We start from the raw sequence: 72,089 nt of genomic DNA, 5'->3' as shown, positions 1-72,089 counted from the left end.
ATCTATTTGGTGCCGTAAGTCCGTAAAGATTTGGTCGTAAATAAACGTGGTCGCGAGGTTGCTGCATGTATCGGGCATCTGATTGATGAATAATTTGGAGCAGGGACTCTACTTCTTAACCGTGGTTTGCTAAGCTAGTTAGCTAGTGTAAGGGGTTTTTAGGGAATAAGCAGAGGTGTTCAAAGTAGTCAAGAAAACTACTCAAGTAGAAGTAGAGACGAAAAAATCTACTCAAGTACAAGTAGGAATACTTTTTCAACAAGCCACCTAAAACTACTTCAAGTAGAAGTGGAATTAACTGACTTTAAATCTACTCAAGTAAGTAAGTAGTTGTGAAAACGATCGTAATTCGTTCGCCTTGACTGTCAAAAGCTGCAACTGGAGCTATGCGGAAGGTGTAGAGAGCTTGATTCATATTGATTCATCCCAGGAGGTGTCAATTTTTGACAGAATAAGCAGTCGTCCATATCATGGGATTGATATGGAAATGCGATGCTAATCCTTTGTTTACTCGAACACCCTGTTTTATAGAATATCATGGCATGGCTCCCTCCGCTATATTATAAGGCCCCTAGTTCAGTCGAAGACCAATACGGAGACGTTGTGTCGGATACGGCTTTAACACTCTGCGCGATTAGTATACAATAATTAAAAATATGGCAGATCGTAAAAATGCCCTATAGTGTATAGCTTTATTTTCGAAAAATATAAGGCACTACCAGGGTTGTAATGACTCGAGTCATGACTCGAATCGAGTCAGACTCGAGTCACGATTTTTTTGTGACTCGACTTGACTCGAGTCATTTTCTTAAAATGGGAAAATGACTCGACTCGACTCGAGTCAATATTTGGATTGACTCGACTTGTACTCGAGTCATTACGCATGACTCGACTCAAGTCATTGACTCGGCTTATTTTATGTGACTTGAAGGTGAAGAAAGTTGCGAATCACAATGGTTAGATCAACGCATGTGACGAATTCTGTCGACATCGCTATTTGTCACCGCTGCTTTCGTTGCACTCGTCTGATATCAGATATGCGCCGCCGTAAAAACAAAAGACAATGGTACATAGTAGCAAAGAGCAATGCATTGTACAAAATCATCCAGTGATGAAGAGGTAATAGATCCTCCGCCATCAAAGTACTCAAGACATTACAATTATACAAGCAAGCAATCGAAGCAAAGTCCAATCAGAGCCAAAGAAATGACTAAGATGGTCAAGTAGCCTATACTTGGAAGAGACTGATAAGTTCATGTGTAGATATGAAGGCGATGATTCTTTGCATTTTTGACCGACTAGAATGGATGAGTATCTAATGCTCTTCAGTGTGGTTCAAAATTGCTTTTCAATTCCTGCATCTAACGCACCAGAGGAACGTGTATCCAGTGGATGTGGATTATTCAAAGGCCATGCCGCCTCAACATATATGAGGATCTCCTTTCCACTTTAGTATTTTTCAAGTGTAACTCATTGATTTGATCTGCTGTCTGTGAAAACACACAATACCCTCCGTCCGTTTGACGTTTTGTTAGGTATGTGCATTGTGCACGTGATAATAATGAATGGCTAATGTTGTGTGATATTTGTACAATAGGGCCGATCAAAAATACCTTCTTTTTTATTCTACTGGGTGGTTACTTGATAAAATTGCTACGTCGCATAAAAAGAACACTGAATCTGGCCTAATTTGAAAAAGTGGAATCAATGAAATGAGAGGATAAAATTTTGGATTTGAAAATACATGGAGTATTTTTAGTGAGAAATGATTTCATATAATATAATTACATACTAGCAGTAAGTCGACTATTTTTTCATATCCAATATATTCCACTCTAATAACTCCGCTTCTTCTAGTTGGAATTGAGCCAAATTTTCTATGAATCATATTTTCACACAATCTAACAATATCATGAGGTAGCCGGTATATTTCGAAAGTCTCTATTTGTAATTAATCCAAAATATTTTCTCTTAGCATTGCTTTCTACTGGTTGGAATTAAGCCAAATTTAAGTTCTTTTAGATAATCTAACAATTTTAAGAAGTAGCCTCTTTTTTGAGATTTTTTCCTCATTTTTGAGAATTTTTTGGTAAATGTAGGGCAAATTAGACTAAGACAACAGTAAATCAGCACCAAAGTAACGCTCCGGCGACTATTTCGGCAGCTGAGCAGGAAAGTTGACCTTTTTTCTAGTCAACCACCTGATATGATGTGAAAGCAAAACTGTACCTCTACATAAGCGTTTATCTGTTGATTCTTTACCAGCTTGTATCTAGCTAGACGTGAATTCGTAGGTCCTCTATCAGATAGTATGTAGACGTGAATTCGTTAATTCTCTATAAGCTATTTCTGAGCGGTCGTCGATGTGCTCGTAATAAAAACTGAATGCTTTTATTTGTGATATATCAGACTGACAAGACAGATATTTGATTTAAAGTTCTAAGATTAGTAACGTTATCGTATTGGCGGCCTGTCTCGTCTATCTGTAGCATCGGTATATGAGGCCAGGAGCTGTCTGTTATCTGCCTAACTAAATAAACTTGTGCCAAGACTATGATAGGGACAAAATAAGCATGTTTGGCAAGCAAGGAATTCGATATCACCCAACCAGGATTGAAAACATAAGTTGAACATGACTTCAATACTGTGACTTGGACTGGACTCGAGTCATAACACTATGACTCGGACTTGACCCTTAAAACGGTGACTTGGACTCGGACTCGAGTCGGTGATGAATTGAAAAGGACTCGACTCGACTCGAGTCAAAACCACAAAAGTCAGATTGACTCGTGACTCGGAACCATGTGACTTGGTTACAACCCTGGGCACTACTACACTTGCTTTTATACTTCAATATGTAGCCTATGTTCTCCAGACAAAAGAACTGAAACTATAATTAGAACTCAACGTATAATACTCGTAATTGAAAGAAACATACAAATACTACTTCTAAAAAGCGGAAATATATTTAGTGTATTTTGTCCAGTAAGTTTCAGCGGTGGTCTTCCAAAACAGGCCTAACGTTAAAAAAAGTAGAAGCCCATTTTTCCAGATTAGGACACGTCATGGGCTGCTAAGTATAATAGGTAATTGATAGATTGCGAAACTTTAGTTTCAAACGTTATGAGGGGCCATACTTACTGTGATGAAATATTTGATACAGGCGACAATGCGGTGTGAACAGAACCACGCAACCCGGTATCTAAATTATATTCAGCGATATTTTCGTTGAAACATATCCGTCACACCAGACCTACTGTGCGCGAAGCGCAACGAAAATTCCGGGTATTACATGACTTTTATGAAAATTGAATGTTGGTACTACATGAAAACCGTTCCAAAATTCCTTAGGCTATCTTTCTTATGGGGGGATTAAACTACTTCGACTTGACAAACTGAAAATAGCGAAAAGTAAGTAAGTAGTTTACAAAATATTGCGAAGTAGAAGTGGAAGTACCGAAAAATAGATCTACTTGAGTAAGTACCAGAAGTAGAGGGAAACTACTTGGGTATACTTCGAAAAAGTAGAAGTACTTCGTTACTGACCACCTCTGGGAATAAGGCCATATAAGTGGTCGAATTTGACTGCTGTGGCGTGCTGTGTAGTAAATGGCATACACAGGGGACCGGAATTCAGTACTTCTGAAATACAGATTATATCTCACATGTTGATTATGTAATTTGTAAGTTACCAATTCGTATCACGCTGTTGCGAGGCTCTTTAGAGGTGTTATGAACTGGTCTCTTGAAAAGACAGCATGTAGAATAGGGCTCTTCAAAAATGACTTTTTTTTCTCAAATCGTACTGGCTACTTGATAAAATTGTTAGGTTACCTAATTTAAGCCTACACACAAAATTTGGTTCAATTCCAGCCAGTAACCGCTTTGCTACAGGAGAAGAAAGTTTCTATTTATTATATAAAAATAAATAATAAAACATAAAAAGATGCGTGTCACTACCTTCGAGCCACAAGTCATCTCGAGTCATTGCACATTTTGACTCGAGTCAAGTCAAGTCATACGAAAAAGGTGACTCGAGTCATCCCAAAACTGGTTCATCGTTGAAAGTGTAGGTTGAACCCAACAGAGCAAGTAGCTTAAAGTCCATCTTTCTCAGATTGGCAAACTTGGATTCATTCCGTGACGCATAAAATTTGTCAATATTTTCAGAATGAAATTTCACTTTCAGAGTAAAAACTCTCTGCGGGCCTGTCAAAATCCCTTCGTGGGCCGTATGTTGCCCGCCCCTGGTCAAATGAAAAGTATGACATTACTCAAATGCATTGAGCCGTTCACTCTCGCTGTCTCCACACCATGTAGCAGTGGTCGGCAACCTATGGTTCGCGAGCCATACATGGCTCTTTTGGGTATAAGATATGGCTTTTTGCAAAATATTAATATTTGCACGGAATTGATGAATATTGCTGCGCTTGTTGGTAGATTTTCCTCACGGCCAGAATAATTATTCTCGTGGCAGTATAAACATGTTTTTGAGAGGTAAAGAGAATGCCGTCTTCAGTGTAGGGGCTCTGAGCTCTGACCTCATCTTTTCAGAATCCTCAAATTTAAGTTACTGTCGCGCTGGCGACCAATATCACTAGCGATTTAGAGGTACCCGACTCGAAATCTTGGATTGCGCGATAACCTTGATTAGAATCGAAGAGCACAGCAGACATGCCGACGCCAATATCACAACGCAGTTTTCAAATACACATTGTCTTTCTGATTCACGGCGCGAAATGAACTGTCGTAGACTTAACATTCACAATTATAAACTCGAATTACAAACAACGCCATAGCTATCCACGTTCTTGCTTGGTAAGTATCTCCGCGATAAAATGTGCGCGTGTAGCGCAAATTCATATTGCCGCCGAAGACTTTGAGAACTAAGAAGTCGATCAGTATTAAGATTTTCGGAATTAGTGTGACAGTTACATTAGATAAATAATTATCAGTTACAGTGTTGGAATCAAGTCACTACCTTCGAGTCACGAGTCATTTCGAGTCATCGCACATTTTGACTCGAGTCAAGTAAAGTCAATCGATTTTCAAAGGTGACTCAGTCAAGTCAATGGATTTTTGGAGGTGACTCGTGTCAAGTCAAGTCACGAGTCAAGTCAAAATTCAAGTCAAGTCGCCTTTTCGAAGCATGAAGCATGATTACGTCATTGCATTTCTCTAGGTGTCTGAATGACAGATTGATTGGTCATTGATTCTGAACCGATGAACGAATATAGAGTCAAATATACATGCAATAAGGGGCTGTATCGTTCACATAGAACTGTTAAACTACGTAAGTAATTGCATAGCCACATTTTATAGTTACCAACCAAGATAGAGAAGCGAGAAACGAATTGATAAGATGCAATACAGTACCCATTTATGTATAATATTGGTAATTTGGTATGATACAATTCGAATCTGCGCCAACGGCTGAGGAGTATATAAACTATATTCGATTACAATTTCAATAAAACAAGAGGTTCGGTTAAGGTAAGAACAGAGAACAGAAATTAATATTTTGCTATCAAATTACTTTACTACTAGTTTACGACAACGTAAGCTGTAGCTTCGATCACTTCGTTTGTGGTCAATATATCTGTGCGAGAATATTGGAGGATCAGTAAAACGCACGATCAGTGAATGATTGGTCGCTTCATGGGTTACACAAGTGTTTGGCGAACAATCCGAACATATGCAAGATAAGGTGATTTTTACTTGATGACTTGAAATTGACTCGTGAATTTTGCTCCGAGTCACGAGTCACCTCGGAATCAAAAGCGCACAAGTACAACACACGCGCGTCCACGTCGTCCAAATATCATATGATCGACCGAAAAGATCATCGCTCTATCAAATATGCCGGACCTGATGTGTGGAACAGTATCCCGCCGGCCACCCGACAGTCGACGAGCACGTCCACATTCAAGTCGAAATACAAGCAATTACTACTAAATAAATACAGTCCATCTTCAAGGACCACGACTGACCTATCGATCTCGCTTCCCATGACATGCCACCCTATTTCTTGCCGCTTTCTTTTTCAGTACTATCTTCTTTACTTTCATGCTGTGTGCATGCTTCCTCTTTACATCGCCTAGGCCAAGGTGGGTGTCAGGTTCCATAGACTGCTCCTTGTCGCTTCGACATCTTCCTGTATTTTCATTGTATCGCATTTTTTGTGGTGTTTTGAACTGATAAAATTGCTGATAAACCAATGATGATGATGATGATGAGTCAATCCACATTTCTGATACGCCGAGTCAAGTCAAGTCAAGTCATTTTAGCAAAGTGACTCGAGTCAAGTCAAGTCATGCGAAAAAGGTGTCAGACTCGAGTCAAGTCATGACTCGAGTCATCCCAACACTGATCAGTTATAATAAATTCTAAGCTATCTACGGTGAATTGCGTTATCAATGATGAGACTTGGCCCGTTTGTTCCTTACCTTTCGATTCGAGCTTTATTTTTGAACAATAAATACCAGTTTTGACAGAGAAAATGTGGTGTAGCCTACTCTACGGATCCCGTGTAGTGAGTTCGAATTAGTGCTATTATGACGTCACAAATTTTCAATTGTGACGTAGAAGTTGATTAGCATGTATGGCTCTTTGGGAGTCAAAACGGAAAAATAGGGCCAACAGTGCTCTTCGCACAAAAAAGGTTCCCGACGACCCGACCCCTGCCATATAAGACGTTTTGCTTTCACCATTGTGACGTGCGTGGCAGTAGACCATGAACTCTTCATTGTGACACCACACAAAAATACGTTCCACGCATCTCAATAAATCTGAAATTTGATGTTTTATTTCTCATATTAATGGACCGGCGGTTGAGAACCGCTGGTGTAAATGACAATTCGTTAAAGAGCATTTACATCTGGAAGCCAAGGAGACTTTCCTACCAAAATTCGTGAAATTTCGACAGCACAGAGTGGGAGCATAGTGTCCTATATGGTGTCGACACAAGCAAATCTCACGGCTCAGTGAAATTGTATCACGTCACAATTTCCATTTGGCTACAGGCAACTTGACGGTCATTTTTGACCAGCTTGCCGAGCATTAAATTTGATAAACCGGATATCAATCGAAAGCTGACTCTGCACTGATGACGAAAATATAAATTTTATTCCGCTCGCGGCCCTGGAACCCCCACAATCAGCCTCGAATTTTTCATTGTTATGGAGGTTGGCATTGGGACGCAACAATGCTTTCTGGCTCTTTTTCTCTTGAGCTACTCTCTCATTTCACCAGACAGCATTGTTGCGTCATTAGCTACTCTCTCGTTTCGCCTGACAGCATTGTTGCGTCCCAATGCCAATCTCCATAACAATGAAAAATTCGAGGCTGATTATGGGAGTTCCAGGACCACGAGCGGAATATAATTTATATTTTCGTAATCAGTGCAGAGTCAGCTTTCGATTGATACCCGTTTTACCAAATTTAATGCTCGGCAAGCCGGTCAAAAATGACCGTCAAATTGCCTGTATCCAAATGGAAATTGTGACGTGATACAATTTCACTGAGCTGTGAGATTTGCTTGTGTCGACACCATATAGGACACTATGATGGGAGTGACACACATTTGTCGAAATTGCATTTGGGTTCAATGTTGACTTTTGAATGTTCACTGGTCCGCAAAATCTGCTTGGAACATTTTTACCAGTCCACAAGCAAAATAGGTTGAATTAACCACGTACATGTGACAGTTGTAACTATAGGGCCGGCCACAATGATTCGAGTGCTCGAGTGACTCGACTTGAATCAAATCATTTCTTCAAATGCGTAAAATGACTTGACTCGAATCGACTCGAGTCAATTTGTGTATTGACTCGACTTGTACTCGCGACATTGTGCATGACTCGAACCAAGTCACATGACTCGATACTATGACTGCCAAGACATGTGACTTGTGACTGTGTGACTTCGAAAAACAGTAGTCACCACGTCGTTGGGATTTCGTCTATCAGTCCTGATACTTGGAAAATAGGGCCTGAATCAGTTGCCTGACTAAAATTACGATATTATGAATACGTTGTTGTGCCGATAGCAGACGGTATATATAAACGTAAGACCTTGATAGCTTCCGCACCCTGTTTAACGTCCACTTGTATGAGTTACACGAGCTTTCGGAGCTCTGCTCCTTCATCAGGTGATAAAGCGAATGTGAGCCATTCTATGTCACTCGAGCAGAGTTGAAAAAAGTAGGTTGAACCGGATTCAACTCAGAAATTGAATAGTGAACACAATGACTTGAACTCGGGCACGAGTCACAACATTTTGACCCGGACTCGACCATCTACTATCTGACTTGGACTTGACTCTAGTCAAAACTATCAAAGTGAGATTGACTTGTGACTCGGAACCTTGTGACTTGGTTACAACCCACAGTATAGTCACCGAGCGCAAGCAAGCAGTCATGATCGAAAAAATACCAAATTATCTTCAATGTATAGGGTTACCTTAGGATTTGTCCTCTTTTTTGACTTCGTTGAAAGTGTCCTCGGAGGACGCCCAAATGTCCTCTTTTTTGAGAAGTTTGGTTAAATATAGGACTGAGATACAATAAGTCAGCACTGTAGTAACGCTAGGCTTACCATATTTTGGAAATCCAAAAAGAGGACACTTTTTTAGAAATTCGCAACTTGCAAAACCGGAGTAGAATTCTCAGAAAACGTTTTCCCACTTTGTGATCGGTTGACTAAAAAAAAAAAAAAAAAAAAAGGTCACCTCTCTCAATATCCGCATTGCCTAGTGGATGACTAAAAAAAAAAAAAAGGTCATCACTTCTGCTCAGAGCTCAAAATACCGTTTTTCTCTCCACATTGTCAGGTGGATGACTAAAAAAAAAAAAAAAAGGTAATCTTTTCGCTCAGAGTTCAATTCACCGTTTTTGACTCTGAAATATCCGCCGGGGCGTCACTTCTGTGCTAATTTGCGGCATATCACTCGCAATTCGCTCTAAATCTGACCTAAATTTTCAAAAAAGAGGACAAAAGGGCGTCCTCCGAGGACACTTTCAAAAAAGAGGACAAATCCTTTTAAAAGAGGACGTATGGTAAGCCTAAGTAACGCTCCGGCGGCTAATTCGGAAGCTGAGCCGGAAAGTTGACCTATTTTTTTCATCTTTTAGTCAACCACCTGATAATGTGAAAGAATAACTGTAATTCGGACGCCGAGCCAGTGAGTCGACTTCTTTTAGTCAACCGACCACGAAATGGAAAAAATTTACTATTTTTTCAGGATTTTCCTCCGGTTTTGCAACTTTGAAAATTTTGAAAAAGTGTCCTCTGTTCAGATTGCCAAAATATGGTAACCCTACTCAAATGTGATGTACAGCTGGTATTTTATTCTTTGTAGTAACATTAAAGATAGGCTTCGAACATTTCACATCTTGCATACTGTTTTGACGTCATGATAGGTGATCGTCACTCGGTTGTGCGCAGCCCTAGTTGTGTAGCCCATGTAACATGTTTCATATAGTTCAATCAATATTCAAGGCCGATATATTTCTTGCAGCAGATGCGCGATGACAATAAATCAATACCATGCATACCATTGCACATGAATAATCCATGAGAATATGTAAACGACATATGGCTTTCTCATGCACATCGATTTTTGCTATTATAATAATGTACAAAAAGGATTATATGCCTGATAATTCACCTAAAGACAGTGAACCTCCCGTCTAGCATCGGATTTTAAATTTAGTGGACTTCTTCAGTAGTCGCAGTCTGGGACCATGTCTCTCAGTTCATGGCACCAACCTTTATTGCTAAGATAAGATCTTAGAAAGTAGATTTTAGGTTTTCGAACCGAACTTACAGCCTGGTATACCAAATTCGCGGATTTTTGAAGTCATTTCCTATATTGAGAGCTCGCGAAAAGCCCACCAATGCAGCAGATTGCAGATGCACCACCATGGACAAGACAGGGGAAAATCTCAGTTCAGTTTTCTTAATATTTTTATCAATTCCAAACACTACAACACTGCGATGCAATAAAAAATAGGAAGGTGTCAAATGATTTGTAGTAGTCTTTAAAATCAGACACCCATATACGTGGGCCAAGGCGATGGAAAGAGGCGAGGCGTGCACACTGAAGGAGAAGTACGCGGTCATGATAAGTAAAAACATAGCATAAATGAACAAGCAACAAAATAAGGTGCCATGTGACGGAAGGCGAGATCGATATATCAGATTGTAGTCCGGTAATCTTGCGCGCTGATTCAGTAGAAGCTGCTTGTATTTCGCCTTGAATGTGGACCAGGACATGCTCGACGACTGTCGGATAGCTGGCGAAATACTGTTCCACACTAGGTCCGGCTTATTTGATAGAGCGAAGATGTTCCAAGCCGACCATATTATAGTTGGACGTCGAGGACACGTGTACTATGCGCTTGAAATATTCGGGGCAATGGAGCTAATACATAAACTTGACAATTTCCGCATATCGTTTATATTTAGGACAACGAATTTTTGCACAGCGATTTGTTGGACGCACAACCTGGTCCTCTTGGGGATCTATAGTATAGCTATTATACGGAGAACCTGATGTTGCAGTTTCGGGAATTTCGTTTTCCAACTAGCGTTAATTATAGGAAATATACTGATCATATTCATGGTGCTCGATCCAAATAGGATGCAGCTATATGTCTAGCATGTATGCAAATAGTAAACAAACTTTTTATCACAAGCGAAACAGCAGTACCGGTAACCCGTACTACGCCGTCAGTGTGTTTAAATCGGATTTCATTTGACCATGCATATCCTATAGCTTCACAATTGTCCTTCTTATGTCGGAGATGCATATTTAATAGGGCTGGGCACAATGATTCGAGTACTCGAATCTGAATCGAGTATTATTTTTAATGATTCGAGTCGAGTAGTAAAAGACGAATTTTTCGAGTATTGAAATTATACGCTCCTCGCCACTGAAAGTTAATTTATCAACGAGAATTATAGTTTCGATACTAATTTTCACTGCTGAAGCCTTGAAACCTGATTTTTCATATTGTAGCATACGAAATATATAGCCCAAAGCTAGGAACATTACTGTAAATAGCACATTTCCGAAGTCATGATCATCCCACAGCATTGTCACCAAGTCCTATGAAATCGGTATGGTCGAAAAAATACCAAACTATGTTTAATGTGATGGATAACAGGCATTATGTTCTTTGTGGTAGCATAAAAGGTACATATTTGAACTTTGACATATTACATTCTGTTATGACGTCACAATGACTGATACTCGATTACTCGACTCGACTCGAAGCATATTACGTGATTCAGAATCGAATCACTCAGGTACTCAATTTTGCCCAGCCCTAATTTTATTAAGTATGTTTTCATGTCCTACGAACTTTATAGCACTGCCCCCTTTGGCTGTAGCCAAAATGCGACTAGTGCGACTAGTGCGACCGCCACGCATGAATAGCAAAGGATATATCCATTGATAATAACGTCAGTAGGATTACAATCCATGCCGAATGCAAGCGATCTCGCAATATATATCGACAGGATGTTGATAATCACTTGTCTTTCCTCCATTCATCGTCTGAAGGCAATCTATCGATCCGTTCTGCTATTGAAACGGGAAGATCATTTGGATCGGAGTTTACTCGGCGGCCTTCGTAAAGCAGCAGGCGACATGCTGAGATTTCTTTGTTGCGCAGCAAACAAAAGCGATGAATTTTATTCGCCGGTCGCCAGATGCGAAAAATCGACCCGGCGCACGTCACCGGCAAGGTCAGGCGATTCAGATTGAAAGTGGTTATTTAACGCTATCGATCAGTCATCTAATTGCGCATTGGATGCGTGGATCATTGGTGGGTGCTCTCGGCGTCTGCATAGCAGTAGCAGTAGCATGAAGCAGAGTTGGGAAATAGCGCATAGCGCCCGGAGTATGGCGACATTATTTAAGCCGATTAATCCATAGGGAGATTTCTCAACTACAATTTCAATATAGCGGCTCCAGTGCTGCTCATTTCGTGTTGGCAGGACTGCCGGTCAGTGCTCGCTCAGTTTAGTTTAGTTTATTAATGATGTCATTATATAAAAACACTAGAAGATTGCGATAAAATGAATAGATAAGAGGGTTTTGAAGCGACTTGGAGTATAGTCCTTCAACCAAACACCCACCTTGTCCTAGAACAGGTACATGAAAGGCATTAAAACGTGGGTTACTATGCGTCCTCTTTTAAGAGGATTTGTCCTCTTTTTTGAAAGTGTCCTCGGAGCCCTGAGGACGCCCGAATGTCCTCTTTTATGAGATTTTGTTCTTTTTTGGGGGGTTGAGCACAGGGGAAAATTCGACTGAGATGCAGTAAATCAGCACTGAACTAACGCTCCCGCGGCTATTTCGGGAGATGAGCAGGAAAGTCGACCTTATTTTTAGTCGACCGACAACGAAGTGGGTCTGAAAATTTGAAGAAAGTGTACTCTTTTCAAGTTTCTAAAATATGGAAACATATGGTAATATGGAAAAAGATAATAAGATATCATAAAAAATGGCAATTGGGTCACCAGGCTATAGTATTCATTCGATAAAAACTGTTTATATTTGACTTCAGTATCAGTATCAGTTTATTGAACACATCCGACCACTGTGTGCTTCTTAGCACAGATGTAGATGTGCTGGAAGCAGGAGCAATGGTGGGTCTTTCTGTTTTTGGTACCATTTCGGTCGTGGTAAATAGCCTCATCGTCCTTGTGGGTATTTTCCGCGCGGGTCGCGGTTCCGCTTGAGACGCAGTATTTGGAATTGATTTTCGTAAGGGGTGTAGCGCGAATGTGTGGTAGACCAATCATACTCATTATGAAGTATTCACATGTAAGGAAGTGGAATTATGCAGCAATGCGCCGTCCAAACATTTTTCGGGAACTGCTATAACTCCCCAGAACACCGGTGCCGTAATCTAAAGAAAACATACCTGCGATGGTCTGTCATCAAAACTATGAACTTTGTGAATTCGATCGGTTAAATAGCGTTGATATCCTGCTCCGGTATCCGGTCACATCTTAAATGTTGCCATCCTTTCACTTTATAGATGACGTATATTATTGATCGTTGATGTCCTATCTGCGAGGAGTCGGATTTTGTAAGCACAGGAAATAATAACTTTAATGCGGCGATTCTGATTAAGATTGGTACACTAATTCTGCGGTTCGCCCAGTGTGGTATAGGCTACATAACTCCAACGTACAATTGTGTACGTTATTCCATCCTTTAAATGATTTCGTGTCGTACCTCTTACTACTGGCTGTTCGTCGAGTGTTTATTGACGTGAATTATAGCTAAGATTCACGAAATATTGTCCACAATATCGAAATACCAACCGAAGGTCTCCACTCCAACCGGACATTTCAAAATGGATTATCCCATAAAATATGATTCCATATCCATGACGTTTTTAGCATCGATGAATCACTCATATATCACAGGGTCGGCTAAACATCGCGGTAGTACCCTCAGATACATACCGGCCATAGACAGGTCGCTCCATAATTTCTTTAACTTATTTTACCAGTCGATAATGATTAGCAACAAGAACGAAGACCAGACCCAGGTGCAAAATACCTTTATTGAATTGTGATCCAAGCCAACGTAGCAGACGTATAGTGAGCTATGATTCGACCTACTTCTTGCGTTGAAGAATCTTGCGAGACACAGTCTATACGAGCAAGACAATATGTTCTAATTAATAGAAGCACATTCGAAGGCACTCTCAGCAGTTCAAGTGACAATTCCGACACAGTTCAAAATACCGTCTGACTCCAAACAGTTAGGTGTGCTGAATTTGCTATTTCGTATCAAGGCGTATTACGATGTTGTGTTTCATTGGTATGTTCGTTGTATGTTACACGAGGCATGTCAGGATAGTTCGTTGTAATGCATATTCTCGTATTGGAGATATGCGCCAAGTATCTTACAATGTCGAGGGGAGAAACCACATAAAAACATTGCTAGTGACTACACCCGAACTGAATTAAACGAAGGTAGTTTAGTCAAATAATCATTCTCACCACAGAGAGACTTGAAAGGCGCATGTTCGCTAGGTAGAAAATTTCAAGGTTCGCATGCGAGGCAATTAGCATTATATCGTTTCCCGTATAAGTTTCAATTTATTCGCACACTCCTACTAATGACATTCAAGTCCAATCTCGATATTCCCTCCAATGTAAGGCAGTTGTAGCATTATTGCGATGATTCGTATTCTTACTAGTAAACATATTCTATTCTGTCAGCTTTGCACCAATCAGTTACGCAAGGTAGATTTCCAATAGACAAAACAGCGTGCTGCCAATTTTTACGCGTTCCACACACCCGTAATTTGTAACGGCCACACTGCGAGTATAGTATAGCACAAAAATGAATAATCATATCGGTGTGTAGTCTGCTATTACGATGTGTCACGTGTAATAACAGAGCGATAGCTATGAAAAATTAATGGGCGATCCACCGGTAGCAGACCTATTTACGTTAACGGATTCGATTCACAATCGTATGTGGTCGTATGACTCGTAGGTACAAAGCTAGTTATGCCTACTGCGAGGCGATAGTTTTCGTAAATGTATGATAAGACGATGAAGCAATGACATTATGAATTTCAGTATTCAGCTTATCAGCTGCAACATCGGCCTCATCTGCTATACGTATAGTACACTGGCTAAAGTGATTTAAGAGGTATTACTCTGTGAAAGCCTACTTGTTAATAGCTCGCAATCAGACACATTTCATTGAGTTAGGCGACGCCCACTTATCATACTTTGAGTGTATATATCGACACAAATTTAGTGATATCACCGTTGATTGGTTCGGTGCTGCTAAATCAATATACAACATGAGCTCTGTTTCCGAAAGTACTTGCTTAGAATCCATGGAAGGCTGGATATTGTAGCATAATTTCATTGTATGACTCATTACGCGAGTGTTGGTCGAATCTTTAATGTCAAAAGACTATTTTTCGGACTGGCGACGATGTGTGGGTGGTCATTTTACATCGAGAGCATCGGTTTCTTTTAGAGTTTAAACTGTCAACTGCCGGTGCAGTACTGTACCTTTGTCGTGGTCGTTCCGAGAATTCGCAGTGGCGCGTTGTGTTACATTCCTCATTCAATAGGATGTGCGATGCATTACATAGTACATTATTCAGACAATCGCGGAATAATATTGGCAGCAGAGGATACCAGGTAATAATAATAGGAGAGGCGAGGTTATGCAGGACATGTTCTTACGCAGTTAGACTCGTATTTCGCGCATAGAGAACTACAGGTGAAATTAAAATCCCAGATAGTCTATATAGCTCAGTGCTCAGAGCTCATCAGAAAGCTAATAGCCTATATATGGAACATATTTTCTGAGTCAAAACGTGTTACATTATGTCAGCAAACAATTGTACCCTGGATCATAAAGGGACTTGCAATCAAGTCCTGGCGTAGCACCGGGGCGTTCTGGGACTCACGAAGTTGAGATTTGGAAAGTATACTACCACGCAGACTTGATCAAACTGCCAATCTAGTTACTTGACTGTCAAGTAACTAATGCTTTTTGAGCATCTCTAGTTATATTTGCTGATTATAAAAAGTGAGTAGTTCTAGTTCTAGTTCTGAATGCGCATGAAAGAAATTTAGTTGTCGAAGAACCAAAAAACACATGTCATCGTCTGGCGTGAAGCAACAGCAACATATACCGGTGTCCTGTTGTGTGATGCTCTCGCAGCCATTGTTAGCTCAGAGTCATCACTACCAACTGTTGGCGTAGCCAGGGCGGGGTTTGGGGGTCGAAACCTCTCCTGTTTCAAACTCATTTCCCCCGGCTTTTGAAATTATTATTCTATGTCAAATATTTCTTACCTCATTTGCAATTCACTAATTCGTATCAATTGAATTTGGTTACTGGTGTTTTAGTTAGTAAGTTGAGGATTTCCAAAGGTTGTTAGTTCTAGTTTTGGTTCAAGTTACGAGTAGTTTCTAGTTGTAGTTCTATAGTTGCCCATTTCGTAAATCCAATAGTTTTTACAAGTCTAGTACCATTCGCCGTGTCACGAAAATGTTGACATTGTACGCCTGTTACGTTACATGGTAACATACCCAATCCTGCATCGTTGCAATTACGTACTGTGTCCCGCATTGCCCGTAATTACGTGTATGAATGGTGCCAAAGGTAAGCTAATAGTTACCGCCCCGTAATCCACTAAATCCAACAGTGCAATCGCGTTGGAGACACGCGACTTTTTTGACGACAGAGTCCTTCCGAAGGAAGCTACCTTACTTATCTATATGATACTATTAGCTGAAGGGCACCACTAGAGTGTGAGATTTTAAAATCGTAATTTTCATAATATGCAAACAAAGCAATCGGGATTCTTTTGCATCGTGACACTATACTGGCGAGGTTGAAGACACATAGACAGCAGTAAAGGAAGTAACTGGAGTCGTATTTCAATGTCACCACTGTAGCGTGGAATATACGCAGGGCAGCTACACAATAGCAATACACCAATACAATGCGTCAACCCAATTTACCGCTCCGACGTAATACTCTGTTGGCAGACTGCGATGTTGGATTCGGAACAGTGACATTTGGACAACGAGCATTTAAGATTCTATGTCACCAAGTACAGCAGATGGCTTTCTGTACGCAAATAGATAACACTGCTGTGAACGTGGTGTTGATATTCGATCTCTAAGCCTTCTGGAAGATAATATAGTACGGATTCTGTTGAATTTAGAATGAAGATATATCCTATCTTCCATGCAACTCCGAGAGTCCACGCTGGAGAGAGCTATCGATTGCATTGATTAGTCATATGCTCGAAGGCTTGGGAATACGGTCCGGTATTTATATCGAAGAATTGACAAGTAGACACTCTTTACGGCTACGCTAAAGTAGCTGTTGTTTGTCGCGGAAGTACAGGCGAAATCGCGACGTAATGGATTCTGCGAGTTATTCCTTACTGCAGTCGATTGTTAGCGAGGAGAGTGTATGCATTATACTTTCATACGCGAACTTATTTGCACGCGGTCTCGGAACTAAGGAATAGCTCATAATGAATATCAATTAAGTCAATGTGTGTTATGTCAGATGATTAGGCAATTACGCAGTTGAGAACAGAGCTGCAAAACTGGCAAATTGACGGCTTTACAAGATTAGAGTTATAGCAGTACAGTGTTTTCCAAATTAGGCTAAAATCAGAATCACAGAATTCGCAAAAACGCATAGAAACATTCCACAAGTTAGATTAGAATTAGATTACCAGCATTTCACTTTAATTATAATCTAATTTGTCTGGTTGATAGCATGCTAAGTTAGTTGTTACTACGCGCTAGTCATTGATATTTCACTATGCTGAACGCATAGCCCTACTGGGGCTGCGACACTAGATGAATCGTTATGAGTTTAAATTTATTCGCTTTTAAACTTACGAGATAGATTTAGAGTTCATCATGGAATATAACAGCATATCGCGTTTCTGCTACAATTTAATAAGGCGTTGTTGTAATTTGACCCCATAAGTACGCCTGCACCTAATTCTCTATTAAAGTCGAATAAGACTATTCCTCGATGGGTGATACCATGTACCATCAGTTATCAGCTTCTTGTATTTCAGTGTTTCTATAGTTATTAAGGAGAGTATATTATTGTCTGTGACGTGATTCTACGTATTTTCTACACTTCGTCACTGTGATATCCGCTTCGAAACGTCAAGATGGTAATGGCAGTGCACGGGACCACTCAACTATTACAGCAAGGCCTTCCAGGCCCGGGTAAGTTGCACGAAATATGACATAACTAAAGAAAGATAGATATGTAATGTTCTTTTCAATTCTCTACTAGTTACTATTAATTACCCTTGACGAGTGTAAGCCGAAAATATTCGGGTTTATTTCAATATGAATACACTATCCAAGCATATAATGAAAGTTTGTGGTAATTTCTGAATTTGCACAGTCAATTTGGTGACTTGAACGCGTGGTTGTTTTACATTACTACAGCGTGTAGCAAACTAGTCAAAATTATGTAATGCCAGTACACAATGGAATTAGGTCACAGGTTCAAATTCGGATATGTGTCATGCCACACGCCAATTGACACGCAGCAATTAATACAACCACACGCAGTCTTCCTATCAATACTAATCCTCATTTATGAATACTACCTAACAAACTGCATATAAATATAGTTAAACATTCAGTGGAGATCTGACTTACCAGGTGACTTTATGTGTCGGCCTAACATATTTTCAGCACCCCCAAAAATAACATTTTGCAGGCAAGCGAAGCGAAAGTAGAATTGTAAGTTTGAGTATGATGATGTTTTACATTTCCTTGGCAGTTGCAGGCGTAATCTACACAAAAAGACACAAAAACGACTGATTCTAGCGTGTAAAAGACCTGCATGTTACAGATGTTACAAACGATGTTCAATAAAAAACAAGCAGAGGGCCGATAGGGCTATTTGTTGGAAACTTTTTAAAACCAGCAATTCAACACGTTTCATGATTACAGTATTTTTTGGATATAGATACAATATCTCGCCTAAAAGTATTCTTGAAAGTATAAGCGACTAACTTGAAATGCGTAAAAAGGATATTTAAGCATTTCTGAGCGTCCTCGGAGAATAATTCACTTTTCTATTGAGAAAAGAGGACTAATCCTCCTGAAAGAAGACATATGGTATATGCTCATTGCTCATATATGTGCTACAGTATAAATACTACAAGGCTTAACTATACAATATGTGATTTATTACAAATTGATGTTTCTAATGCATACAACGAACATCTTGCGGGATAAACGCGTCTTAAGAAATAACAAAGTCAAATGATTACGGGACTGACCTCTATCAATATGACTGGTACATATAGAATTAGATTATATCCTAATCAGGACGAAGATGATTACTTAGCTTTGTTCAATACATATGCGCATTCTTGATTTCGAGATCATAAAAGTAGATTGCCGTGTATTGTATTCAATCTGCTTCATTTCACAGCTGGCGCCTGTCTACTGTGCTGCACGATGTGTTGTATGTGGTGTATGGGGCAGATGTAAAGCTAGGAGGTTTCTGGATGTATTTTTCCACTTCATTTCCTGATAATTTACCGGTTTTGTCACGCCGATCGCTTCCCATGATGGATTAAAGGGATTAGCAAAACAGGATATTAATACACTATACTGGGAACAGCTAAACACGTGAATGCATGCAGTCGGTAAACACTAAATTGACTCTAGATTGCAGACTTTGAAAACTATAAAATTTTCAGCTTTTTCCAAATTAGATTAGAAATAGAACTACTGAATTCGCAAAAACTTGGATATTGAATGAACTTCGGTTAATATCAAATCAAACATCCTTCTCATATAAGCATGATGATGAAAAATGTATGTACAGCAAGCTTGGCCCGTTTCGCACTATACAATTCTCCTAAAGCATTTTCAGGAAAATCGGAAAATAGATTAACAGTAGTTTACTGGCATTTCGATCAAATTAATCAAGTTGGACAACTAGAATTATATTGCAGTGATAATTCATGTTCCTCGACTCCTCTGTGCCATATTTGGGGAGCAGTTGATTTCCACCACCTATACTTGATGACTAACAAGTATACAATTCAATAATATGTATTCGTGTTAAAATGAGCCCGAATATTTTTAGTTGAAATTCGTTAGGTGTTATCATCAGCGACAAGTAGAGAATTCAGAAGTTGATGATGATTTATCCCCCTTACAAGTGCCATCCGAAAATATTCGGGTTTATTTCAATATGAATTGTATACTGACGTTCTGTACCTCCAAGAATATCCTCAAATAACTAAAGTATGTTTTTTTTAAGTAGACCAGGCTAGGGTATGTATTTCTGAAGTAATTCCCTTATGAACTGCTTTAGTATAGGCCCACTAGGTAGACTCGTTTGTTACCTGGAGGATAGTTTGAATTTTTCTTGTATTTTCGAAATTTATGATTGAGTTTTCAGTGACATGTCGTTAAAACTTTCGAATATCACGCTGTTTTGGCCTCCGTAACCTAATTTTGGTTTAAAATGAATAAGCTTTTGCTACCCAAGGCCTGATTACTGAGTGCTAGCAAGCTTCGTACTTTCATTGTGACGATTCACTATAAATATGAGCCAGAAGAGCTTCTAGGGGGTACAGAACTTCACTATACAATTGGATAATATATTCATATTGAAATAAACCCGATTATTTTCGGCTGACACTATAGTCAAGCGTATAATCGCCAGCGTCTATACAGAATTGGTAAGAACATTGTATATCAACAATCGTATCGCCAAATATTACACCACCAGAATAAACTTTCGAATAATAAGATATTAATTACAAATCAAATATGATTATATGTATTACAACATTGTGCGTCACGGGGTCGGTCAGACAATAACTTTGCTCATAGATGTCGCAATCATTAATTTTTTTAATAATTATTTGTGACAGTGACACATTGAACCCGAGAAACCTCGAAAAATTTATTGCGTCCTAATTGTGTTGACTTCGACTGAACTTTACCAAATGTGCTATTCGTAAATGAATCCTAAATAGATTATCTCCCGGTGCCACAGCATGTATTCTTTTCGCATAATAAGGGTCATAAAGGAGAATACCATAATTCAGTGTTCTTGCGTATACATCGGGCGATAGTATTGTGCTATCTTGGTTGTGGAGTTATTTTCTGCATACCTTTTACGTGAGAGGAGTCAATAGTTTTGAATTCGAATCCAAAATTAAATTTCGATCGCGTGCAAAGCAAACCCAGGTTCATACCCCCAGCGTTGGTTCTGATCTGTAACAACCAGTCAAAATAAGTCAGTCCACGCGTAAATTTGACCTAGCATGGTAAGTTTGGTGTGGGTTTCAAACAATATGGACACATTTGCGTGGCGAGCGCATAGCTAGTGAATTTTGCTAGCAGTGGTGGTGAAACTGGTCATCCTTGCTACTCCAAGCAAAAGATAGCGTAATGGTGGAGCCCCGGCTTCTTGAATGGTAGGTCGTGAGTTCAATCCCTTCCGGGTCCGACCAAATACCTCATTAGTAACACTGGTATCCATGACTTCCCCGCTCGGCGCACAGCATTACCAGGATAGGCCAGACGTTTGGTGCAAGACTTAGAAAGCCTTAAAACGCTTTTTCTATACCTTCCTTGTCCAGCGGCATATGGAGCCTACATCATGCACTCAGGATATGCATATGCTATGTATAGATGATCGTATGCATGCCATATCATGAGTCGGTGCAAATGCCGCAAAAACTTCAAGGGTAAAAATAAACAGCGTTCTATCCCGTCCTACCCAATCCTGATAGACGTAAATCCTGCTTTACAGTTCATCATTCATTGCTTATTATCGTCATAATTTTATTCGTTGAAATCGTGGATACTTGACTGATTTTGAAGTTGTTTGTTGACGTTATGTAACGAGTGTACGACAAAACCATATTTTGGAAAATCTAGGTTTATCAGTCATCCGCTGTCGACAATATTATCGAAACTATAATTCTCATTTATAAATTAAATTTTAGTGTCAAGAAGCGTATTATTTCAATATTTCAATTGAAATCCACATCTCAACCTGACTTATTCTTCTTGTAGCTGGGATGCGGGGCTGCGCCAACCCGCCGACCTCGTTTGGGCTTCCGTTTTTGAACAACGTAATTCCGGGACCTTCGTCAGTCGCGCATTTGTCTCAAGTCGAGTCGCCTGTTTCAATGTCAGTCAACGGTAAGTATCGGGTCCTCAACAGGCAGCACGGCATCGGAGCGGAGCACAATCATGCTAGTACTCCAATTCGGAGTATTAATTGTAATGCTACGAGTCGAGTATTGAAATATAATTTTCTGAGCATACTGACTGAAGTTAGTGATTTAATTTATGAACGCGAATTTTAGCTTCGATAGTATCTTCCCATCCACTTGGACTGAACTTGAACAACTAGATAATTCCAATATACATTTTAATAATATATTCAATGCAGAATTATATTAAAACCCGAAGCTTTTCGAGCTGGCACTCTTCAGGGGCAATCGTCAGCGACTGGAGAATTTCAAAAACATACACCCATATTATTAAAATGTATATTAAAGTTTTGTACTCCAAAGAGTCTCTTGATATAATTTCAGATTTCAAATTAGACTAATTTCAGCAAAGTGCCGGCAATCGAATTTGTGAAATGTTTCCATACTTTCATTTTACTTCTAATCTAATTTCACGTTTTCCTGAAAATTCTGTAGAACTGTTATTATTGTCTATACGTGGTCGCATAAAAGGTACATATTCGAACTTTCCGCATCATCCATACTCTCATAATGAGTGATCGAATCGAATCGCTAATGAACTCGATTCATCCCAGCCCCACACGGCATTGAGCTCCATTTGTAATTTTATAGTTCTTTTTCTATCACGTATCTATTCCCAAAGAGCCACTATTATTGTTACCAAATTCTATTGTCAGCCGTGGACGCACACACCCTCTCGTAAAGCTCCCTGGAGTATAACTTGTCATTTGCGAGGGCGTATTTATAATTCTCAGTATACGCGCTGGAGCGAAATCATTGATTGCAATTTCAGTCGCTGCGGATTAGTTACGGCTTCCGAATTCTCGGGAGTCGAATGAATAATGCATTCGACTAATAGTCAAGATTTTAACCTGTACCTGCTCTTAACACTAGGATCGAATCGTGAATTATTGATGGTCTGGTCCAGACAACTGCCAGGAATGCGTGTGGGGGTAATAAATCGCGAGAAAAACGCAGAATGTTATGATTTTCGGTCATGGTTAGGCGATAGCCATGTTCAATTAAGCCTGTCGTATTTTCAGAACCTTAAACAGGACTTTTTTGCCGGTAAGTAAGACGAAAGTAGAATTGTCACGTATGAGTTTGATGTTGTTTTTCATTTCCTTGGTAACTGCTGGCAAAAAGTTACAAAAAACAAACACGAAAACAACAAATCAAATTTATTTTATAGATTCAGCCCACGAATACTTTGTGGTTCCCTCGACTTTTTCCGGTAAGGAATCATCAGATATAACGAGATGATTGTGAAATTGTTTAAACGAAATATCATTTTGAAATTATATACAACAGTCAAGATTCTCGAAACTTATCCAACTAATAGGCTGGTTACGGTAAATTTTTGGAATTAAACACGTATCGCCAAAATAGTCCTGTTGAAATTTCAAGCAACTACTTGAAATGCGAAAAAACAAGAAATTTGGGCGTCCTCGAAATCACATTCACTTTTTTTAATAAACGAGGACAAATCCTCATAAAAGAGGGCATATGGACTGTGTTCAATATTGTGTCCTCACTCCACCCACGCGGCTGAGCCGAGAAGACCGAACTACGCAGTGAATCACTTTGGCCACAGCCTGCGGTAAATAATAGATTACCATTGATGCAGCACGAATATGTTCGGCTGACACTCGTCAGGGGTAATCGTCAGCGACTGGCAAAGAATTAAAAAGAACTTCAAAGAACTGAAAATTTAAATCATAAAAAGTAACGAGTTTTTCCTAAATACTGTATCAAGTAGGAGTGGAAGAAATCTAAAAAGCTTATAAGCTAAAAGCGCCTCCTGCTGGTCCGTAACAAAGACAGCTTGTCGACCGAATTTAATCGATGCGTGCATGGCTTTGAGTTGATTAGGCAATGTCATGCATATGTCGTCCTTGCGGGGAATCGATATAATTTCGTTTCGCGGCAGTTAATGAGGGCTTTCGATGGAGCTTTCCTTAGAACGCTACCTGCCATGCGTAAGTTTCTTTGATTTGATTGCGTGAGTCAGCTGCGCCGTTTTTTAATCACGAGTTTGTCGTATCGATCGAACTCACGTACTTGGAGTGCCTGTGGCGGTCAAGATGTGAGCCAGCCCATAATGAAATGTCTGCACGCTGTAAATTCATGGGTGTAAGCATTTAGGTGTGTTCATCAGATTTCCACCCTAGCGCGGTACGATACTTTCAGGTACTAAATTGCGCTTTCCTCCACTTCCACGGGGTGAAAATGAGTCACACACACTAATAAATAAGATAAACGGCACTATCAGGTAGCAAATCGCGCTATCACACACACTCCAACGGGTGAAAACGAGTCCAATACTGCTTATTCATATGAAGGTATATCCGAGGAGTGTGGTGAGTGGCGTTTGCGTGTACCATCTTTTTTGATTTCGTGGGGTGATACATGAAAACATAGCCTGCTACTCTCATGTGATGCATCTCCACGAGAATAGGTGTAGCTGACTTTTTACACCCGTTCGATTGGGCGTGATGGATAATGAAGCGGAGAATTGTGTTTTGTTACGTATAAATTTCATTTTTGTTCCGTTCCTGGGCATTTTGGCCGAATAAACGGTTGCCCGGGTTCTCCGATGTCCGAATTAGCGGAGTCGATTGTATATCATGTTTTATGGATATAATAGACGGAGTATAGAGCTGTAAAGAATAAGCTCAACTACTGTATAGTTGAAACGTGCGTACACATAAAACTGTTTTGATTTTACTCGTATCTAGCGAGTCGAATTGATCATGATTTCTCAATTTTCGACAGGCTTCTTCCCGACATACACATCGAACATGGCCGGCGTGCACACTTATCCTCAAATCTGCCACACTCCTTCCAGTGTGTCTATGAAAGGTAAGACCACACCGTGTGTTGTTGTTGTTGTGGTATTCATGGTGATTGTAGACTACTATGGTCATTTACACCAGGACAACTCTCTTCAGTTTTATGCGCTATCTGCCGACTTATAGCACGGCCCACTTCTAGACCTTTAAAAGACACCGCTTACACGGATGATATGGCGGCCAGGAGCCTAGATAAACATCCAACACTTAGATAGGAATTCTGAAGTCGACCTCGGTCGGACTAGAACCTTATACGACCCATTGGTGTTGTAGCTGTGGATTATACCACTATAAGCTGTCCCGCCAACACTGGTGTCGTGATATAAAGAATCTATACCTGCGATGGCCTGTCCTTAAAACTACGAACTTTGTAAATTCGATCGGTAAAATAGCGATGATATCCTGCTCTGGGTATCCGGTATCTTAAATGTTGCCATCCTTTCACTTTAGATGACGTATATAATTGATCGTTGATGTCCTATCTGAGAGGAGTTGATTGGTAAGCAGAGGAAATAATAACTTTATTGCGGCGATTCTGATTAAGCTTGGCATACTAATTCTGTGGATTATACCACTACGCTATCCCGCCGCTTATAGACACCATGTCGTATTTTGTTAACATGTGGTTGTCTCGGTGTGATATTATATAAATTTCAGTTCTAGTTCTACTTGTTTTCGCGAGTTTTGAAGAGTGAGTTGTTCTAGTTTTAGTGGCGCATTTTGAAAATCCAGTAGTTTGTGCAAATCTGGTTGCATGGTGTCGGTGTATGCAAATTTATCTTTGTTTATCCATCTGCTGTCAAAACAATAGTTATTATGTTAATAATATTGACTTTACTTCCGGACAGACTCATTTTGTACAACATCGTAGGTTGATATCCCATCTGCCACTGAGCTTAGTTGGACAACTCAAAAATATTCAGCTTTTCCGGAATAGATTGTGATTTGAATGATAGCCACGGAGTTTTTTTTTCAAATAAGCTTAGAATTAGTGTTACTGACTTCACAAAAACTAGCCTATCGCATAACAACTGTAGGCTAGTTCACAATCACAACCCAACCCAAGTCAATGCATTTACCAACTTCCAGAGGTTCTGCCGAAAGACGAAGACGCGATCAAGCTGTTCATCGGGCAAGTTCCGAAGCAGTGGACCGAAATGGATCTGCGGCCCATTTTCGAGCCTTTCGGAGAAATATACGAACTGTCGGTGCTGCACGACAAATTCACGAGAATGCATAAAGGTAAGCTTTCGCTATGTAAGATCTTCCGGAAATCATTTCGCTATACGGTCAAATCGTTGTTGAACTCTATTGGCGCATCAGACTGAGTAAATATCGCACTCAGTGCGATCGATTTATCTATAGTTGGAAAACTAGAATATTTTCAGCTTTATAGCTGCACACTGTGTCACAGTCTTTTCCGAACTAGATTAGAATCACAATTACTGAATCCGCAATCCGTTTTGCACTGTAGCATTGTAAGGAAAACCAGAAATTTCATCAGAATTAAAATTAAAGCATACAAACATTTCACAAAGATCCGAATTAGATTACCGCGTTTCAAATTAGACGAGTAGAATTATCTAATTGTCCAAGTCTGGTTTAAATGTCTGTTTGTATTGCTTTGCGAAATCACAACACAACGAAATGAATCAAATCATTGAAATTCAATGCAGCCGTGTTGCCGTCAAACTCGTCGGCCTCGTGGCCTAATGGATAAGGCGTCTGACTTCGAATCAGAAGATTGAGGGTTCGAGTCCCTTCGGGGTCATATTTTTTTCTCACTTCGCTTGCTATCTGTGAAATATTACCTATTCTTTACCGGTATCAGTATATTAATAATGCCATCAGTTCTAAACAACGCAAGATTTCGATGCAATTGAAATAACAGGTATTTTAATCAAACGCCCACCTTGGCATATAAGATATAAACATTCGTTTCACTAAACACGAAACAAGTATCTGAAATATTCAATTCACCATTCAGTGAACACTGAACAGTGTATAGCCACTAAAATTCTGGGTTGAATAAATCATGCTACAATGAATGTAATTCTAAAAGCAATATTCATTGCTTATTTCTTTCCAGCCAGTGCGCAAGTCTCTCATTTACATCGGCTAGGCACATGTGGTGTCTGATTTCAAAGACTAGCCTACTTCAAGTCATTTCGACATCTTCCTATCCTTTCATTGCATGGCAGTCTTGTGGTGTTTTTAAATGATGAAATTATTGATAATCTGATACTGATTAGTACCGCCATTCACCCATTAAAATCCTACTGTGATATGTCTTGGTTACGCTAAGTAAGTGTTGTCAAATCGAGTTATCACGTTATGAGTCCAGAATTTGAGTTATTGCGTTGCACTAACTTAATATAGGTCCACGATTTTCCAACAAGAATTATATATTATTCTATTCCGTTGTAGAAGTAATAAAATACGGTTGTACTGTATCGAATACTTGAAGCCGTGAAGGGTCGTTATACAGTACACTTCACAACAGAACGATGTTAAGTAATTGATTCCACTCAAGCCCTTGAGTGCTGGCAGCCGCATTGAATTATTAGCTAGCGTACAATGAGTTTAATTCTACTTCATTAAGGGCCGTGTTGCGTGTTGAGTTTGGATATTTTTAAATGCTATTTTTGGTGTAAGTTTGTGAAGCTTTTTAGACTTGACAATCTTGATACTATATGGCGGAGGTGGAGTAATCAACATGTGTTTTCAATATTTTTGTTGCAATCGTAATCGTAAATATCGTGATTCAGAAGAGATCGCAATCGCAATCGATTACATGTCTGCTAACCCCCTCTAAAAAGTCAACCCAACTTATAAGCGGCCAGTTCTTGGGCTCGCTATTGATTATACGCGCCATTAAAATGAACCTTCTGGCTCCAGTACGTGTATGGAACCTAATGAGCGCATATCAATACATTTCTGATTGAGGGTTATTTCGTGAGCTTGTATTAATCGCTAAGTACCGCACACGCAATATCCACCGTAATCGGGCGTATTGATTTTGAACATGGTCTGCCTGGCGAGAAATTGCTGATCGATTTGATGAAGCGCGGTGGCAATTAAAAAGACCGCATTCGACATTAGCACCCGAGTGAACTTAGCAGCTGTATTACATTTTGGGGTATGTGCGTAACTGCGTATGTATAGGGGGAGGGGTGCATCTCGGTAACTGAGACCTTTTGCACCATGCCTGCAATTGAATCTCGTCCAAGTTTTGGAGGATTATAATCCTCTTCGCCATCTTATCATGCGTAAGCGGTGTCTTAAAAAGCGTAGACCTGGGCCGTGCTACAATTCGGCAGATGCGGAATCAAAATAAAGAATATCGGCAAACAACAACAATATCACTTTATGGATGAAATTATCGTAAGAACCACGTGAAATAGTTATTATTTTCTAATTCCGCTTATACTAAACAGGAATAGGGATACGACGGCGTATATTTTAGTCCTTGATGTTTTGGCGGCATATACACCGACACGTGATAAACATACATACGATCCGTGCATATGCAATATGCATACCATGAGTGTATGATCTCAACATGTCGCTTGGCAACGAAGGTGCATAAATAGCCTAGTAAAGGCTTTCTCAGTCTTGCACCAAATATCCATGCTGTCCTGGTGATACTGAGCGCCAAGCGGGGAAGCCACGGATACCAGTGTTATGATCGGGCCTTTGGTCTGACCCCGCCATGGATTGAATCTACCGACGGACGCCGGACGCTCCACCATCACGCTATGTTAGCGATTTTAGGCGAAACTATCCCTAGAATACTTACGGTTTAACTTCCTTTGAAATTGCTACTACGCCTGGTACCGGTACCCCAAATTTACAAATATATCAATTCATTAGGGTTGAGTGCATGGTGAATGCCGATAATGCAAGCCTTCTCGCTACGACAAACATACGCGTATAAGCTCTGCTCTCGCACGCTGCGCACATACATACAGTCACTAAAATTTGACGTTGCAGCAAGTAGTGGGGAATCTCGGCAGACTGGGTCCGCGGGGCACATTATCATGTAAGACCGCTGTATGTTGCCCGCCCGTGACCTATATCCTGCGATGAGGTACAGCTATCTCGTATGTATGCTGTATCTAACTGATCAGTTTAATCGCGATTATACCAATAAGACCTCGCATGAGACCGAAATACTCGATGTCGAATGTCGGCATCCTGTTGCATGGCTGAAGTTTGACCTTCGCACCGTTACATTACGCGCATTCGTGATTATTACAGTACAAAATTGCCATTTGCCTTAGCCAGTCAGGTGTGCGTATTGCCGGTAGATATAAGTTATGAATATGGCTGGGCAAAATCCAGTACCTTAGTAATTCGATTCTGATTCGAATGTTAGGCTTCGTGTCAAGTCGAGTGTTACAGTATCGTGAATGAAGACGTCACAACAGTATGGGTAGATTTGAAAAGCTTAAATATGTATATTTTTGGCACCCACAAAGACAATAATGCCAGTACTGCACCACGCAAAGAAAATTTGGTATAATTTCGACCATATCTATTTCAGTGCACTATGTGACAAGGCTGTGGGTTGATCACTACTTCACGGATACGCCATTTCCACTAACGTGCATAGCTTTGTAGTACGTGTTTTTGATGCTGCGATGCGATTTTGGATTATATCTGCTTCGCGGTTTCCAGGATTTTTGGCAAAACTAGGCCTTAGATATGTACCTTGTTTCAAATTAACCATGAACATTCGAGTTCATGCACAGGAGGAAAGTGTACCGAGCTCTGATACCTTATTCGAGCATTTGCCGTAGGTTTGCATCCTAATGCATGGAGTTGAGGACAACAAAAGCATACAGTAAACATATAGTAATCGTATTGAAGAAATCGTGAAATTAAGTTCGCTATATACTCTGCGCGCGTGTTATCGGAGTTAAATGATCCAATTACCAATATCGTACCACTTCACCAATCGTTTCAACCCACTTCAGCTAATCATATTAACGCAGATATTGTGCTCTAAAAGCGGCGATTTTGTTACATTTTAGAAGGCACGCCTCTCGTGCCCACACGAGTAGCGGCAGACGCATTTGCTTGGACAGTTGCGTTGGTAATTGCGTGTTTGTTAATTAGCACTTGAAGGTTTTGCAGAAGCTTGACGTCTATATTTCATTATAGCAGAGCACACATAACTGTATGGTCGATATTATATATATTCTCGGATTCCAGACAACTGAAATCCTGCGGAAATCATACCAGTATATGCATTAGGGCTGCTCAAAAAAACTTTTTCGCCAAAATCTATAGCTTGCTAGGCGAATAAATCGTCAGGTTCCCTTAAAAACGATGCACGCCAAACTCGATTCCAGTCCAACCGGTAATCGCGACGCTTGTACAGTTTTAAAATTTTGAATTTATTAAAAAATGTTTAAAAACATTTTCGTCAAATTTCACTGGCAACCCCATGAAATTCATACGTTGTTTACAAAAACGATATAAAGTAAATTTGACTCAATTCCAGCCGGTGGAAGCGAAGTTATTTTAGTTTTTCGTTGATAATTCTGTTAATAATTCCACCGTCAATGGTATTCTTTCAATTCCAAAATTTCCAACTGCAATAACTTGGCTTCTATCGGTTGGAATCGCGTCCAACATGTTTTGCATCGTTTTCGTTTTGCCAGTAAGTAGCGAGTTTTGAAAAGTGGGTAGCTTTAGCTCTAGAGAGCTAGTTGCGGCTTTTGAAAGGTGCGTAGTTCTAGTTGTAGTTGCTAGTTTTGAAAAGTGAGTATAGTTTTAGTTCGACTTCTAGCTGCTCGTTTTGGAAATACAGAAATTTGTACAAATCTGGTTATTCCAATACAACGACACCTTAGTATAAGTTGCAACGCGCGAGCCATCTGCGCACACAGCTGTCGATTACTAGTCTGCCTTACCGCTAACGGCCACCCAGCGATTTCTGGTCGCCTCTGCTAACCAGATATATCGATTTTCGATATCGCCTCTGAATCAACGATGCGCGACGTGACGCCTGTGACGCGAGCGTTTTCAAACAAACGCGCGCGTCAACCATCTGTCGGCCTGCGGTCACCGGCATGTTATGTTTTGTCAAATTGGATTTACGCACGGCTATGCTTTTATATGGCGAAGAATGCTACCTTCAATATTGACTGTGCTTAATGACCGCTGGCTTTAAAATGGCATTCTGTAATACACGAAACTTAGCGGTACTGTAGCTGAAGAGCTTCTTTAGGCTACAAAACTTCAATATACAATTGAAAAGTATATTCAGATTGACATAACCCCGAATATTTTCGTCAACAACTAGAATTGGGAAGAACATTGTATATCGACATTAGTATTACCAAATATGACGTCACCGGCATGAAATTGATATATTATCGAAACTTCTACCTATGTATAGTGTCATTTGCGTTCTAGATGCATTTCGGAATTTCGGAAGTAACCGATCAACTGCTAAAAATATGCGACCAAATCTACCCTTAAAACTAACTATTCGAGTACTTTTCACAGCTTACATTTTCCACTTCTATTGATTTAATTTAAACATGTCTTAGAAATGGGTACTTCTACTCGGAGAAGCAATGCTGTATGTGATGAAATTTTTAGCAATAAATTGAATTGAATGCTCTGACAGCATATGCTATATCTAGGTGCTATATTTTTCCAGTCATGATATTTTAAGTCAGAGTGCACGTCCCATCGCGTGTTTATCAATGAAAAAGACAGGATGCTGGCTTTGACACGAGATGGATAACTTGCTATCTGCTACGTGACTAGTGTTTCCCATAGCGCTGTCACATTTCAACGGTGTACGGACATCCGATCGTGATATAATACTCACGTACTGAGCATCTGAACACTGACGATCGTAACTTCGATAAAAACCCAATCCGGTGTTATATATAGCTACACAGTTTTTTCCAGATTAGTATAGAATTAGATATACAGCTACACATTTTTTTAAATTAAATTAGATTAGAAATAAAATTATAGCTACACATTTTCCAAATTGTAATATAATTGGAATTTCTGTATTCGAATGAAGTTTTGAATGAGGTTCAGTTGATATCCAATTCATTCTCATAAGTTCGAGAATGGCAATTGTCTGTACAGCCAGCTTGACTCGTTTTGCACTATGACTGTACAGTTCTTCCGTTGCATTTTGAAGAAAACAAAAAATTCGGGTTGAATTAGAATAACAGCATTGAAGAATTTCCAAAATTAGATTAGAATTGGATTACCGGCATTTCGATCTAATTAGACCAATTACAGCGAAATGGCGGTAATCTAATCATATTCTAATTTTTGTAATGTTTGTATGCTATAATTTCAATTCGAATATCTGGTTTTCATGAAGACACTACATAATCACTTAAACTAAAATCAATCAAATACTATTCATATATTCATATCGGAATGAATGACGAGTGTCAGCTGAAAATATTCGGGTTCCTTTCAATATGAATAATGAATATACTATATTCAATTGTGTACTGAAGTTCTGTACCTCCAAGAAGCTCTTCAAGCTAAATTCGTGGAGCTCATTTTCACGTTCTGCAGGTAACATCCAGCGAGCGCGAAATATGCCAGTTTAAAGCCGTTTGATGGCGATAGATGGCTGTGTCAATAAATCGTGAATAATTCATTCGCTCAGTCAATACGAGCGTATGTCGAAAACGCCGGCTGCTATTGTTTTTTCCTAGCACTAATTTGGTATCCCAAAATATTCGAAGTCTTCCGGTTCCGCGTAAATTCACATACGTCATATCGGTCGTAGATAGATATTGTTTTCATGCGCAGTATTGTAGTTGTTGCTGTTTATTAAAAGAAAAAAATGGGGCTTATCAACAGTTGGTCTTTCGCACCACTGGCAATAATGGCGTTAGAAGAAATGAAAAGCAGTAAACGACGGCGTACGTAATGGATAGCAGACATAATATCGTCAAATAACATTTCATAACCACGAAATTGTATATGTAGCATTTGAAAAGCTTCTTGGGGGTACAGTACTTCAATATACAATCGAATAATAGATTCATATCGAAATAAAATCGGACATTTTCGGCAGCAACTTATTTTTTAGTCAACGCAGCAGTATTTCCAGTCAAAATTTTCAAGTTGCCCGTTTTCTCGTCCGTATTTCAAAATATGTTAACCCTATAATTCCCCCTCAAAAATATTTCGTTTACTAGTCAATCAGGACTCGTCGATTTACGTGTAGAAATTATTATTCGATCCTCGTAATTTCCAGTCCTCAATCATCCCAGGAAGCACTGTGTACAATTAGATATTTATAGTTGGCCAATATACGACTAACCAGAACAAAATGCCGGTAATCTAGTTCAAATAAAATTTGCGAAATGTTTCTATGCTCAAATTTCAGTTTTAGTCAAATTTCTGGTTATCGTGAAAATGCTACAGGAAAATTGCTGGCGACGTCATATTTTGTGCTACGATTGTTGATATACGATGTTCTTTTAGATTCTCTACCAGTTGCTGACCATTACCCCTGGCGAGTGTCAGCCGAAAATATTCGGGTTCATTTCAACATGAATATACTATTTAATTTTATATTGAAGTTCTATACCTTCAAGAAGCTGTTGAAAATTGTAGTGCGAATCTTGCCGTACAAGCATTTGCCATTCTCTCGCTTATCCTAATTTGATATGGACTTGACTTTTTGTTGTAGTTCTTTCTGAGTCGGAATGTGATTCAATTTTCCAGTTTTTTGGGATTCTGCAAATTCTTATTCTAATATAATTTGGAAAAAAACTGTGTAGCTATAATTCTAATTCTAATCTAATTTAGAAAAGGCGAAAGTTTTGATGTTGTCCGACTCTGCCAACTCTGCTAGCTACATGGTAGATAATTTTAGTTGTATAATTAGACTAATTAAAGCGAAATACAAGTACTCCAATTCAATCCTAATGTGTGAAATGTTTCTGTGCTCTAATTTTAATTCTAATCTAATTTCTGGCTTCACGGAAATGCTACAGGAGAACCGTATAATGCGAAACGCGCCAGACTCGGTGTAGAGACATTTGCCATTCCCGTATGCTTATGGGAATGAACTTTTGTTTGATACGAAGGGAACTTGATATTTGTTGTGTTTCGCAATTTCTAAGTTTCTGCGAATTCAGGAATTCTAATTCTAATCTGATTTAAAAAAAATATGTAGCCACAATTCTAATTCCAATCTAATTTAAAAAATCTGAAAAAAATCAAATTGTCCATTGTGTACTTTAGGACGTGTGAACGTTGAAGATAGAGCAGGATATAAACTTTTGATATCGTAAACACGAAACCAGTTCATAGAGTATTACGCAACTGGTACATCGCGTTAAACTCTTTCACCATATGGACTATACTGACATGTTATGGGAATCGAACGCAAGAAACACACAGCAATTCAAAAATAAAGCCATCCTTCTCCAGTGGCGTGTCGTCTGTTGAAAATATGGCTCCGTACAGCTCGTATCATGAATATTTCACGATTCGACCCGAGTAAATTGCGTTACGACATCGGAAATTGGAATGGGCACGTTAAAAAAAGCCATTAGGAGACGGGTTGTCTGCGGGGTTCAAACCAGACCTTCCCGATAAGATCATAAGTAGAGCTCGCTGTATCGCTGTTGTTTTGGTATGCATGATGTTTGGACTACAATGGTTACTTTACACGAGGTCGATATAATCTTTGTTATGATGCCTGATCTACTGTTGGCTTGTAGTACGGCCCACTTTTGTTCTAGGCTTTTTAAGACACCGGTTACATGGATCATACTTGAACAAATAGATTATTATATTCATATTCATATTGAAATGAACCCGAATATGTTCGGCTGGCACTTGTCAGTGGTAATCGTCAGCAACTATTAGAGAATTGGAAAGAACGTTGTAGGCCTATATCAACAATTTTATCACCAAATATGACGCCACCGGCATGAAATATCAAATAATTGGGGCGAAGAGAGCGATTAAGCTCTATGTACTATTTTTAGACGGTAAACGATCTACTTCTGTAGTCACAGACTTGGTTGGCGCATTTTGATGAAATTCGACTCCAGGGCACCCAAATGAAAGGGTGAACGGACACTCCCAACAACACGAACTCTGTCGTGTGTCGGTGTTGACATATTTTGTGATACGATTCATATACAATGTTCAAATTCTCTACTAGTGGCTGATGATTACCCCTGATGAGTGCCAACCGAAAATATTCAGGTTAATTTCAATATGAATATACTGTATTTGTATATTGAAGTTCTGTACCTCCAAGAAGCTCTTCAATGAGATAATTCGAGTTGTCAAATTAAACTAATTACGGCGATTTACCGGTAATCTGATTTGATCAAATTTGTCAGCTGTTTGTATGCTCTAATCCTAATATAAGTTGTGAAATCTTTCTTCGCTTCAATTTTAATTCTAATTTAATTTGTGGTTTTTCTGAAAATGCTACAGGAAAACTATATAGTGCGAAACGAGCCAAGCTTGCTGAACAGACATTTGTCATTCTCGTGCTTTTGAGAATGAATTTTGATTCTTCGTTTATTTTGAAATTAGCACCACTGGAAAATACCGCTCAAAGTATAGCAAACTTCGAGAATGTATCCATAACGTAAAAAGACGTGACGTCATAGTATTGACTGCGTGATAATGATTCAAATCAGAAATAAGCTCGGAACTAAATTCATTTCACGTGTATTACGTGATCATTTATCACGCAATTCCATCAGGGACGAACTATTTCTACTTTTCGGAGTACTCGAGTAGTTTTTGCCTAATTGAACTACTTACTAGAATGGTTATGAATTTAAACTACTACTATGTCTACTTTTCAGGCAAAACTAAGCGTAGAATACTTACTTGATTATATTAATTCGAAATGACTACTTCTAGCTATTTCTAAGTGCGTAGAAAAGTACGTACTATAGGCCTAGTCAAGTAGAAGTAGTTTAAAGCATAACCATATGATTGAGTAGAGTAATCAAGGCCTACTTGAAGTTGAAGGAGCAGTGATTCGTTACTCACCACCTCTTACTGATACTTTTTAAAGTGATCAAGTAGTTTTTTTCATACCTCTACTTACTTCTACTTAACAGTTTCCTGGAAAAACTAGTCCCAGAATTGGACGTATTGATTTTCGTCCTTGATGTTTTTTTGTGGCATATACACCGACTCATGATATACATACACACGATCTATTCATAATGTTCATATGCCGCTGGATAAGGAATGTGCAGATATATCCTTTTACGGCTTTCTAAGTATTGCACCACCCCTCCACGCTATCCCAGTAATGCATCAGCGCCAAAGGGAAGTCATAGATACCAGCGTTACTAATCAGGTCTTTGGCCTGACTTGGGCGGGGATCTAACCTACGACCTACCGATCAAGAAGCTGGACGCTTCATCATTACCCTATCTCGCCAGTTTAAATATTTACTTAGAAATCGGTACTTACTGCTACTTCTAATAGAGTGCCAGCGATAACAACTTGGACCACATCCGCATGTTAGTTAGTAACTATTTACATTCATAACATGATTAGATATCAATGTATTTTCTTGGTAACTGTCACTATACACTATATCCCTCAGCGAATAGAATGTGTATTCACACCGTGTACCACCAGTGATATAAGGGTGTGAATGAATATACACCCGCGACACACCACGGTACACCACCACCTCAGACTTACACCACGGTGTGAATCAAACACAACATTTTAATCCAAATGATGCTTGCACGTTGGAACGTAGAAAGGTATATACGTACGTACAGGATATATAACCACGATATGGTTTTGAGTTAACTTCCGTTGTCGTGTGGCACGTTTTGGTCGCGAATCCACATCCCTTTCGCTAAAAGCGTACCCCTATACTACCACAGGGATAATTTGAGATCTCTCAATTTTGCAGGGTGCGCCTTCCTCACATACTGCAAAAAATCATCAGCGATACAAGCACAGGACTATCTTCACGAAAAGAAGACTCTGCCAGGGGTGAGATATGACTACCAATACTGCAAACATATAGCACTAGCGCACCGTGCATCTAGAACTAGAATATCCCATACGGGGTTGTAATAACTCGTGTCGCTATTTTTAGTGACTCGACTTGACTTTAATATGGAAAATGATTCGACTCGACTTGAGTCAATTTGTGTAGTGTATCGACCTGTACTCGAGTCATTGCGCATGATTCGAGACGCGGACAGCCAAGACAGGCATTTCGTTGCAACCTCGGAGAATAGTAAGCTTCCACATTATTGGTATGTCTTCTATCAGTACTGGTGTTTTAGAATAGGGCCAGGAACTGTGTTGAGTGAGGAAAATTCGTATATTATGAATGCGAGGCATCAAATATCATCAAACAGAGTTGTAGATGAGTCAGTTGGACAGGATTTAACTCGATAATGAACGGTGGTCACAATGAATTGGAGTCCTGCTCAAGTCTCAACATTGACTCTTAATCGGATTTGACTCGGGGTGCAGTTAAATTGACTCGACGTGACTCGAGTCAAAGCTATAAATGTAGAAGTGACTTATGTCTCGGGACCTTGTGACTTGGTTACAACCCTGATCCCATATAACCTCTGTAAGTTGTTGAGTTGCACCAATATTTTACCACATATAATGGATTTTGTAGTTAATCAAGATCAAGGTATATAATTAGTGACAACTTGCTTATTACTGTGAATATCTTAGTCCGTTACAAAATTTATCAATTAGGCTGTGTTGTTGATGAAATGGATTAGCTTGTGACTAAGCTGTAATGACTCTAGTAATATCCTTAAATATGAAAAATGACTCGGCCCGACTTGAGTCAATCTGTGTATAGACTCGGCTTGTACTCCAAGTCTTATGACTCGAGATATTAAACTCGACTTGATTCAAGTAATGCATTTTGATAGCCTTTTTCGATTGTGGGTTTTCCCCCTGCTTGAATAGCATGTTAAAAGTTGACAAAGTGAGTATATTATGCCTATGATGCATTCGATATATCCCAAGATGCATAAAAATGTGAGTTAAACATGACTTGAGCTCGAGACTGGAATGTGAAATGAATACTATGACTTGGACTCGGACTTGTTTCGGTGGTGATTTGAAAATGACTGTAGTTGACTCGATTGGAAAGCTATAAAAGTATAATTGACTTGAGACTCGGAACGTTGTGACTTGCGAAAGACTTTCATTGGTATAAACAGCACCATAACATCATTTTATGAATCAATAATCATTTTGTCACGGATATAACTTTACAGTAAATGTCAAAGCATTCCAAGGAAACGATACAGTATGGACAGCATTATATTGCACCATCAACTGCTTATTCGATCGGGTTAGATTCCGCATCATCCATAATTCAGCGTGCAAAGCATACTAAAGCATACGAATATTTTCGCAATTTCCGTATAAATATTCCTCACATATTTGACACCGGTACGGAGTGACCTATTTCTCACGCACCCGCCATATGGCTAACTGCTTTGGAGCGGACCGAAAAAAAGACGGGTTTCCGGGCAATTTGTAACTTGTAAGGGGAGACGCGCCTTGCCAGCCACCTGGGATTGATTTATTTTCGAATCATTTATTCCGTGAGTGTTTCTATTTGCCGAAGCAAGAAGCTTTCCGCTGTTAAGTTTGTAACCGTGATGAATATTTTAGTAGTGTTGGGCGTATATAGCCTGACGCGATATCTCTGGCGTCAGTGATGGATCAATATGGTAGTGGGATTGGGTAGGCTGTCAGGACACAGGGCTGTATGGACAGATTATGTACAAGAGAAAGTTTTAATTCAGTATTGCTTTACAGTCCCATGATAGGCAGATACAGCTGCAGAGATTCTTGGAGGTACATAACTTCAATATACCATTGAACAGCATAGGCCTATTCATATTGAAGGGAACTCAAATATTCGGCTGACAATCGTCAGGAGTGATCGTCGAAAATATCGGGTTCATTTCGCTATGAATATACTATTCAGATATAACCGTGTGGATTTTTGAATTCTTGCCAGCTTCAGTGTTAGATAACTATATAATGTTCAGCTTTTCCATATTAGAATAGACATATTTGTAGGTACTCGGTTTTTCTCCAAATTCGGTTTGACTTAGAAGTACTGAACTCGCGAAAACTTCGAAAAAGAATTCGATCCCGAGTGAGGAAGAGATACAACTAAAATTAAGTTCAGTTGATATTATATCTGAGCTCATTCTTATACACATGAGAATGACAAATGTCTGTACACCAAGCTCGGATAGTTCCGCACTATAGTTCGCCTATAGGATTTTCAGGAAACCAGAAATTCGATTAGAATTGAAATTAGAAACATTTCATAAATTAGATTACAATACAACGCGAATGTGTGCCTGTGTGTACGCAGGCATGAACGAAAGACTGTCGCCTACGATTTCCACGCAAAATAATATGTTCATATTGTTAATTTATTTCGTATTTCTGCAGGTTCTGCAGGTTCTCGATAGTTTATAAATCCGTAGCTAGGAATTTAGGTTAAGTCGGGATAATATGCCAATCATGGAGACTTTGGTAAGCCTTAATCACTGGGTTTAAATATAGCGTATAAAAAGCTTTATTAAAAGCGTTTGCTACTATACACAGGTGCCTTTTAAAGGGTTTAATACGATGATTAGTGGCAAACAGCACTGGCATTGCTTTATCCTAATATATCGAGTATAAAAGTCGTACTGATATTGATTTACCATCAAATTTTCTTTAGCTACATCACACAAGGTGTCGCTAATGGAAATGATATCAGTATCAACTTAAACAACGTTAAAATTAACATATGCACGAACTACAATATGTGTGACACTCTGAAATCTTGTTTAGATGAACCATCCCATGCAAGTCAAACCTGCCGACACTGTGAACAAAGGAGGTACGTTCAGAAACATTTTCGGTCGTTTCTTCAATGCAACTATATGCGCTACAATTTACAATTATGTCGACAGCCTTAGGCACGCTTCTATTCCAAAGTTAATTGAGATGTAATACGGTAGCAGAGGTGGTCATTAACGAAGTACTTCTACTGTATTTCCGAGCGCTCAAGTAGGTTGTAAATTGTGTCAAATTGTTATGTTTTTAGACTAAATTCACATCGAGGTAAACAGTTTTAGGCCTAACTACTTATTTTTTACGATTTAGAATTTGAAAAGTGTAAAGTGGGTTTGGGATAAGTTTTTATCACTTCAGAGATACATGACTACTTTGACAGACTCTGGTAAAGTACTTTTACTTATTATGAGCATGCTCAAGTAGGTTTGCCTACTTGCGATACTTACACAACTGGTTCCTCCACTTCTACCGAACAGTTTTCAGCTAAAACTACTAACTCTTTGGGTAGGTTTGTAACGCTTTTTTGAGTGAAATCGTCACAGAAGCCGCGTGAAACAGGTCGTTTCACGTTAACTGAAAAGATATTTTCGAAGATCTGACCTATGTGGCGCGTAATAATAGTATTTTTGCATTAGTCCCGAAGATACATCACTCAATTTCGTTAGAATAGTCACCTCCGGTTAACTGATAGAAGTATGCAACCATTTTATCAAATCTAATTACTTGAATCTACTTGATTGCATGTTAGACCTATCGTTGTCTAATAGAAATAGTTTTGACATATCTTGGAAGTCGCTTCTTCTACTCGCAATACAGTAGAAGTTTACTGTGATACTTCGATCAGTATCAACACTGACTATACTTGAACCACCCCTGCTTAACAGTTAGAGGAACATTTACTCTTTGAATGGACCTTAATTGATCTACCATTTGCATTTGTATAATAGGAAATGCTGCGTATAACTTCTAACGGCTTTTTACCCCATGTCATTTCAATTCGGCAAATTCTATTCAATACTATAAATAGACTATCTTAACATCAGATTTCTCAGTCAGATAATATCACAAATTATGTTACTGGTGTACTCTGTACTGGTATGGCATCGATACGCTTGCATGACATTCCGTAATTTCCTTGACAGAGGACAGAAAACTATTCGTTGGTATGCTCGGGAAGAAACAGGACGAGGAAGACGTGAGACGAATCTTCGAAAAGTTCGGAACTATTGAAGAATGCACCATTCTCAGGTATTAGTAAGACCTGTAAATACACGGGGTTTAAGAGACTTTTGGAGATACAGAACTTCGGTATACAATTGAATGGTATATGTTAATATGGCAATGAACACGAATATTTTCGGCTGGTACTCGTCAGGGGTAATCGTCAGCAAATAGTAGAGAATTGGAAAAAAACATTGTAAATCAACAATCGTATTACCGAATATGTCGTCAGGGGCATGAAAATTCGAATAATAAGGTGGTTTTATAGCGCTTATTGCTTGAATGTTGGATAATGGAGGGTATAATACCCGACTGCCGGTAGGTTTCAGTCAACAGTATGCAATATGTATGTATGGCTGTTTAGTGCGAACCGAGCCAAGCTTGGTGAATATTTGCCGTTCTGAATTCTGAATTTGAATGCTATATTCATATTGAAATATACCCGAATATTTTCGGCCTACATCATCAGGGTTAATCGTCAGCAGCTAGTAGAGAATTGAAAAGAACGTTGTATATCAACTATCGTGTCACCAATTATGACGTCATAGTCACGGGCTTGATTTTTGCTGTGTTTCTTTCAAATCTAAAATTTAAAGTTCCTAGATTTTACGAGTCCAGCGAGTCTAATATAATTCCAAAAAGTCCCGTGTCGCCATCATTCGCGTTCTAAACTCATTTCGGAAAGTAAAATTTTTCTAGTTTGCAGACTTTGCGCGTGAGTTAGTTCGTACATCGCAGTCACCGTAAATGTTATATTACCGAAGAGCAGCGATATTTAATGGTCACAGCTTTGACAAGTGTCGGGTTGTCCGGTAGACGCGAGCGAACCACTAGAGACACACGCAGACGCGAGCGGCAACAGTATCTGCAGAACGGCAGCAGGGTTGTAAGGCGATCTGCCTCGCTCTGTCGCGGCGGGGATGTACAGCAATAAGCGTCTCCCTGTCGCACGCCGAAGCCCGCTACTCCCAGCAGAGGAGAGCCGGCGATTGACGTTGTCAGCAACGTATCTGCCTATGTGTTCACACCTTGTATGGCTTGCAGCCATGGGCACTCGGGTCGAGTTGATCCAGCGAACGCCTACGCATTAGACTTCCCTTTTAACTTCTAAAACTTTTCCAGTACGCACCATTCTGAAAGTATGAATATGCCCACAACCCAACCACATTGGTGTATTGCATTTCAATTTGTGGTTCACAGACATGTCGTTATTGTAACGTCTACTACATGTTGCGTATCCTGCGATACGCCCGATCGAGGTTCACAACCTTCCTCAGTGGAATGTACGGCGGAGACGATAATTTACTTTTTACTTACTTGTAAATCGCCACTGCTACTTTTACTTGAGTAAAATTTGCCGGCGTTGCCCACCGAGTCAAGTCAAGGAGCAAATGGCGAGATAGTGTGGTGCGTGGTGGTGGTATAATCCACAGTCACAGCTGCAAGATCAAGGGATTGCGGATTCGTCGGTCGACTTCGAAATTCCTACCTTTGTGTTGGAGGTTTATCTATAGGCTCCTCCTCTTCGTATCATCCGCATAGGCGGTGTCTTATAAAAGCCTAGAAGTAGACCGTGCTACAAGCCGGCAGCTACGGAATGAAAAGGAAAAATATCGGTCGGCGTAAATGACCGTAGTGGTCGACAAAACCATTCTAGTCACAAAAAAAAATCAGGAAGCAAAGGTCTTAATCCACGCCATATTGTTCACTGTTTCAATCTAGTCCAGTTAGGCTCAAGTAACATTTTTCCAGCTTTTGGGTGGTATCGAAGGTCTCACATTCATAATATAGTCATTTTTACTCACTCTTGACACGCTCACTCAAGCATGGCGAAGACAGTTTCTGGGTCTATTATTGTTACAGGAGTGACGAATTCAGTGTTCAGGCTTGGTTAGATTAGTGACGCTGCAAAATGGTAGAATTTTCCAGCAATTTCACGCAGTTCTCACTACGATTTCACTAATAAACGTGACGCAAACTTATCCCAGAAACTCCTGACCACTTTTCAAAATTGGAAGCTTTTTGATAGTATATTTCACTCTGACAATGACAAGTTGTAGTCTTACTTTGATGTTTATTTCTTATTTCTGTTTCAACCTTCATAGCCTGCTCTCAAGTCCCACGCATTTTTAGAGGTCTCACTTGCTACACATCACAGAAAGTCAAATCAAAAATAACATATAATTTGGTTCGCGAGTGTGATTTCGAATTGTTAACTCTAGCAACTTCATTACTTTTATAGTGCTGTACTTTGAAAAACCGATTCGCGCGTGTGTTACGTAGATTCTTCCTCGATATGTGTAGAAGTATTTTATAATTATATCTTCAATAATTGTAGAAACGTATTTAAAAGTAACATAGTTATAATGCTGTCAGCATTGTATGTCCTGGAGGTAAAGCAAAAGTAGAATTGGCACAAGCCACTTTCATCGTTAATTTTTACAAATTAATTATTTAGGACGGCCAGCTTATAAGATCTTGTCAATTTTGTGACGCGTATATTTAGTTTGTTTAAAATATATATTTAAATAACCTCCATATTTCCACGGTCACTATATATTTAAACATTGCGTTTTTGCTATTAATCGCTATTTACTATAGTGCGGCCGGCGAATGAATTCTGAAGTCGAGTGCAGCCCGCGAGCCAAACAGTTTACCCTCCCCTGCACTATAATAAGTCTGAAAAAAGTAGATATTGGCTTCTCTGTTACTGACCGCCTGCGGGTATAAGCTACTGCCAGCAAAGCCTCACGAGTCCGTTAGCCAGTAGCAGACTTGGAAAGCTAGATAATTCTATAATCGTCCACTTAAACTAATTGGAGCGAAATGCCGGTATATAGATCTAATATTATTTGTAAAATATCTTAATTCTAATCTCATTTCCGGTTTCCTGAACATGCTACTGGAGATTTGGAGAACTGTGTAGCGCGAAACGACTCCAGCTTGCTGTACAGATATTTGCCATTCTCGTGCTCATTAGGATGAATTATGATTTGATTTGAAGGACACTTAATGTTTGTTGTATTTCCGTATAATTAGGAATTTAATTCAATTTCCTACCTTTTGCGAATTCATCAAGTCTATTTCTAATTCAATAGGGAAAAAAATGTGTAGCTATAATTATAATTTGGAAAATACGCTGTAATTCGAATACTAGTCAAATTTCTGCGGATTAATTAAGCCCAGGTCAAATCCAATTTCGAGAAAAAACTGAGTAACTACAATTTAAAGTCGAAAAGGCCAAAAATAATTTCAACCGTCTCGCACTCACCGTAAATCTTATTTCATGTCAGAGCTCACATATTTATCCGTCACCGCTCACGCGCATGTCGGGTTGTCCGGTAGGCGCGAGTGAACCAACAGAAACACGCGCAGGCACGCGGGCAACGTTCTCAGCGTACGAAATACGCTTCTCGCAGCAGGGTATGCGCAGCATAAGCTGCCCTGTCTCTCACCCGGTATTCACTCCCAGCAGCGGAGAGCCGGCGATCTCACTTGTCAGTGTGTGTCTGCAGCCGTGTTCGAACCTTGTATGGCTAGCAGCCTGCAGCACTTAGGGTCGGCTTGATCCAGCGAACGCCTACGCATTCGACTTCCCTTTTCGATTCACAAACAACATTGGATTTTTTATCAATGTAATGTAATGTAATGTAATGTAATGCAATGTAATGTATCAATCAATCAGGTTTATTAATATTTTCGTCGTTTCAAAACATCACAAGAAAATACAATGAAAAGATAGGAAGGTGTCGAAACAACTTGGAGTAGCCTTTAATAGCAGACACCCACCTTAGCCTAAGCGAAGTAAACAAGATGCATGCACACTGAATGAAAAGTAATGCAGAGAATATAAGACGCAAGCGACAAAATGAGGTGGCACGTGGCAGAGGGCGAGGTCGATGTTAGGTCGTGGTCCGGTTCTAGTTTTAATTTTAGTGATTCGAGTCGAGCAGTGAGAGGTGATTTTTCATGTGCTGCAACGATATAGAGTTATCGGTCCTGGGAGTAGAAATATAGCTATCCAAAGTATAATAGGTTTAGCTGGCTGAATACTTAACCTGGCATACGAATAACAAGACATACGAATATATTTCAGACGTTGATAACAGTAGGTTTAGCAAAGGAGTCTCGTCTCGAGTCAGCTAAACATGCGCTTATATAGACTCGTGATCATTACAATAGGAAGTCATATTCGTATCCAAATATGGCGTGAAATACACAACGTTGTATATTACCATATACTCCCGCAATCAGGTGTATCACAGCTGTATCCGCTGTAGGCCTATCACAGCTGTATCAGCGGTATGAGTTGCCACAGCTTAGTTGCGGTTGCCTTTGATCGAATGAAAATAACGACGTAACCCAAACGCAGTGAGATCTGCTTGTGGGTAGTATGGTTGGAGGTTGTCTATCACATTTCACGGTTGGACGATAACAGGGATCGCCTGCAGTACTGATATTATACGCTCCTTGTCACTAGATAAGAGTGAACTTACCATACTATTTCCGTTCGTTTGGTCGTGTCGCAGCATACGAAACATGCAGGACAAAGCTCCGCACGTTACTGGAAATGACATATCCATGATGCCGTGATCAGTCCGCAGCATTGTCACAAAGTGCAATGAAATTGGTTTAGTAAAAAATCCACATGATATTAAATAGTATGTAGATTGTAGAACTTGCATTGTATTTTCAATGATCGCAAAAAAGGTGCTTATTTCAAGTTTCCACACGGTTCTATTTTGTAACGTAATTTAAGTATCGCTTTGCGTCGAGTTCAATATCGAATCACTGAGCTACTCGATTTTCGCGGGTTATTATATATATTACTGTATTCGGACTAGGTGTAAAAGTTAGGTTATGGTTTGGGTCAGAGGTGGTTACTTAAGAATGGGAGAGCCGGCGATCGAGATGAATTTGTCAGTGAAGTGTCTGCCGCTGTGTTCATACCTTGTATGGCGAAAAAAGACCGCAGAACTAGAGGGTCGAGTTGATCCAGCGCACGCCTTTTCACTTCGCAAACTTTTCTCGTACTATTTCCAGCACTTCTGTTGCTGTGATATTGTTATAGGGAGTCCCGTGTTCAGCTTAGTTAAATTATTAACGACGCTACGAATAGGAAGGATTTTGGAACGTATTCGTAGAGGCTACTTCACGCGGCATTTGTTACAATTTCACTCATACGAGATGCTTACTTATCCCAAAACTCTTTTCTACTTTAAAAGTTGGTAATTTTGTCTAACAAACTGGCAAGTAGAAGTGGATGTGGTCTATTCGAGTATCAAAATGAAATTGTACAATATTGAAATAAGCTCGGATATTGTCGGCTTGCACTCGTCATGGCTAATAGTTAGCAATTGTAAGAGAATTGGAAAACATTGTATATCAACAATCTATCACCAAATATGACATCACCGGCATGACATTTAGAATAACGAGGCGAAGAGATCACTTAATCTCAATGTAGGCCTACTATTTTTAGATGGTACACGAACTGCTTCTGTTGACGCGAACTAGGCTGGCGTATTTTGATAAAAATTGATTCCAAATCACGCAAATGAAAGAGTGAACGGCCTTTTCCAAGATCTCGTCTGGTAAATTTTTCGCACAACTATTAGAATTGTGAATTGTCCATCAAATGTTTGCCTAATGGCGGAATTCAAGATTCAGGGACTTGTGCTATGGCCGATATAGAATTAACGTTCCTGGAAGTAGAAGTATAGCTAACCAAAGTATAATAGGTTTAGCTGGCTGACTACTTAACCTGGAATCCGGTATCCTAGTGAGATCTTCTCAAGTCGCAGATATTACACAAGACATACGAATATATTTCAGACGTTGATAATAATAGTAGGTTTAGCAAAGGAGTCTCGTCTCGAGTCAGCTAAACATGCGCTTATATAGACTCGTGATCATTGCAATAGGAAGTCATATTCGTATCCAAATATGGCGTGAAATACACAACGTTGTATATTACCATATAGGCCTACTCCCGCAATCAGGTGCATCACAGCTGTATCCGCTGTATCACAGCTGAATCAGCGGCATAAGCTGTCACAGCTTAGCAGCGGTTGCTTTTGATCGAATGGAAAGAACGACGTAACCCAACCGCAGTGAGATCTGCTTGTGGATAGTATGGTTGGAGGTTGTCTATCACACTTCATGGTTGGACGATAACAGGGATCGCCTGCACTATGCACACGTAGGCCTACTGCTGTTGTTATATTAATCTGATCGGAATAGAAATGGCTGTGAAGTGTTCATTGTTCAAGCTTGGTTAAACTACTAACGATGTTGCAATTAAGTAGAATTTTCCCAAAAGAATTGAGATATCATCAGGCAGAGTCTATTTCACGCTGTTGTTATGACCATTTCATTCGTATAATCGATGCAAACTTACCCCAAAACTACATTGCTAAAATTTGAAGAGCAGTTTTACCTAAAAAACTATTCAACCACAGCGTAAGTAGTCTAAAAATAACACCTCCCGAGTAACTAATGCAAGTGAAAAACCTGCTTAAGTACTGTTTTAAATCCTAGTCACCGTAAATATTATTTTACTTCCGTACGGCAATACTTAAATGCCTACGCTACTAGCCGCAACGGGTTGTCCGGTAGACGCTGAGCTAACCGCAAGTAGCACGCGCAGAAACGTGCACGGACGAGCATCAACAGCCTTCGCGAATAAACGCCCGGCTTACGCTCGCCCACTGGCGCATTCACCCGCTGGCATTGACGCAATGCAGCCGGGAGAAACTGTCATGTGTTCATACCATGCATCATTGCAACCTCGAAATAAATTGAAATAAATTCAGCAAGCGTCTACACCATAGACTTCCCTTTTCTCTTGGGATTTGTAATTGAGTAGAAATTGACGACGTTATTTCTACTTGGGCAATAAACGCTAACTACTTCGATCAGGTATACAAATATTATGAGTTTTTGTGGAATTGTGTGGCCTTCAGGCAGAGATACTGCAAGAAAACTACTTAAGTGCATCAATCAGTCGCTTCATCGATATCAGCGTACTTACCGTAAATGTTATTTTATGTACGCTCTGGTTTATATATTAAGCACAACTGTCGTCAACACTGGGTTGTCCGATAGATGCGAGCGAACCGAACAGTGTCTAGCCACGGAACGACGGAGACCGCGACGCTGCATCTGACTATAACCTCCTAGGCGGGAGGTTGTTCAGCTGCAGACATGCGGTCTCCCTCGTCCGTGTACCTACCAGTGATGAGCATCGGAGCGGAGTCGGAGTGGATTCCGGGTGGAGTTTTGCCGATTTTGTGACAGTCGGAGCGGAGTGGAGTTTACTACAGATATTTTTTCGGAGAATTTCGGAGTATCGTATCTTTTGTCTCCGATATCATTGGATAGCTCTGACCAGAATACACTCTTGATTATGATAGCAAACCAAAACACAGACAGTCGACACCTTCTAAAGTTGTAATGTGACGGGTAGCATGCAAAAATGATTGCCAAGTGCATAAAAATCAGCCATCTGCACTGCAATTGGGGACTGGAGAGTAGACAATACTATGAGGCCAACCATATTATAAGATAAATTTAGTATAACACATTACCAAGTCTACCATGCTTGCCACTGTTTCGGATACTTGACGAGATTCACCGGAGTATCTCGGAGTCTGGGATTGAGGTCTTCGGAGTTGGAGGGAGTTTTCCTCAGACACTAAAGTTGTCGGAGGGATTCGGAGTCTCGAAAAGCACTGTCCGCTCATCACTGGTACCTACTACATACCCACCATGCAGGTTTTCACCGTATGGTTACACTAGAGGGTCAGCAAATCCCAGCAATCGTCTATTCATTCGACTTCTCCCTTTGTTTTACCCTACCGTTTTGCTGCTTACGACCAGTATGTGCGAAATTTAAGACTTTTTGAATAATATTCGTGAACTTACGACAGTACGATATCTACATCGATTCCCTCTTTCAGAACTACGGACGGACAAAGCAAGGGCTGTTCATTTGTCAAGCTCTCGTCTGCGGCCGCAGCCAAAGCCGCCATCGAAGCGATCCACGGAAAACTCACCATGCCGGTACGAGTTTTCGGTCTCCATGCTTTAACCATAAAAGTTTTCATGGAATGCGACAAATTCCTTCTAATAACAGATCTATTATAGATCACTAACCTACGGTGTGGACCAGTATCTCGGCGGCTATCCGACAGTCGTCGAGTATGTCCATTGTCCACATTCAAGTCGAAATACAAGCAATTTCTATTGAATGAATAGGCCTGCTGGTCAGTGGTCACTCTGGTCAGCCCTCCAGTGTACATATCGACCTTGTCTTCCGTCACATGCCATACCTCATTTTGTAGCTTGTCCTTTTATATTATTTTCCTTTACTTTTCGGTCAGTGCGCAATGTGCATTGTGCATGCCTGTTGTTTACATCGCCTAGGCCAGGGGTGGGCAACTTCTCCAGTCAGCGGGCCGGATATAGGAAAATGTAGTATTTGACATGCCGGATTCCTGAATCAAAACATTAATCGCGAATTTATCCGCCCGTAGAAGGACTTTGTCGCATTCCATGAAAACTTTTATGGTTAAAGCATGGACACCGAAAACAGTATTTAATGAATATGTTAACGTAATGTAGCCTCCTTCAATAGCTGTTGGAGTCAATGAGACACCTGTAGTCAATCAAAATTGTCAATAAGTTATTTGAACTCTGGCGGCATGACGGACGTAGAAACTCTTAGTAAATTATTATTATTATTAATATTAGTATTGTAAAAAGTGGTGGTGACACTTATCTTCCATAAGGGACTATAGTGTGCCACGGTCGGTAAACCTTCAGGTATAAGTTATTTAGGAACATAATTTGGCTTTTACTATACTGGTCACAAACTCGGCAACAGGGTTTAATAGCTCAAGCCGGACTAAGTGGTTATCAGTTGTGAATGAAATGTTACGATTATGACAGGATTCGAGGAGAAAACTCTCAGTAAAGAATGCACGTGAACGTCGGTTAGATTTGAACACAGCTTTGTCTCGGTAATGTTGATGGTCGTAAATGTTTGCTCGCAAATGAATGTAGTGTAGACCCGCGGGTCACATTATCATGTCAGACCTGAAACTGTCTGCGGGCCGGATGTTGCCCGCCTCTGGCCTAGGCCCCGGTTGGTGTCTGATCTTAAAGACTACTCCAATTCGTTTCAACACATTCACATCTTTTCATTGTATCGCAGTCTTGTGGAGTTTTGAAATTATTATTAAAACTGATTCTGATACTGTTAGATGCGCAACTTTAATCGACACACTTGAATATCCAGTGAGGTCTACCGCCGAGCTGGCTAAAAGCAGCATATACTTGGTAGCCCTATAGCTAGCCATCTGAGCGCTAAACTTTATTAAAACTGGTCTGAACCGAAAGCCAGTGTCGCACGGATTCCGAAAATACAAAATAAGATATAGTCGTTATAATGGAACCACCCCGAAATAGCTGGCAAGGTCTGGAAATCGGCATTAACTGTTAGTATAGTCCAGTGGTCGGGAACCTATGGCTTGAGAGCCATATACGGCTCTTTTGGATATAGGATATGGCTCTTTTAGATATTTTTCATTTTGTTCTTAATTTATCGATATTGCAGCAACCTGTTAGTAAATTTTCATGACGGCCAGAATAATTATTCTCGTGACAGCATAAAAATGTCTTTGAGAGATCAAGACAGAGGGGTATCCAAGGGGTTCGTATTCGTACCTCTTTTCTATATCCCCGAATTTAAGTTGCTGTCGCACCGGCGACTCACACCACTCGCGAATTCGATCTACCTACGATCGCGCGCCTCAAAATCTTGGATTGCACGATACCTTGATGGATTAAAGACAATGGCAGACATGGCGATGGTTGTACGACAATGTAGTTTTCATATACACATTGCCATTTTGATCTACGCTGAGAAATAAAATGACTTGGAAGTTACATTCACAATTACAAATTCAAATTAAAAACAACGTATACTACTATAGAGCTTTATAGCACAGCCGTAAAAATGCAGGTGCGTAACTCAACGTTACGTTACGCCGAATATGTTAGAAGTCGATCAATACCTATCAATACCTAAATTTTCGGAATCAGGGAGACAATTACATTTGATTAATATCAGTGATTATAAATTCTAAGCTATTTGCGGTGAGTTGCGCTACCATACATATGAGACTTGTCCCGTTTATGCCTCATCTGTGCCTTACCTCGCCTTTCGCGCTTTAATTTCGAGCAATAAATATGAAAATTCCGTGATTTTGGAAATAAAAATGTTCGCAATCTAGCCATTCATAAACATCGATAGAAAATACTAGTAATCATTGAAGGTTTGACAATTTTCGCTCACTCATCCCTGACGACATCTGAGGCACTGTCTCACTTTTCTCCTCTAACCCCACGTCACTGACGCCTCACACTCTGCAGTGGGCATGTACTGCTGTAGTGACCATGTTTGGCTCCACCTACGCATGTGGGCAGAAAAAATATGGTGCACACTACGAGTCCCATATATTAATAGTGCTACCAACACGTCGTGGATTTTCAATTGTGACGTAACATGCATGGCTCTTTGGGAGTTTCAATTGAAAATATTGGGCCAATATGGATCTTCGGTCGAAAAAGGTTCCCGACCCCTGGTATAGTCTAATGCGGTCGCTTTTTGGGAGGCGATAAAGATATGTCGAGCTTAAGGGGGCGATGGGTCAAAAAAGTTTGCGAACTTTTGCTATAGAAATTTTTGGTTTCAATTTTTCCTATGTTCCAGATATAGAATTATCAGAGCTCACCTCTCCCGAATCCTTCACTTAAATGTATTCAGGGTGCGTCCTCCAGCATCGTGGTGAAGCTAGCGGACACAGATCGAGAACGCGCGGTCCGCAAGATGAACCAAATCGCCAACAGCTACGGCCCGGTCGCCCTGCAGCTTTCTCCGTACGGCTCCACCATTCCACAGGTGAATATGGATGTACCTCACCGTACAACATGACTAGTGTAATTATCTGGGTTGTGACCAAGTCACAAGGTTCCGAGTCACAGTAGTTTCGACTCAAGTCAGGTCGTGGTATTTTCAATTCATCACCGAGTCGAGTCAGAGTCCAAGCCAGCGAGCAACGTGTCGAGTCCGAGTCATAGTGTTTACTGTTCAGTGTTCAGTATCGAGTTCAAGTCGAGTTCAACTCATTTCTGTGAAGCTCTGGGATGATATCGATAGTATACCATGATTCACAATATACTCATTTTTCTCACTGCTAACATGTTTATTCAAACAGATAAAATAGGGTGTATGCGCCTATTTCTCAAGTATATCGGTCCTGATACACGAGAATTGAATACAAATATAAACGGATGTCACAATAGACTTTGTTGAAATCATGGATATTTACCGGATACTGGAAGCACAATCGTATTTTGTGCAGATTTCAAGAACATAGAGTTCTAGCTTTGAATACATTTAATTCATCTCAATGCTCGCTAAATTTGTTGCGTTATGTCACACCAATGTACGAGTCTGCCGTATCAATTATTGAGACTAATTTCTATCCGCGTTGCAGATGGCGCACCATCAACTGATAGCTGCGGCTCCCAACGTTATTCCAACAGCGGGTTGGTCGCCAATGACAGCGCTGGCTGCTACTACACCTACACTGGCGCACTTAACGCCGGGATCAGCGGTCATGCAGACAGGAACGGGTGGGTATCGTAGTCTTTTTACTCTCTAAATTGTAACTTTGACATGTCCAACCGCGCAGTAAACGTGATTAGGATACTATAAGCAGCCATGAAGTCCTGGTGTACAGCTATAGTGCCCAAGTACTATGATACGGCGTACATATACTCTGCAATAGTGCCTAAGCACTATGGTGCAATATACTGTACACGACCAGACCGTGTGTTTTAGTTAACGAATACCACCTATCACAACACACCACTGACAATAACTCTAATTTTATTCACGCAGAAGAATGGTGTATTACAGGCCCCCAGCAGATCACCAGTATACCGAGCACGCCGCAAAGTCCAGCAACACCCATCACTACTTTAAGCCTCGTTCCGTCGCAAGTACTAGACCAAGGCTCTCCGTTTTCCAGCGCACAGGAAGCCATGTACCCTTTACAGGCGTGCCCAGGTACGATATGCTACCCTTAATAATTCCTAATCTAGGTTGATTTATGTAGTGTAAAAATTTGCGTGACCCCGAGCTGTACACAGAGGCAGAGTTCGACAATTGAAAAATGTTCAGCTTTACAGAACCAAATTAAAATTTGGATGATAGCTACACAGTATTTTTTCAAATTAGATTAAAAGGAAAATTACTGAATTCGCAGAAATCCGGAAATTGAATTAAAATACTCAATTAGAAAGAAACGCAACAAAAAGCAAATTCAGTTCATATCAAGCCAGACGGCATTCTCATAAGCGCGAGGATGACAACTTTCTGGACAGCAAACGTGGCTTCTTTCGCACTATACACTTCTCCTGTAGCATTTCGAGGAAACCATAGAATTAGATTAGAATTTAAATCAGAACCTTGAAACCTTTCACAAATTATATTTGAATTCAATTACCGACATTTCACTCTAATTTGTCTAACTAGATAATTAAAATTATCTAGTGGACTATTTGAACTACTTACACAGATGGCTATGCTTTTAAACTACTTTCATTTCTACTTGAACTGTTTTAGGGCTAACTGCTTACCTTTCAAGATTTGTATTTTGAGTACTCAAATAGGCTTTTGACTATACTTTCACTACAGACTCCAGTGTTAATGTTTTTAAACTATACTTCCACTTTTACTTAACAGTTGTTAAGCAAAACCACAAACTTTTGAGACTTCAAAATTTTGTCTAAAGCGTGAAGTAGTTTAGGGGGATGCTTGCATCCCCTTCGTGAATATAATTATCATGCCAACTATTGGCGAGACATACCGTGTATTTGAATATAATTTCTGAAATTTCACTTCGTTGTAGTGTCGATAATCATTTTGCTTTCATGGCGAAGATACATCACACCATTTCAAAAGAGTAGTCATCAGTCACCCCTGAGTTTCTTTTACTTTAACAAAGTACTTACTTGTTTACTTTCAGATCGTCATTTTCTACTTCTACTTCTACTTCTACCTGTAATTGAGTAGAAGTTAACTGAATTACCTATATCTCTACCTCAGTACCAACGATGGCTACTTTGACTTCCTCTGGTTTCAGTGCAACTGGATAATATTGTTCACCCCTTTTCAGCTCCGACCCCACCGACAATAGAAATGGTCCAGGCCCCAGCCTACCCACAACAACCTTACACAGGTTAGTGCGCAAATTGATGAATATAAAGCAGTAGGCCTACTTTGCAAACTTATGTAGGTAAAGAGTAAATAGATTTTTGAGAGTCAAGTGTTGATTCTTACCCACAAATTTCGCATGAGACATTGTGACTTCTCTACTGGAACTACAATATCGTCCAATTTTAAATTTGATTACTAACGTGTCGAGAGCCTGAATGTTCCCGGTCCGCGAAATCTGCTTCGAAGTTTTACCGGACCGCGAACGGAAGCGGCTGAGAACCATTAGGCTATAAATTTCGGTTCAGGAGAAATGTTCCGCTTTCATGCCTTTTAGCATCGCCCCTATATTCAATCGAGTTTTATTCCTGCTATTTTACCTAATAGATAAATCAAACCGAGTAGATGATGTTGTGTTTGCAATTGAAATTTGAAAATATCGTTCATAATCGTTAAATCCTAATACCTATACTCCTTCATAAGTTTGATCTCATCGAGCTGACCTAACACCCTTCCGTTTCAGTCGTGTACATGCCGTCTGGTCAGTACGCTCAAATCCCGACCCAACATCTCACGCAATCACAGCTCACATCACTGTCTCCAGCCCAAGCCGCACCGGCAGCAGTCGGAAACCCCACAGCACCACAGAAAGAAGGTAACTAACCCTTATCGAAGCCCGGGAGAATGGAACAGTCTGAATGTGCTCCGTTTTGTGTGACAGGTCCCGAAGGATGTAATTTGTTTATCTATCATTTGCCCGCCGAGTTTGAAGACCAGGACTTGGCCAACGCGTTTCAGCGCTTCGGCACTGTCATTTCCGCGAAAGTATTTATTGATAGAGCCACCAGCCAGAGCAAGTGCTTCGGTAGGCATTGATTGATTAATGGCGGAATTGAACCAACCTTTTTTGTTTTGTTTCCGTCTCTCGCATTGCGTTTTCCGCGAGCGCTTCGTTGATAGTGACGACATCAATGCCGCCCTTTTTCAATAGGAATACATTTCATATCAATTGCATGTTGAAGTTCTGTACCTCGAAGAAGCATTTCCGTCTCTTGGATTGCGTTCTTCGCTCGCGCTTAATCAATTACTCTCGTTTCTACAATAAAATGAATGTCATATGTCAGATCGATGTATGTTTCATTGAATCGTTCGAATTAATCAATCCTTGTTTGAGACACAAGTCTTGACGTCTGTCAGTGTCAATGGTCCAGCCAATTGATGTCGTTCAATTGTTTATGCTCAACATGTGATGTAATCTTCCGAATGCATTTCCAAAATTTTCTCCAAATCAACCTGAAGATTTGATATCCAGATTTGTCTAGACAGCTTCTATCCGCAAATAGAGTGGATACTGAAATTCCAAAGTGCTAAAGTACGAATTCGTGGAATTTTTTAGACAAAATTAGAATATCCCAATTGATTTAAGCTGCTAGTTTCTCCAACTTCTTTACGGTTATGGGAAAATGCTTGACTGCCAACCTTCTCCTTAACTCTTGGTGTATCAATATCTCTATTGTACATGCTTTAGTAGCTTCCACTGGCAAAGTACCCGAGACACTTTACTTCTTATTATTGTGTACTTCTAGTAAATCTGTTTATGATTTAATTTGGCCAGTGTCACTTCATTTATCGCAATCCTTTTACTTTCGATCCAGGCTTTGTTAGCTTCGACAACAGCGGCAGCGCACAGGCCGCGATCCAGGGCATGAACGGCTATCAAATCGGCCCCAAGAGACTCAAGGTACAGCTGAAAAGACCCAAGGAACAAAGCAGACCTTACTAATAAACTATATCACACCATATCCCTTCTTCACAAAGGTAAGGAATTTTAACCACGATAATGTATCGATCTCTATCAGTGCCAAAGACGCGACTGTATAATTGAAATTTATTTTAGCGTTATTGGGAAACATATCCAGGGGTGAGGGATTTGCTGTGTGTGTGTCTTCAAATGAAAGGGCACATGAAAAATTGATCAATTAAGGGGCGCAATTAATCAATTGTGGAAAGGAAGGGAAATACACTCCACAAAAATGGCATTTTATATGCATTGAACTCACCGCGGCTGTAAAGTTCATTTCGCCTCTACCCCAAAGGTTCCTGGTCACGCCCCTTTTCGATTCAAAGGCTCGGTATATGTAGATCTGCCCTATCTATGAGGTTACAACCAGTTATTCCAGTAACTATGAACTAAATTCCCACAGAGGTAGATCCCACTAAACTCTTCACCATTACGCAAATATTTTACAGTGAACAGTAGTTCTTAGAAACGGCGGGCTTTGTCTGTCTCGGTAAGAATGTAGAGGGCCTAAAAGTGATATGGCCTACCAGTACCTTCGAAAAATAATGATATATCGACGAGAATGGGCTGTCATTCGAAGTGTAAGGTGTTGAAATCGACCGCTCCTGCCCAACCAAGCTCCTGACTCCGGTTATTTTTATTTCGCCAGTCGAGATTTGGCTGTGAATATCTGGGAAAGCGCCACGTAGCGACATAAAGTGCTGAGAGAGGTGCCACGGGTCTGTTGCTGGATGTGTAACCATGATAACAATGTAGTGTCGTGTTCGATAGCATCAATTCTTATTTTTCGTCATTCTGTTGATACCTGTGAACATGCAAGCTGGTCCTCGCGTCAATTCATGATTATATTCTAGGCTATAAGACACCCAAATGAACTAAAAATGCTAAGGTAATTTACCGTTTATAATTCTAGAAATATTACCGCTTGTAAGTTTTTCTTGGCTCACATAATATGGTCGCTAGCCGTTGTCCTCGATTCTCATATTTGAAAAGATATGACTGTTTTGTTAACAAAAACCAATGATATTATTTGTACCACCTTCCCTTTTCACTTCCTGGACACTGGATAAAAGCAAGTAAACAATTCTTTTGTAGTAAATAAACACTGGATTGCATAAAAACATCAATCGTTATCCTGATGAAGTCACAGATTGCCCGTATATGTACAAAAAAATAAAGGTGATATCCAGACCTGGTATTGATCGCCATGCTAAACTGCGCTAAATCTCATTTGAACGAATCTGTCGTATAACATCAATAACGTCAGTTCAGAGTTGGGGCACCGTCTTTCTTAAATTTAGACTTATGGCTATATAAACCACAACCAAGGGTCAATCTTATATTATGCTTAATATAGGCCAGGTTTTTTAAGACTGGGACCATAGACCCCTTGCGGTCCGCGGGCTAGTTTTAAGGGGTCCATGAAAGGTCAATGTTGAAATGTCCCCAATAAAACTACAATGTCCTTTATCTGTCCTTATTTTTTGACTTGCAATCTTATTTATGTTCAGCGCTCACTCACAGGTCACAAACTAAGGCAGTGGTCTAGACTAAGACGTATGGGGCCCTGATAAGTGATGATCTTTTTGTCATCAGCTTCCCAAGGAGGTCCACGGATACGCCAAAAGAAATTTAGGGGTCCGCACTTATCAAAAAGTTAATAAACACTGTACTAGGTCCTGTCACGATCACCAACGCTTGCATGTTCACACGGCTGCGATTAGTTTGTATTGAGCGACAGTGGAAATCGGTTGTATATATAGTGGAGTACATTGCGTATCGTTGAGCGTTAGTGGCCGGTAATTCTATTTTCTTTTCAATTCCGTTCTATAGGCGTTTGTCGATGTTCTATGTTCTACTGCTGTCAGTGTGTCGTGCCAAACAGTGTGTTCAGTTTGAATGAACGTAATGTCGCCGCGTAGAGGTGTTATTTAATTGGTCATCCTTTTAATTTGCGTACACCTGTGTAGCTGTCGATTGCGGACACCATAGCAGTCGTTCTGGGACTGCTATCATAATGGAGTGCATGCCCGTGGGCGATGCTACACCTACAGAAACCTTACCTGTTGACGATTCGGGCCGGGCCCAATGATTCGAGTACGAATTGTACTGATTAAAGCCGAGTAGTGATAGATTTTTTTTAGTATTGAAGTTATACTCTCCTCTCCACTAAGATGTAATTTATCAACGAGAAATACAGTTTCAGAACTATTTTAATTGAAGCCTTGTCACAACATACGAAACATGCAGTACAGAGCACGTTAATGGAAATGGCATTTATATCAAGTAATGATCGAGCTACAGCGTTGTCACAAAGTCAATGAAATATAGGTATAATCGAAAAAATACCAATTAATCGTTAATGTATTGTAAAACTGGCATTAATGTCTTTGCGGTCGCATAAGAGGTGCATATCTGAGCGTTCCACATTATCCGTACTCTATAACGGCGTAACAAGTGATGCTTGAATACTACTAGACTTGACTTGAAGCTTAATACTCGATTTTTCCCGCGTCCTATACACGATATGAAAATGCCATTTCACCGATAACTTCACGTACGACTTATCTCGTTTTCAGCCGGGATTCACATCCTTAAAATATGAATAATTTCATGGCAAACTCGAAATAAACACACGGCTTATCATCATCAGAGCCTTCAGAGGTTATCAGTATCGGAGAACTCTACCTTTTCTAAGTATACGGAAGCATAGCGTTCGTTTAGTCGCGCCACGTGCTCTGGTGGTTGTAATTTTAGACTAATTTCGCTTCTGCGTGAACAGTTCTCCAAGCAAAACCGCTTGTTTCTTAACTTTATATTTTGTAGAAGTAGAAATCAGTTTTGGGACAAGTTTTCAGCAGTTTTATCTGTGAAATAGTCATAAAAACCGCGTGAAATAGATATCACAGATCCTACCTGTAACGTCATTATTCACTTTACGCTGAGTTACCATATTTTGGGCTCTGGAAAGGACGACACGTTTCACAAATCCCAAAAGTTCGATTACCGGACAATAAAACTGCTGATTCTAAAGTTTTTTTAAAGCATTTTTCCGACTCGACTCCCGAATGACCCACTTTATAATAATACTGCTGTGGCGTTGAGTAAAAAATAAAGGTCATTTTCCGGTCCTGCTACCGAAAGACCCACTCGAACATCCACTTTACAGATTTCGCGTCATTTGGGGCGTTTTTAATTGTGCCTGTCTATTAGCGTGGCTGTCAAAGATATAACGGATGACGAATTCCCAAAATAGAGGACACTTAGGCGTCCTCGGCGGACATTTTCGATTTGCTGAAAAAGGAGGATATATGGTAACCCTGCGATATGTCAGTCGTGAAGACGCATCTTGCAATTTCGATAGTAGCCTACCAAGCACTGATCAACTGCAAAATTATACAACTCCTTCCCAAAATCCACATTTCGACGCTAAAAACTAAGTACATTTGAGACTTTTCATTGTCAACTTCACTTGGACAATGCTACTACTAATTCTTCTTGTGATTGAGTATAAATTTAGGGAGTCGCAACTACCTCTACTACGCTAACTGCGTTGACCACCTCTGGTTATCGTCATAACTTCTTTCAGGGCGTAGATAGTTAGATCCACGTGTCATCCAATGACAAAGCATCTGCGCATTCCAGTGATTCAACTGTCTTTTAACTCTTTCCCGATTCAATTCAGACTGAAAGCAACTTCAAAGTGTCCAGAAGATATTCTACACAGAGCTGCGAAAAGTTTTACGACCCGTAATTATTATTACCAACAGCCGGTACTACCGATTTATTAATACTTTTCATTACTATTTACTTATTAAGCAATGATATATTATTAAGCGTTTCTTCTGCGAGAGATATGTGCTTTTGGAAATGTTGCAAGATTTAGTTTACCGAACTCGTGCGTACTATTACAACCCGCAAAACTATCCTATATAAACAAACCACATGAAATGACTAAATACTTTTTGATGTCACTCTAAACTGCTATATGTAGCAAAGCCTAATAAATTTTATTAATATCACTACATCGACGAATCGAATAGACTGTATTTTGTGCAATGCATATTTATAGCTTCGTGCTGGGAAACAAACATTCCTATTTTATGTGCTATACCTTACTCGGTATCATCGATTTACATTACAAAGTTGCATTTTGCCGGCGAGTGGACCAATGTCATTTTATCACCAATTTTTCTAACGCTTTACGGACAGTGATGTACGGGCTTACTTGCGGAAAGCATCTTATATGTACATATGTAAATACACATGGTTAATCGACGCGATTTCAAGCAATTTGCTCGGAGGCCTGCAATTTCAAGCCAGACGCCGCAGAACTGGGTTTCCGGGACATTAGCTCGCTTGTGCAATCTGCGAATATTTACTAATCATGATTGCGATACTTCTCAAATACACATATGACGCATAGAAGACTTGTTTTTGTATTCGAACAAATGGAGTGGGAGGGGATCAGGAAGGTAATAGAAAATATACGATGATAATTAATTGAAGGTATAGTGTCGAAGTCATGCCTAAAAACGAATACTGTTTTGCATCACACGCGCGCTATTCAAATCAATTACGGTTATAAATTGAATCTTTTGAGCTTAGCTGCATCTCATGCAGTCCTCTCTACTCAGCTGGTATTATCAACATTTATTAGCCTTGGCTTTCAGTTCCAAATGCCACAATACTGCAGTAGCGTCAAAAGTATGAAGTTGAAATGACATTTTCGAGTGTATCAATCTACCACACACACACACGCATGTACTTCACTTTATCAAGTACAAACAATGTATGTATGGTGAGCAATTGTGTAGAAATCTAATTGTTCCACATTCATTAATTTTTCCTCATATCCTGGTCCAGACGTTATCAATAAATATTAAGGAACGGTAATAATATTTACATGAGATGAAGGCACTGACAAAGTCGCCGCGCACAGAAAAACGTGTGTCGCGCACCAGAAAGCCGAGGTGATGACCTTTTCTCAAGTCATTACGCACTGTTGTTCTTGGAACCGCGCCGTGAGTTGGTGAGTGAGCGAAGACTCAATCAATCAATCAAGTTTATTAACATTTTCATCGTCTCAAAACATCACAAGACTGCGATACAATGAAAAGACAGGAAGGTGTCGAAACAACTTGGAGTAGCCTTTAAGATCAGACACCCACCTTAGCATAGGTAAAGTAAATAAGAGGCATGCACACTGAATGAAAAGTAATGCAGAGAATATAAGACGCAAGCGACAAAATGAGGTGGCATGTGGCGGAGGGCGAGGTCGATGTTAGGTCGTGGTCCAGTAATCCTGAAGACTGGCTAGTATTGATTTAGAAGTGATTGCTTGTATTCCGACTTGAATGCGGACATGCTCGACAACTCGTCAAAAATGAGAGGAAACATTGCTCATAAGCACTGCAAGTAAATCTGATCATGAGAACTGAGAGAGTAAAAGACATTAATATAACACAGTACCAATATTGTTCACAAAATCCGTTCCAACAAAAGCGAATTATCCCATAAAACTCATTAAAATGACAGCTACTCATTCGGCTTCACTTTTACTCACGCGCGCCGGATCGAGTGAGACCCAGTCTCAGGCCCTCAGGAGCTCCTTGGTGATCTAGAGACACACAGTTAACCCATACATAGGGTTTGGGATGATACGTCCGCATGAGGCGAGATAGCATAGTGGTACGATCCACAGCTACAACACGTGTTGCTGGTTCGAGTCCGACCGAGGTCGACTCCATAAATTCCGTCCTAAGTAGGGCTGGGCAAAATCGAGTACCTGAGTGATTCGATTCTGAATCACGTAATATGTTTCGAGTCGAGTCGAGTATTCGAGTATCACTCATTATGACGTAACAGCAAGATGCAGTATGTCAAAGTTCAAATATATACCTTTTATGCCACCGCAAAGAATATATTGCCTCTTGCCTGATATCCATCACATTGAAGATACTTCGGTATTTCTACGACCCTACCGCTTTCATTGCACTTGGTGACAATGTCGTGGGAGGATCATGACTTCGGAAATGTTTTTTTCCAGTAACCTTAGTAGCTTTGTACTATGTTTCGTATGCTGCGATACGGTAAATCAAGGTTTCAAGGCTTTCGCAGTGGAAAATAGTATCAAAACCATAATTCTCGGTGATAAAATAACTTTCAGCAGCGAGGAGAGTATAATTCCAGTACTCGAAAAAATCGTCTTTTGCTACTCGACTCGAATCATGAAAATAATTGCTCGATTCAGATTCGAGTACTCGAATCACTGTGCCCAGCCCTAGTCCTAAGTATTGGACGTATATTTCGGCTTCTCCTCGCCATCCGATCTGCTTGTATAATGTGCCTTAAAAAGCCTAGAAGTGGGACATGCTACAATAAGCCGGCAGATACGGACGCATAATATCAGCCTGGTGTAAATGACCGCAGTGACTTGCACACCATGAATATCACAAACAACAATCCGCCTCGGTCATCATTTGTTGTACGCTATTAGGCGCCAGTATTCGGGTATCACTGATTATGACGCCATTCCCACTATAAAATATGTGGAAAGCTCAAATATACCACAACGAATAAAAATGCTAGTTCTATATCACATTGAAGATCATTTGGGCTTTTTGTGACAATGACTGGAGTTGATCACGACATCACAAATATGTCATTTCAACTGAAGTGCATAGCCCTAATTGTTTCGAATGCCGCGATTCGATCAATCGAGATTTCAAGGCTGCCACAGTGGTACATCGAAACTATAGTTTCTGTTGATAAATTATCATTTGGTGGAAAAGAGCATTGAATTTCTGTACCCAAAGAAAATCATATCTCACTACTCGATTCAAATCATTAAAATTAACATACAACTCAGATTTAAGTCTCGAATCATTTTGCCGAGCCCTAATCGAGAATGTAAATTACGAAGAATGCTATTACCGAGAATGGACAGGACATAGGCTATAAGACAAAGCCGGAAATTGGCATTACCGAGAAAGGACATTATCGGCATTGACCTGTTACGGTCTGAATTGGAATGTTATTACTAGTTGGCAGAACATTTACACTTTTAATCGATCTCAAGACCTGCAAATACACTAGCTTTAATAGTATTTGTTTCACTGGCGGATAATGCATGGCGGATGTCATCTGACTGCCGGGCTGCAGAGAGCGTACTGTTGACCGTTCAATGTTTAACCAATGCATGACTGTGTTTACTTTTACGCAAGGTATTGCAGGCAAGCTTGATTGCTCCGGTCAGTTGCATCATATGGCGGTATAATACTCACCGCAAATATTATTTTACAGCCGTGTCAGCCATACTTATTTGCAACAATTCGGAACGTGAGCGGGATGTCCGGTAGGCGCGAGCTAGCCGTGTTTCAACCTTCAATTCCATAGCATCAAAGAAAAAAAAAGCAAATTCAAAAAAAAAAATACAAAAAGAAAAAAGGCCTACCAAAAAAATCTGTCAGCAAACGCCTACGCACTAGACTTCCCTTTCCGTAAATTCATGTTGATTTCGTTTTCAGGACCACATTGGTAAGGCTTGGACGAATCGCATACAGTATAATTCGATTCGGAACCGCGTTTTAGGTGTACACAGTGTACTGTGTACTGTGCATGCCTCTAATTTACTTCGCCTAGGCTAAGATGGGTGTCTGATATTAAAGGCTACTCCAAGTTGTTTCGACACCTTGATTGATAGTTCTTACATTGATAAAAAATCCAAGGTTGTTTGTGAAGCGAAAAGGGAAGTCGAATGCGTAGGCGTTCGCTGGATCAAGCCGACCCTAGTGCTGCAGGCTACTAGCCATACAACGTTCGCACACGGCTGCAGACACACACTGACAAGTGAGATCGCCGGCTCTCCGCTGCTGGGAGTGAATACCGGGTGAGAGACAGGGCGGCTTATGCTGCGCATACCCTGCTGCGAGAAGCGTATTGCGTACGCTGAGAACGTTGCCCGCGTGCCTGCGCGTGTTTCTGATGGTTCGCTCGCGCCTACCGTAGGACTCATGATCATTACTAGGGCCATTTTTATATGACCTTAAAAAATCAATTATATGACTTTATTTTTGGGAAAATATGACTTTATGCGAAAATCGTGTATTTTTACGTCACTCATGGAACTGACGAGTAAAACATGAACAACATAACAGTAATACGCATCCATTTTCATTTTAAACCACTTTTGTAGTAGTTTCATGTAGTGTGGAATGTTGGAGTCTTTAAAGTTACGATTTGGACGTAAAAATGACTTTAGTAAGGAAAATGAGCGCTCCACAGACGCTGATGTTGGTTGAGACTTTTGCAGTTTTGCATACAGCGTTGGTGAAATGTCTTGTCTTTGTAGCTCCATCATTTGTTTCACATCGTTTTTGTCCAATCGCTTCTTAATGTAATTTTTGAGCTCAAGCGGATCTTTCCCGAATTCGAGGGCATTTAGATCAGCATGAGCCTCTTTGATAGTGTACGTTACATTTTCAGTATCAAGTTTGAAATATTGTTGTAGTGGAGGCATATTTCTGTTAACTCGTCAACTTTGGATCGTTCACTGAATCTTTGACGCTCTTTACAATAACTCCTTCAGCTTCCCATGCGTTGACTATTTCTTCCACATCTCTGAACTTCAAATGACGTCCCACTTCAGTGCACAGAAGTAAAACAGATTGTGTAGCAACACAATGCAATGTGTGACCTCATAATGCAATGTGTGACCTCGTAGGTCAGCGACTGTAATGTTATGTAGGCTAACCTTACAGTTTGCCTTCGTTCAATCGGAAATTGCCTTACTTTCTTAGTGCGTAATTGCTTCAATTGGCACTTTTTATTTAAAGTATACAGCAATATGACTTTATAACTCAAATATGACCTAACCAAGAAAATATGACTTTATATGACTTTATAACTTTCTTAATATACCCCACATGGATGCGGTTTTTGCGTTAAAATTGATTTCACGACTTACTGATGCATAGAAAAAAATATGACTTTAATGACTTTAAATGGCCCTAATCATTACAATAGGAAGTCATATTCGTATCGAAATATGGCGTGAAATACACAACGTTGTATATTACCATATACTCCCGCAATCAGGTGTATCACAGCTGTATCCGCTGTAGGCCTATCACTGCTGTATCAGCGGTATAAGTTGCCAGAGCTTAGCAGCGGTTGCCTTTGATCGAATGAAAAGAACGACGTAACCCAGCCGCAGTGAGATGTGCTTGTGGATAGTATGGTTGGAGGTCGTCTATTACATTTCATGGTTGGACGATAACAGGGATCGCCTGCAGTACTGATATTATACGCTCCTTGTCACTAGATAAGAGTGAACTTACCATACTATTTCCGTTCGTTTGGTCGTGTCGCAGCATACGAAAGATGCAGGACAAAGCTCCGCACGTTACTGGTAATGACATATCTGTGATGCCGTGATCAGCCCGCAGCATTGTCACAAAGTGCAATAAAATTGGTTTGGTAAAAAAATACCAAATGATATTAAATAGTATGTAGAACTTACATTGTATTTTTAATGGTCGCATAAAAGGTGCTTATTTCAAGTTTCCACATGGTTCAGATTTTGTAACGTAATTTTTGTAACGCTTTGCGCCGAGTTCAATATCGAACCACTGAGCTACTCGATTTTCGCCCAGCCATGTTGTGCTTATAAATTTGAGACGAAATGTTTCACTGAATATGAGCACGAACTGTGAAATACGACGCTCGTACAACTCTGAATTCGGCACTGGGTATATGATATATATTACTGTCAGGAATCAATCAATCAATCAGTTTTATTAATATTTTCATCATTTCAAAACATCGAAACAGCTTGGGGTAACCTTCAAGATCAGACACCCACCTTAGCTTAGGCGAAGTAAAGAAGAGGCATGCACACTGAATGAAAAGTAATGCAGACAATATAAGGCGCAAGCGACAATGAGGTGGCATGTGGCGGAAGGCGAGGTCGATATTAGGTCGTGGTCCGGTAATCCTGAAGGCTGGCTAGTATTCATTTAGAAGAAATTGCTTGTATATAGTATACTATAGTATACTGTATTCGGACTAGGGTTGAGTTAGGTTATGGTTTGGGTTCGAAGTCGTTACTCTTAGACTGGGAGAGCTGGCAATCGAGATGAAGTTGTCAGTGAAGTGTCTGCCACCGTGTCCGCCACCGGCGAGAAAGGGCAGCCGCACTTGGGTCGAGTTGATCCAGCGCACGCCCACGCCTTAGACTCCCCTTTTCACTTCGCAAACTTTTCTCGTACTATTTCGAGCACTTCTGTCGCTGTGATATTGTTATAGGGAATCCCGTGTTCAGCTTGGTTAAATTATTATTAACGACGCTACAAGTAGGAAGAATTTTCGAACATATTCGTAGAGGCTACTTCACGCGGCATTTATTACAATTTCACTCATAAAAGAGATGCTAACTTATCTCCAAACTCTTTTCTACTTTCAAAGTTGGTAGTTTTGTCTAACAAACTGGCAAGTAGAGGTGGATGTGGTCTATTCGAATATCAAAATAAAATTATACAATATATTCATATTGAAATAAGCTCGAATATTGTCGGCTTGCACTCGTCATGGGAAATAGTTGACAACTATAAGAGAATTGGAAAACATTGTATATCAACAATCTATCACCAAATATGACATCACCGGCATGAAATTTAGAATAACGAGGCGAAGAGATTGCCTAATCTCAATGTACTATGGTACACGAACTGCTTCTGTTAACGCGAACTAGGTTGGCGTATTTTGATAAAAGTTGATTCCAAAGCACACAAATGAAAGAGTGAACGGCCTTTTCCGAGAACTCGTCTCGTAAATTTTTCGCACAACCATTAGAATTGTGAATTGTCAATCAAATGTTTGCCGAATGGCGGAATTCAAGCTTCAAGGGATGAATCAAGCAGTTGTGCTATGCACGCGTACTGCTGTTGTTATATTAATCTGATCGGAATAGGAATGGCAGTAAACTGTTCATTGTTCAAGCTTTGTTAAACTACTAACCATGATGCGATTAAGTAGGATTTTCCCAAAAGAATTGAGTTATCATCAGGCAGAGTCTATTTCACGCTGTTCTTATGACCATTTCATTCGTATAATCGATGCAAACTTACCTCAAAATTACATTGCTAAAATGTAAAGAGCAGTTTTACCTAAAAACTATTCAAGCGACAGCGTAATTAGTCTAAAAATATCACCTCCCGAGTAACTAATGCAAGTGGAAAGCCTGCTTAAGTACTGTTTTAAATCCTAGTCACCGTAAATATTATTTTACTTCCGGACGGCAATACTTAAATGCCTACGCTACGAATCGCAGCGGGTTGTCCGGTAGACGCTGAGCGAACCACAAGAAACACGCGCAGGCGTGGATGAGCGCTAAAAGCCTAAGCGAGTCAACGCACGGCTCACGCTCGTCAGTGGCGCAATAGCCCACTGTAGTATATTGCGGTCGGGAGAAACTGTCGTGTTCATACCATATCGAAAAAAATTCAGCAAGCGTCCGCGCCATAGACTTCCCTTTTCTCTTGGGACTTGTGACTTGTAGTTGAGTAGAAATTGACGTCGTTATTTCTACTTGGGCAATAAACGCTAACTACTTCGACCACGTATACTAGGGTTACCATATTTCAGCAACCCAAATTCCGGACACTCTTTAGCGCCCACTAGTGGATTTCAGAATGAGTTATGACGTCACACCAGCAAAGCTTTGCTCATAGACCAGAGGTGGTAACGATCCGGTTCAGGAGTATGTAGCTGTGCGTTATGTAACCGGGACCGATCACACATGTTTTTAGCCCCCTTCCGCCCAAATAAGCAATGATTTTGAGCCCACACTATAGGGTAATCTATGTCACTTGCCGGTGCGCAACACGGAGCTTTATAGAAAAAACACGTCCAGTGGTTTCCAACCTTTTATGAGCGCGACTCCATCTCCAATGTGAAAATGTTCCGTGATCCAGATCAAATATGACGAGCTGATTACTAAAAGAAGGCAGCACCTTGTCTAGACTTACTCACGGGCTATTTTGGAAGCTGATTACGTTCAACATATTCGTAAACCTCAGAATAAAGGCAAACGACCCCCCACCCCGTTTGGAACCACTATCTTTGAATAAAGCATTTAGGCGGCCTTAGCGATTTCTAGGAATATACCGTTCTCCTATAATTGCGATTATAATTGGGCTTATTCCAGTAAATGAAGATTGTTTTTATTTATCCTTTATTGCAGTTTTTGCGAGGGTGGTAGTCTCCAGATTAAAATTAATAAATGTGATAGTAAATCGCGCGCGGCGCGAATAAAAATATCATGCATCAGCATAAATATTCCCTCAAAAATATTGTTTTTATGCTGATTCACGAAAAAGTTATGAGCCTACGTCAAGTCTTCAAAATTCCGGACATTTGGCATATTTTAGTAATTCCTCCCTGACGCTAGTTTGAAGAGTGAAAATCCGGACATGTCCGGGAAATTCCGGACGTATGGCAACCCTAACGTATACAAATATATGAGTTTTAGTGGAATTGTGTGGCCTTCAGGCAGACATACTGCGAGCAAACTACTTGAGTGCGTCAATCAGTCGCTTCATCGATATCCGCATACTCACCGTATATGTTATTTTACGTATGTTCTGGTATATATATTTAGCACAACTATCGTCAAGATCGGGTTGTCCGCTAGACTCGAGCGAACCGAACAGTATAGGCACGGACCGACGGGACCGCGACGCTGCATCTGACTAACCTTCTATGCGGGAGGTTATTCAGCTGCAGACACGCGCTCTCCCCCGTCCGTTTACCTACTACATACCCACCATGCAGGTTTTCACCGTATGGTTACACTAGGGTCAGCAAATCCCAGCAATCGTCTATGCATTCGACTTCTCCCTTTGTTTTACCGTACCGTTTTAGTGCTGACGACCAGTATGTGCGAAATTTAAGACTTTTTAAACAATATTCGTGAACTTTCGACAGTACGATATCTACATCGATTCCCTCTTTCAGAACTACGGACGGACAAAGCAAGGGCTGTTCATTTGTCAAGCTCTAGTCTGCGGCCGCAGCCAAAGCCGCCATCGAAGCGATCCACGGAAAACTCACCATGCCGGTACGAGTTTTCGGTCTCCATGCTTTAACCATAAAAGTTTTCATGGAATGCGACAAATTCCTTCTAATAACAGATCTATTAATAGGTCACTAACCTACGGTGTGAACCAGTATCTCGGCGGCTATCCGACAGTAGTCGAGTATGTCCACATTCAAGTCGAAATACAAGCAATTTTTATTGAATGAATAGGCCTGCTGGTCAGTGGTCACTGGTCAGCCCTCCAGTGTACACATATCGATCTCGTCTTCCGTCACATGCCACCTCATATTGTATAGGCTTACCATATTTTGGAAATCTAAAAAGAGGACACTTATTCAGAAATTTGACACTTGCAAAACCGGAGAAGAATTCTCAAAAACTGGTGAATTTTTCCCACTTTGTGATCGGTTGACTAAAAAAAATGTCATATTTCCGCCCAGAGCTAAAATAACCGTTCTTCACTCCAAAATACCCGCCGGAGCGTCAGTTCAGAGCTAATTTACGGCATATCACTCGCAATTTGGTCTAAATCTGACCTAAATTTTCAAAAAAGAGGACAAAATCTCAAAAAAGAGGACAAGAGGGGCGTCCTCTGAGGCCACTTTCAAAAAAGTCAAAAAGAGGACGTATGGTAACCCTAATATTGTAGCTTGTCCTTTTATATTATTTTCCGTTACTTTTCAGTCTGTGTGCAATGTGCATGCCTCTTATTTACATCGCTTGGGCCTGGCCCTGGTCAAAATTAAAGGAATGTATCACACGATGTCACAAACTCGACAACAGGGTTTAACAGCTCAAGCCGGACTAAGTGGTTATCAGTTGTGAATGAAATGTTACGATTATGACAGGATTCGAGGAGAAAACTCTCAGTAAAGAATCCACGTGAACGTCGGTTAGATTTGAACGCAGCTTTGTCTCGGTAATGGTCATGTTCGTAAATGTTTGCTCGCAGATGAATGTAGACCCGCGGGTCACATCATCATGTCAGACCTGAAACTGTCTGCGGGCCGGATGTTACCCGCCCCTGGCCTAGGACCAGGTGGGTGTCTGACTTTAAAAGACTACTCCACTCGACACATTCCCATCTTTTCATTTTATCGCAGTCTTGAGGCGTTTGGAAATAATTTAATTTCTATTTACACTGATACGGTTAGATGTGCAACTTTAATCGACACACTTGAATAATCAGAGAGGTCTAGGCTACTGTTGAGCCGGCTAAAAGCAGCATATAATTGGTAGTTCTATAGCTATAGCCACCCGACCGCTAAACTTTGATAAAACAGGTCTGAACCGAAAGCCAGTGTCGCATGGATTCCGAAAATACAAAATAAAATATAGTCGTTAAAATGGAACCACCCCGAAATAGCCGGCAAATCCTGAAAACCGGCATTAACAGTTAGTATAGTCTAATGCAGTCGCTTTTTGGGGGGCGATAAAGATATGTCAAGCTTGAGGGGGCGATGGGTCAAAAAAGTTGGCGAACTTTTGCTATAGAAATTTTCGTTTTCATTTTTTCCTATGTTGCAGATATAGAACTATACAAACTATAGGTTCTCATGAATCCTTCACTAAAATGTATTCAGGGCGCGTCCTCCAGCATCGTGGTGAAGCTAGCGGACACGGATAGAGAACGCACGGTCCGCAAGATGAACCAAATCGCCAACAGCTACGGCCCGGTCGCCCTGCAGCTTTCTCCGTACGGCTCCGCCATTCCACAGGTGAATATGGATGTACCTCGCTGTGAAATATCACTAGTGTAAATGTCTGGTTGTGACCAAGTCACAAGGTTCTGAGTCACAAGTCAGTCTTACTTTCGTAGTTTCGACTCAAGTCAGGTCGAGTCATTTTCAATTCCTCACCGAGTCAAGTCAGGGTGTAACGTGTCGAGTCCGAGTCATAGTGTTTACTGTTCAGGATCGAGCTCAACTCACTTCTGTGACACTCTTGGGTGATATCAAAGGCCACGGATTAATAATATACTCCTTTTCTTCCTCTAAACATGTTTAATCAAACCGATAAAAGGCTGTTTCACGGCCTATTTCTAAAATATCGCTCCTGATACACAAGAATTCAATCTAGTAATATCGAATGCCTCGCGTCATACGACTTGGCTGAGACATGAGCATGCGCAAATACGCCTTAATAATGCCGAATTCTTAATATAACCATCTGCGACAGATTAATAACACATCCTAGCCAAATATAAACGGATGTTGCAATAGATTTGGTTGAAATCATGGAAATTTATCGCATGCTGGTGGAAGCACACTCGTATTTTGTGCAGATTTCAAGAATATACAGTTCTAGCTTTGAATACATTTTATTCATCTCAATGCTCGCTAAATTTATTGCGTTATGTCACATCAATGTACGAGTCTGCCGTATCAATTATTGAGGCTAATTTCTATCCGCGTTGCAGATGGCGCACCATCAACTGATAGCTGCGGCTCCCAACGTTATTCCAACAGCGGGTTGGTCGCCAATGACAGCGCTGGCTGCTACTACACCTACACTGGCGCACTTAACGCCGGGATCAGCGGTCATGCAGACAGGAACGGGTGGGTATCGTAGTCTTTTTACTCTCTAAATTGTAACTTTGACATGTCCAACCGCGCAGTAAACGTGATTAGGATACTATAAGCAGCCATAAAGTCCTGGTGTACAGCTATAGTGCCCAAGTACTATGATACGGCGTACATATACTCTGCAATAGTGCCTAAGCACTATGGTGCAATATACTGTACACGACCAGACCGTGTGTTTTAGTTAACGAATACCACCTATCACAACACACCAATGACAATAACTCTAATTTTATTCACGCAGAAGAATGGTGTATTACAGGCCCCCAGCAGATCACCAGTATACAGAGCACGCCGCAAAGTCCAGCGACACCCATCACTACTTTAAGCCTCGTTCCATCGCAAGTACTAGACCAAGGCTCTCCGTTTTCCAGCGCACAGGAAGCCATGTACCCTTTACAGGCGTGCCCAGGTACGATATGCTACCCTTAATAATTCCTAATCTAGGTTGATTTATGTAGTGTAAAAATTTGCTGGACCCCGAGCTGTACACAGAGGCAGAGTTCCACAACTGAAAAATGTTCAGCTTTACAGAATCAAATTAAAATTTGGATGATAGCTACACAGTATTTTTTCAAATTAGATTAG

The 72,089-nt window shown here is 40.3% G+C and overlaps 2 protein-coding genes and 1 non-coding gene across 14 annotated transcripts in view; all 3 read left to right on the top strand.

Annotated features, from left to right (window-relative positions):
* Window positions 1-17,442: 17,442 nt before the first annotated feature.
* On the top strand, window positions 17,443-60,248 carry LOC145435140 (CUGBP Elav-like family member 3-A). Of its 4 annotated transcripts, XR_013913717.1 has the most exons (17): window positions 17,443-17,771; window positions 21,612-21,740; window positions 24,569-24,655; window positions 25,735-25,887; window positions 36,572-36,654; window positions 39,505-39,553; window positions 40,653-40,758; window positions 48,693-48,795; window positions 51,563-51,697; window positions 52,296-52,434; window positions 52,703-52,870; window positions 53,982-54,044; window positions 54,543-54,674; window positions 54,741-54,884; window positions 55,675-55,837; window positions 56,470-56,539; window positions 59,506-60,248. XR_013913717.1 is itself a non-coding variant. In XM_080312425.1 (16 exons), exons 1-15 carry the CDS (start codon window positions 17,714-17,716, stop codon window positions 55,800-55,802), a joined length of 1,674 nt encoding a protein of 557 aa, XP_080168551.1. In that variant the 5' UTR covers window positions 17,452-17,713; the 3' UTR covers window positions 55,803-55,837; window positions 59,506-60,248. The 4 variants fall into 4 exon arrangements, 3 of the variants coding, with proteins under 3 accessions (XP_080168551.1, XP_080168550.1, XP_080168552.1); XM_080312425.1 differs by lacking the exon at window positions 56,470-56,539 and having other exon boundaries at window positions 17,452-17,771; window positions 52,706-52,870; XM_080312424.1 differs by lacking the exon at window positions 56,470-56,539 and having other exon boundaries at window positions 17,452-17,771.
* Trnar-ucg (transfer RNA arginine (anticodon UCG)) lies at window positions 26,344-26,416 on the top strand. The gene has a single exon. It is a non-coding gene; the product is annotated as a tRNA-Arg (tRNA).
* Window positions 60,249-68,782: 8,534 nt separating the features above from the next.
* Window positions 68,783-72,089, top strand: part of LOC145435155 (CUGBP Elav-like family member 3-A) — a 22,048-nt gene continuing 18,741 nt past the window's right edge. For 7 of the 9 annotated variants that reach the window (XR_013913720.1, XR_013913721.1, XR_013913723.1 and 4 more), the window contains exons 1-4: window positions 68,783-68,940; window positions 70,503-70,637; window positions 71,339-71,477; window positions 71,746-71,913. Coding sequence is in view for 5 of the 9 variants with exons in the window: in XM_080312455.1 (XP_080168581.1) it covers window positions 68,935-68,940; window positions 70,503-70,637; window positions 71,339-71,477; window positions 71,746-71,913 (448 nt within the window). In the remaining 4 variants the exon portion in view is untranslated. The remainder of the gene's footprint in view (window positions 68,941-70,502; window positions 70,638-71,338; window positions 71,478-71,745; window positions 71,914-72,089) is intronic. The other 2 variants (XM_080312459.1, XM_080312458.1) reach the window with 2 other exon arrangements.

Source organism: Botryllus schlosseri, chromosome 3 (genome assembly GCF_051294905.1).
Source record: "Botryllus schlosseri isolate E-star chromosome 3, Bs_hap1, whole genome shotgun sequence".
In the NCBI taxonomy this organism is placed as follows: domain Eukaryota; kingdom Metazoa; phylum Chordata; class Ascidiacea; order Stolidobranchia; family Styelidae; genus Botryllus; species Botryllus schlosseri.
This window is presented reverse-complemented; position numbering and strand designations above follow the sequence as displayed.

Excerpts from the sequence above, each read along its gene's own strand:
- LOC145435140 (XM_080312424.1), top strand. The coding sequence starts at position 17,714 with ATGGTAATGGCAGTGCACGGGACCACTCAACTATTACAGCAAGGCCTT. Across the intron at positions 48,796-51,562 it reads ACGGAAAACTCACCATGCCG|GGTGCGTCCTCCAGCATCGT; the intron begins GTACGAGTTTTC and ends AAATGTATTCAG. Across the intron at positions 51,698-52,295 it reads ACGGCTCCACCATTCCACAG|ATGGCGCACCATCAACTGAT; the intron begins GTGAATATGGAT and ends TCCGCGTTGCAG.